General features: G+C 43.8%; 2 protein-coding genes, 1 non-coding gene and 2 pseudogenes across 3 annotated transcripts; all 5 read left to right on the forward strand.

The window, feature by feature from the left end:
* Positions 1-2,627: 2,627 nt before the first annotated feature.
* Positions 2,628-23,476, forward strand: LOC121992892 (annotated as a pseudogene).
* Positions 23,477-24,194: 718 nt separating this feature from the next.
* Positions 24,195-24,810, forward strand: LOC121992900 (annotated as a pseudogene).
* Positions 24,811-33,561: 8,751 nt separating this feature from the next.
* Positions 33,562-34,432, forward strand: LOC121995718 (protein P21-like). Its single transcript, XM_042549819.1, has one exon. It carries the CDS (start codon positions 33,627-33,629, stop codon positions 34,374-34,376), a length of 750 nt encoding a protein of 249 aa, XP_042405753.1. The 5' UTR covers positions 33,562-33,626; the 3' UTR covers positions 34,377-34,432.
* Positions 34,433-55,058: 20,626 nt separating this feature from the next.
* Positions 55,059-55,131, forward strand: TRNAA-AGC. The gene has a single exon. It is a non-coding gene; the product is annotated as a tRNA-Ala (tRNA).
* Positions 55,132-56,182: 1,051 nt separating this feature from the next.
* Positions 56,183-56,806, forward strand: LOC121996543 (auxin-responsive protein SAUR72-like). Its single transcript, XM_042550919.1, has one exon. It carries the CDS (start codon positions 56,269-56,271, stop codon positions 56,599-56,601), a length of 333 nt encoding a protein of 110 aa, XP_042406853.1. The 5' UTR covers positions 56,183-56,268; the 3' UTR covers positions 56,602-56,806.
* Positions 56,807-72,089: the final 15,283 nt, after the last annotated feature.

Consider the following 72,089-nt stretch of genomic DNA (forward strand, 5'->3'; position numbering starts at 1 on the left):
CCTATTGACAATTTATAAAAAGTGAAATTATCACCTCGGTGATCTCTTCAGGATGACTCACCATTATATGAGAAAGATAAATTATGAGGACTTTACCCAACAATATTAATGTATACAAGAAAATTATGTTGTAATAGTTACTGGTTCGTACATGTTATAACAGTATAAGAAAAACTATATTTTAATAGCTACTGGTTAGTAACTCCTGCAACATAGAAAATTATGTCAACCATATAATACACATTGGTCTGTTGACTTGGTTACGGGCCTAGGTCAGGTCAAGGCCAAACCCAACCAGGGGGAAGCCTAGTTCGAACAAATAATTTATAAATACTCAAAATTCAAGATTCATCTCATAACTAACCCTAAATACGTTCTTATTTTTATGAATACTAGCTAGGGTAAAAGTTACAAGTGATTTTGATTCGTGAAAATAATTATTTTATTTCTTTTATGGATTTTGCATGTTGATACAGTGAATAGGGTGGGACCCTCAATAAAATATGATGGTCAAAATCTCGAGGGATGTGACAATGAAAGTCCCAAAGGGATTAACTAATTAAGTGACTTTTCTCCTCTAGTTGGACTGGGCTCTCCCACTGATTGGGTATGCGATTTGACTGGGTTTACTTACCAAGCATATGGTAACCACTAAATGGGTCGAATCGTCGAAAGTCAACTCAACCGCACTAATACTTAGTCCCTCATAGCTGATCAAACCCTTTTGAAGGAAAGTTTCAATAAGATAACTAAAAAAGATAAGGCCACACTGAAACATCATTGGAGCCCATCAGAGCCTTAAAGCCCCCAAACAAGTCCATCATCGTCGGCTTAATAACTCTTATAATGTCATGTGTAACTACTGTCAGGGAATATTCTTTGTGCACCGTGTAAAATGGATGCTTCCATTCCATCATCTACACGCAGAATCAGTTTGTACGATTTAGGAAAGACAGCGGGATGTCATTATGGTTAACATTATTTTAATAACATGCCTCGTTATTCATAATAAGAGAAACAACACTATATATAAGAGTCCAATTCTTCCTAAGTTCTCCCATCGCTCTCCATTACTTTTCATTACTATTCTTGGATCGCCACTACGAAGCCTCCCCATTTGACTTCAGTGTCATTACGTCGGGGACCCCTCCCCAACCCATCTACTGTATTTTCCTCTCCTTTTGCTCTCTTTGACGTTCAAGTTTGCTCGTGAGTCGTGCCATGAAACTCCTTCCAATTGAGATTCTCTCACGGTCAGTAGGTAAGTCACATCATCAACTGTCCATCTTCATCAACGGTAGATAGGAACCCATGCTTTTATTTCACAGTAATAATAACTCTATTTCCTATAAATTTATATTTAACAATTATTCTAGTTACGAAATTAATTATAAAATAACCATTCTAAATTTATGAAAATACAAATCAATCATTTTAAACAGCCCTACACAAGCCGACCAACTGATTGGGTTGTCCTATTTCGTTGACCAAGTATAATTGTTCTACTTGATTAATTTAGACTATTTGGATCATTTAGGTTAAATTAATTAGATAATGATAAATTATTTGTGCAAGATTTTTTTATGTGAAAATTATTCGTTTTGCAGGGAGATTAATTAGGTCCCTACTTCCTTTTACAATTTGTGCTTGACTAAAAAATGTCATCTTTAAAAGAGAGAAGAGAAAGATGAAACCATGTAAAGGAAGGAAGTTTAAGATATATAAACCATAAGGAATACAATAATTGTTTATGTTTATTAACTCTACACAAACTCTCACCTCACATATAGTCGCCAAAGCTTTTTCTCAAGAAAAATCATCTCACTAAATTTTCTATAAATGTCTCGCAGCTCACTGCAAGTTGGTCACCAACCGCACAGGTATTCACTGTTATCACTTATTAAATAAGCCATGTCGTTTTACTTTTAACTTGGGAATTGGGACAAGGTACTTCCGTGTCTTGGTTCACTATTATCAGGGTATGTTTTATTTAAGTTATCATATATAATATTTGTTATGTGATTATCATGTAATCATAGAATCAAAATTATGATAAATAAAATATAATTAAATATTGTTTAGTTTAACTTTAGTAATGTAACAAAAATTTATTTATTTGAAGTTAAAGTTTTAATAAATAACCTAGTTTAATATTTTGCTATATTACCCTTACTTACAAAATCAACCATATATTATTATTATTATTATTTAAACTCTATGTTTTTTTATTTTTTTCATATTTTTCTTTATTTTTATGTGTTTTTTTATTTTTTTTAATTTTTTTTATTTCTTTTCATTTTTTAAAAATTTTTTAAATTTTTTTTTATGTTTTTTTATTTTTCCTATTTTTTATTTTTTATGTTTTTATGCTTTTTATATTTTTTATATATTTTTAAATTTTTTTTGTTTTTTCATTTTTTTCATTTTTTATGGTTTTTATTTATTTTATTTTTTACGGTTTTTTATTTATTTTATTTTTTTTACGTTTTTTGTATTTTTCTATTTTTTTTATGTTTTTTTATTTTTCCCATTTTTTAATTATTTTTAATTATTTTATGTTTTCCCTATTTTTTTTACAATTTTTTAAAGTTTTTTGTTTTGTTTTTTATTTTTTCTTTACATTTTTCTTCCTCTTCTTCCTCTCTCTCTCCATTAACGCCGCCACCTTCCAGATCATCAACAACTGCTCTTTCACCGTTTGGGCCGCATGGGCCACCACCGACCCTTAGGCAGGCGGCGGTAACCAGCTCAACGCGGGTCAGTCCTGGACCATCAACATCAACGCCGACTCCACAGGCGGCCGCATATGGGCACGCATTGGGTGCTCCTCTGACGGAAGAGGCTGCCAGACCGGCGACTGCGGGGTGCTGCAGTGCCAGGGCTACGGCCAAGCGCCCAACACCCTCGCCGAATTCTCCCTCAACCAGTGTGTTTGTGATTTCTTTATTATTTTCGCTGCTAACTCTTGAACGTTTTACGATTCCGAAATGAGTGAAAGCTACGAGCGCTATTCACCCCCCTCTAGCGCTTCTCGATCCAACATCTCTTACTCCCCGAGCAGTCTTCCACTTTAGCTTCTCGTCTCTCGGAACCACCGCACGCTTCCTTCTCGTCCGCCGGTGTACTCTTCTGCAGCGCCTCATCCCTCGGACGCACCGCATACTGTCCTTCACGCTAGCTGCGTCTTCTGCTCGACTCCTTGTGCTCCTAAGCTCCTGCACACTTAGACACAAGGTTAAAAACACACAAGACCTAACTTAACTTGTTGATCACACCAAAACAACCTTGGGGTTCCAACACAAAGGAACCTCTGAAGCAAAGCTCGTGAGACGATCCTGCTCTGGAACTAACTGACCAACCTTCGAATGGAAGAAAGCGAAATAGTCAAACATCAGCAGTCGAGGATCACAGAACTTATCACCAAACTCACGAATCTCAGAGGAAAGATAACAAACTGAAATTCATTAAGGTACGCTTTAAATGCATTTCATAAGACACCCTAGTAGACATTGATAGTCGACTCGTTTTATATATCTAAAGACCTTAAAGTTAGTTCATTAGAAAATCTATTTTCCACTTTTGAACTTCACAAATTAAGATGTGTAGGCTTACGAAATAAAGAAGAAAAGATAACCCACAACATAGTTCTAAAGGCTAACCAGAAAGGCGAACCAAATTCAAACTCCGAAGAATCAATCGACCAAGATGAAGCAGCAGTATTGCTAAGAAAATTTAATAGGTTTATTAAATCTAATAAATTTAATAAGTTGAAGGTGAAAAAGTACTTTCGGAGCAAAAGAAAGGTCTGATGCTACAACTGCCAAGGAGAAGGGCACATCAAAGACGACTATCCCGAACTGAAGAAGAAGGAGATGGACAAGGGCAAAAGATCAACAAGATCGAAGCAAAAGATCTTGAAACCTACATGAGATGAATCTTCGTCCTCCGAGTCCAAAATCGAAGCTTATGCCAGATTAGCTCTAATGGTAGAGCACCAAGGAGAAGATGAAAGTAGCTCAGTGATGAGCATCGATGAAGGGGAGGATTATTAGAGGAAAGCTACGAAGAAGGGGGAGCATCAGAATATGAGGTAAGTGAGGTACATGCGCTATCTCCCAAGCAATTTTTCGAATGTATCAAAATGCTTTTTAAAAATATGTGTAAATTAGAAAAAGAAAATATTGATTTGAAAAGGCAATTAGTCAATCCATGTCCACTAGAATTGTTTGATAATTTAAAATTAGAAAATGAAAAATTGAAAATACAAATAGAGAAATTGAAAGTTTACCATGCATGTTCTAACTATATTCAACTAAAGTTTAGAAATTATGGTGGAATCAACTGATATATTAGAAATCACCAGGGATAAATTAAGAAAGTTCCTGAAAATTATGCACCTCCCAAATTTTTAGTAAATCCAGTAGACAAAAGCCTATATCAGGTTCCAAAATCTTTTTTAGATTAAACTCTAATTTTTTTAATTATTAGGATAGAAATTGTTTCAATTAGAAAAATATTTTTTTTTTCAATTGAGTTATTTTTTATTGACAAAAATCATACTTTAAAATGTAAAATCATTTCAAAGATTTAAATTTTGAAAATTTTATTCTTATGTGATAAAATATTTATTCTGTATCATTACAAATATCTTTTTTGGGAATATATTAGCTTACTGGTCATCGTTGTAATGTACTCCTTGAAAAGATTTTTAAATTGTTCTAACAGTTTACTTTATTTTTCCAAATTATTTTTTGATTTTTCTTGATGTGATCAAAGGGGGATATATAAGTAAAAGTTAAAGGGGATTAACGGGGAGTTAGGATAATTCTGATAATTTTTATCCTTGTATTTATTTTTGTAATTAACTTGTTTAACTCATTGCTTTACTATATTATTTCATTGCATTTTTAATCCTAACTTGAACTTGGGTTGATACACATCAAAAAAGGAGAGATTGTTAGTACCTCGGGGTAGTTTTGATGTGGTCAACTAAGTTCAGTTAGGTCTTATTATGTTTGATCCTTGTGTCTAAGTATGCAAGAGCTTAGGAACACAAGAAGTCAAGTGAAAGACACAGCTAGCAAAAAGGATGACACGAGAAGGGAGTCGACAGGCTCAATACATCTGAAGGACGAGATGCTACGGAAGAGTACACCGGCGGACGAAAAGGACACCTGCGGCGGTCCAAGGGAAGAGAAACTGGGGAGGAAGGCTGCTCAAGGAGAAAGTCGGAGTTGGGTGCCGGTGAGCTCAACTCCAGTTAGCCAAAAAATCACCTACGCGAAGAGATTAGTTTTTCAGCTGAGTTGCCTTGTGGAAGGCGCCTTCTATAGCTGGAAGGCGCCTTCGATGAACATGAGAAGGCGCCTTCCAGTCTATTGAAGGTGTCTTCCCTAGTTGTTAGCCGAAGATAAAATTTTATCTTTAGTGATAAGATTTGCCACACTGGAGGCGCCTTCCACCCTATTGAAGGCGGCTTCCAGTTTCGGATAAAATTTTCCATGGGCTATAAAAAGGCCGCTAGAGTTAGGAATAATTTAACAACTTGAATAACAAGTATTGTACACTTTCCTAGTCTTTATTTTGAGCTAACAACTTCTGGAAGAGGTTTCTCCGCCTGCAACAAAAGAGAATTCTAGTGGAGTTTTCTTCAACGCCTTGGATTAACAACCACCTAGGTTGTAACCAAGTAAATAGAATTATCCTCTTACTTCCTTTATTTAGTTGTTCAATTAATTCATTATTATTATGCTAGTCTAATCTAATAAAGGATCAAGAAAGGGTTTTTTTTTGTAGGCAATTCATCCCCTCTTGCCAGCTCCGCTGCGCTAATAGGTTAAAGGTGCCCTTGAGTGTTTGTCAAAGACCGCTTGCTAAAAGGCACAAAGGTGCCTCCCATGTGGTCAGAGGTGCTTTGGAGCATGACACAGAGGTGACTTGGAGCACCTAGAAGGCGTCCTAGAGAAGATAAAGATCATAATTTGTGGAGCTTATCGATACCAAAGTTTTCAAGATTATTTTTGCTATTGGAAGCGCCCTCATTGAGCTTGGAGGCGCCCTCAATGCTCAATAAAAGGATGGTTTAGCCAAGCATTCAACACAACTTATATACATGATCTTTCGAGTTTCAAGCTACTCCGACTTCACCCTCCCACTGTGTTGCGACGTTGTTACACACTACTACTGCTGAAAAGTCATCCGACACCGAGCTCGATCCGATATTCTTCACGTGTTGGATAATGAAATTTTTAATTAAGTGTTTAATTAATGTATAAAAGAATGTGTAGATTGTTACACTTGTCCTTAGTTTACTATTGTACTCAATTTCCTCTTCCGACGATTTTAGAAGAGGTTTATAATGGATTGCTTATCAATACAGTCTGAAGGATCATGTGTTATGGAGTAGGAGTCGCTGAAAGCTACGAACAAAGTAACTCCCCGTGTTCATCTTATTTGTATTCTTTTTGTTTCTATTTTATTTCGCTGTGCACTTTGATTTTAAAATGGAAAATATAGATTTTTAAAAAGACACGTGATTCACCCTCCCTCTCACGTGTACATCGATCCTACAAGTGGTATTAGAGTCCTATTAGCTCTAAATTCGTGCAACCACCAAGTAAGCAGGGGGTTTGTTTTCTGTTGTTTTCTCTTCTGCTTTACTTTTTCGGTTTTAAGTTTTTTGAATCAATCTGAACTGGTATAGTTACCTCTTTAGATAAGTTTTTCGTTGTGATTTCCTCGAACTGCTCGATATCTCTCGAACTCCTCTCATGTGGTACAACACAACTCGAACTTTTTTCTCTTTCATTATCTCCCATACTACTAATCCAAGATCTAGTCTTCAAATTTCTCGTTGTTCCTTTTTATTCAAGACTTTCCTTCTAAATGGTCCAAACCGAAGGATTCAATGTCGTTCGCCCCCCACTCTTCAACGAGGATGACTTCCCATACTGGAAGAAGTCAATGGAGGTATACCTCAAAATCGACATCGACCAGTTGTTCTCCATCCGACGAGGATACACAGTTCCATTCGACGAAGCAACAAAAATACCGCTTGAGCTAGGAAACTGGAATCCAAACCAAAAGAAAAAAGCTCAAATTGACTCAAAGATGATGAACACAATCCAATGTAGACTCACAAAGGAAGAACTAAACAGCGTCAACCCGTACAGGAATGCAAAAGAGTTGTGGGACAAACTCGTCGAACTACACGAAGGAACTAATGGCTCTAAGGTAACAAAACGTGATCTTCTTTTGAATAATTTATTTAATATTAAGATGTTGGACGGAGAGACGGCCAACCAACTACACACAAGGATTAAGGACATCCTCAACGGACTTCACATGATCAGGCACCAGATGGAGAATCGAGATATTATCAGGTATGCCCTAAACTCATTTTCTCGAAATGCATTATGGGCATCTTTTGCGGAAGCCTATAAAATTTCTAGCAATCTTTTAAAATTAAAGTTAGATGAACTATTTTTCAAATTAAAACTACACGAGCAAACTAATGCCAAACCAACTAAAAAAGGTATTGCTTTTCTTGCAAGTTTGTCCAAAGAAACAAAGTCCAAAACCAAACTTGAACTAAAAGTTGAGTCTGACTCAGACTAAAATGATGAAGAACACCTAATCAACTTGGTAAGAACGATATTCACTAAGAGAAAGAAGGATTTTACTAAGAAGGATCTGCAAAAGATAAAATCTACCTCTAACAAAGCCAACATCACATGCTACAGGTGCAACAGAAAGGGACACGAAAGCACGAGGGCCCAAATCTCAAGAAGGACAAGCCAAAGAAATCCAAGAAGAAGAAAACCCTCAAGGTGACTTGGGACGAGTCATCCTTGAGGGAATCATACAACGATGAACCGAAGCAGAGCAACTACCTTACACCGATGGCAACCAGACAGAAATCAAAATAAGTCTGTACTCATTTCTAAAGGTTCCAACGAGGTACCAACTATCTTAAGCAAAAAGTTCTTTAAAATTATTGCATACTTACATAGAAAATTATCTACTTCTGAAAACCAAATAAATGTACTTAATAAAGAAAATAAAGAACTTAAAAACCAACTTGATCTAAACATTAAAACTAAACATATTGAAAATGTAAACTCAAGTTATAAAACTTAAGGAAGAGAATTCAACACTGAAAGATGAAATTATAAATCTCAAAAGCCTACTAGAAAAATTTACAATGAGATCCAAAAATCCTGATTTAATATTTGAATCTCAAAGAGTTATCTATAACAAATCCGGACTCGGATATAAAACCAACTCAAATAAAATATTTACCTCATTTTTCAGTCAAAACAAAAACCAAATAAAAGCTTAGCTTCCAAAAGCTTGTCTAACCAAGCAAGTAGGACCTAACCAATATTATATATCTAAAAATAAAATTCTCTACCTAAAAATAAAATGAAATAAACCTAACAAATAAAAATCAAAATAAACTATAACAAATCAAATCAAAACTTGAACTACAAATTTAATAAATCAAACTCAAACGTAAACTATAAACTTAATTCTAACAAATCAAATTCAAACTCAAGCTATAATTAAGTTTATTACAAGTACAAAATAAATCAACATAAACCTAAAACTTGAGCCCAAGTTTAATAATTTAGGGAGAGACACCAAACTAGTTAGCACCTCTAAAATAATAGTTTACTTGTCTGAGTAATTAGGACTAGATTAAAAAAATAACTTGACTTTTGTTCAACCTAGTACCAGAGTGGAACAAGATAATAGTATGTTAGGGAAGCTTAGTCTAGGGAGTTAAGTAGGGTAAGGTATACCATTCTTGGTATACTTAGCTAAGTGAAATTAATCGAAACTACCTCACAAAATCCTAGCTTAACTAGACCAAGGTTTATCAATAAGAAATTAAATGTCTAATTTCTTAAAAAGGCTTTATCTAGAAATGGTCATTGCTCTGATACCCAAGAAGGTCTCTGTGCCTCGCCACAGTCTAGAAGCCGATTTTTGAAATGTGCTCAGTAATCAATTGTAGATCTCTAAACATACTTTGATTTAATGTATTATAAATCTCATGGTTTAACCCAAGTCAAAAAATTATGACCTTTCAAAGCTTCTATTGATCCTACTCTGATCCTATTCTGATGTTGCTCCAATCCTACCGATCCTGCTACGATTCTACCGATCCTGCTATAATTCCACTACAGAAATTGATTTTGCATGATCCAGGATTGATTTGGTGTTCTGGTTCATAGGATCCTATGATCCAGGATCGCTGGATCACGATTTTACAAACCATAATTAGGAGTATGCTTCATTTGAATAGTACATGTATAACTTCTACCAAGCATAAGGTAAAACTCCGCTAAGCATGAAATATAGCTTCCACCGAGCATAAAGAATACCTTCTACAAAGCATAAAGCATACCTTCTACCGAGCATAAGGTACAACTCCACTTAACATGAAGCATACCTTCTATCGAGCATAAGGTACGACTCCACCAAACATAAAACATAACTTCTAGGAGACGGACGACGCCTTGAGTATTGTTGGAAGGCGCCTTCGGGAGCTTGTAAGACACCTTCAGTTGAATAAGGCAGAAGGCTTCGTCAATGATAAGGAGCAGATTTGTCGGGAAAAAAGTTTGCCTATGGAAAGGCACCTTCAGTGCTATGGAAGGTGCCTTCCATCCCTTATAAAAGAGCATCTTGACCAAGGCTTCAATATCAACTCTTCTACAAGCTTCTACGCATATGTTTGGTGTTCCAACTGCTTCGGCTTCCTGTTGTTGCTCCTCTACGACATTGCTACATCCGACTACAGCTGAGGAGTCGTCCAATACTAAGCCTAAGCTGATCATCCTTGAAAAGTGTTGGGTATTAAAAATTTAATCTTGTACTTAATTTCTACAGAAAATAAAAGTGTAGCGTGTTATACTTGTCCTGATTTTTCATTATACTCATTTTCCCTCTTCTGGCCATTCCAGAAGAGGATTATAGTAGATTGTCCATCGATACTGATCCTGTCCGAACCAGGAGCCAACGGACACTGGGCACGTGGCACTCCCTGCTGAATCCTCGAGCGCTCCGGCGAACCTGCAGCAAAACCGAGCCGGGAGGGGTGTCCCGGCGACGGCCCTCCAACGCTCAAGTCAGGCGAGGAATAGCAAAAAAGTGGCTTTTAAGTAGGAGACCCTCGTACCTCCGATGAAGAAATGGAGGCCTTATATAGACCTCTCGAAGAAGCCTAGGCGCAACAGTAAAAGCAACCACCTGCCTTCGACCATGCCCAGGTATGGGTCTGTCAGAAGGGCCATGCCCAGATATGGATCTGTCAGGAAGACGTCCATGAGGCCATACTACTACTGTAGCAACCTTCCCCTGATGTGACAGCAAGACCCTCCATCGTGTGATCTTGTGTATGGCCTAATCATCAGACATGCTTCTGCTGACATCCCATAACCCGAGCCGAGCGCATAGGCCGCTCGGCCATCTTTGTACCCTCGCCCCTATCCTGGCCGAACGGACCACCCGATCGGCCCTTCGGTCCCAGCCGAGCGGACTTCCGCTCGGCCCTTCGATCTTCCTGCCTTGGCGTCGGAAACCCAAGCCCATGGATGGGTTATCTATAGCTCCGCTCGGACCATTATTCGCTGGACCAGCCCTCCACCCTTCCTTAGGCTGGGACCCTTCAGAGGGTGGGCCCTCCCTTCTTACCGCCGGATCACTTGCCTTCCCTTCAAGTCTAGTCGAAGGAGGCAGTGAGTCCGACTGACTGGACTATGTGTCTGTCAGAAGGGCCATGCCCAGATATGGATCTGTCAGGAAGACGTCCATGAGGCCATACTACTACTGTAGCAACCTTCCCCTGATGTGACGGCAAGACCCTCCATCGTGTGATCTTATGTATGGCCTAATCATCAGACATGCTTCTGCTGACATCCCATAACCCGAGCCGAGCGCATAGGCCGCTCGGCCATCTTTGTACCCTCACCCCTATCCTGGCCGAACGGACCACCCGATCGGCCCTTCGGTCCCAGCCGAGCGGACTTCCGCTCGGCCCTTCGATCTTCCTGCCTTGGCGTCGGAAACCCAAGCCCATGGATGGGTTATCTATAGCTCCGCTCGGACCATTATTCGCTGGACCAGCCCTCCACCCTTCCTTAGGCTGGGACCCTTCAGAGGGTGGGCCCTCCCTTCTTACCGCCGGATCACTTGCCTTCCCTTCAAGTCTAGTCGAAGGAGGCAGTGAGTCCGACTGACTGGTTGTCAGGAAGCTTGGCCTGTCCGTTATTCTTTAATATTGGTCCTTTTCCTCAAAGTCGCTCGGCTCTTCGTTATGGTGGTCTTGTCGCTCAACAGGAATGTTTGCTTGTCTAAATCTTCTTGAAAATCACACAAATCCTCTCCATTAAGTCGAAGCATGCGCAGTATGGGCGCATTAATTGCGCTTGGTGACAGAGCGCTTGTCGACCATTGTGTGACGGCGGCGTCACTTACGATGGGACGCCTCCGTTTAAAATGGACGACCCGATGGCGTCTTTGTTTCCCGTGACCTGGATCGGACGGTGGAGGCCCATCGACTTCGGCCGTATAAAGCCTTAGCCCTCCTCCGCCTACGCATCTTTGCCCGTGCTTTGCCCCCCTGCCTCTTCTGTTGCTGCGGCCTCCGGCGATCCAGCTCCTGTTCTTCGGCAGCTACCATCTCACCGGCGATCTTCTCCGCCCATCCCCTTCTTAGTGAGCTTTCTTTCCTCGCTTACCAGGTCTTTCCTAACCGTTTTACCTCTCTTTCGTTGCTATCCTTTTGTCTCTTTGAGATGGCGAGCTCTTCTGACCCCTCTACCCATGTTCACGGTCCATGGTATATGAGTATGGAGAGTCGGTTTGACGAAGAGGGCGCTCGTCGTCTGGTTCGGACGTACGGGATCCCAGATGACCATGAAATAATTATAGCCAGCCCAGCCGATCGGCCCCATGACCCGCCGACCGGCACCATTTGTTTCTTTCTAGACCAATTCCAGGGCGGCCTTAGGTTTCCCACCCATCGATTTATTTTGGAAGTTTGTAACTATTTTCGTATCCCGCTCGGCCAACTTGTGCCGAATTCCTTTAGGCTGCTGAGCGGGGTGGTCGTCCTCTTCAAGCTGCATAGTATCCCCCTTGACCCCAAAATATTCCACTTCTTCTTCTACCCCAAACAATCCGAGCCGGGCACTTTTATCTTCCAAAGTAGAATAGGCTTTAGATTTTTGATAATATGCCGACCTCCAACAAACACCGGAAGGAGTTTTTCTTCTATATCCGACTTCCGGCGCCATAGATTCAACCAAATGGCGGACATTGTGCCGCCTCGGAGCTAGGCAAGTTCGAAGCAATCCGACTTATCTCCATGCGCGAACGGTTGTCCGGTCGATACAAGATCGACCGATTCTTTGCTCAAGGGTGTTGTATATTTTCGGATTGTCTCCGTTGGCAAATCTACCCTTCCGCATGAGTAAGGATTCTTTACTTTCTTACTCTTTTTGTCTAACTGATTTTAATTTCTTTTGCTGAAGTCATGTGGCGCTCCAAGGCTACCGCTAATTTGAAATTAAAGTCCGTGGAGATTGAAGCGGCCACCAAGAAAGAGCTGAGCGGGTCTTATCGACCGCCCGAGATGCGAGAGGGGATCGCCACAGGCGGCTGCCCATCCGCACGGAGGTTGAGGCGGATCCTGTTTCCTCGGCCAAATTCGCGTTCCAGTCGGGGATCCCCATTGGATGTTCGCGGAAGCGTCGAAGAGACTCCAGCCGCCGACCCAAGAGGCGGAAACACAAGCGCCAATCGACGTAACTTCGCCGGATCGCACGCCATCACAGATCGGGACCCCTGTGGTTTCGCCCACCGTACAGTCCTCCGGCTCTCCTCCCCGAACTCGCCGCCGCTTACGTCGGTTGGGCGAAACTTCCACCATAGGGGAGTCCTTGCATCAGGCGGCCGCGACTGAAGAAGCGCCGTCCAGCCATCCGACTATCAAGACTACCCTCCGATTCCCATCGGAGGAATATTTACTATCAGCCGATCGGCCATCGAGCCCTGTCCACGAAGTAACCCTGACGGGTCCACTCGCCAAGCTCTTTGAGGACGCTCAGATTCAAGTGGCCCTCATGACGCCCAAGCAGCTCGGCGACAACAATATGCAGCAGGCCACTCAGGTAAATTCATTTTTCTTCCTGTACCATGCCACTGTTTGGTTACTGACTCCATTATTTCCTTTACAGCGCTGGGCTGAGCAAATCGCCACTAGCCATCGGCTAGCCGAGTTGGAGGATCTCCTGGAAAAACTTCAAGTATCGGGAGGTCCCACGGCCGAGCGGGAGAAACAAGCTCTTGAGGCCGAACAGAAGAAGGCTGTCGATCTGGCTGCAGAGGTGGCCCGACTCGAAGACTTGGTGAAGAAGCGGGACGGGGACGTGAAGCGCGCCAATGGTCGGAAGAGGCGAGCAATTGCTGATCTAGATAAAATGAAAGTCGAAGTCCGTGCGCTAGATCAGCGATCCAAGGATCTGGAGGCCCAGCTGAACGCCGAGCGAGAGGACCGTTCGACAGAACGCACAAAGGCTGCGATGGACTTGAAGGCCCTCCAAGATTCCTTAATCGCCTCCCGGGCGGTGCTCAGAAAATATAAAGAGGGAGAGCCGAGTCGCTTAGCAGCAGCGCGCCAGGAATACCTCCATTCGGAGAGGTTCGGCGTAAAATTTGGTGGCAGCGTCTCCTCTACTTTCGCCGAAGCGGTCAAGGTCGCCATGGCGTACTTCAAGAGGGGTGGCCACCTTCCTGAGGGAATGCATATTCCCGCCTCCGACCTGGCGGCCATGATCGATGATATCCCGGACGCCTTTTTTAATTTTGAAGACCCTGAGTGAGGCGAGTTAAGTGCTTTCTGTATTTCATCCGCTCCGCGGATGCAAAATTTTTGTACGTGCCGTTCGGCCTAATTTTTCCTTTAATGCGACGATGTCCATCTGCTTTTGTCTTCTTACTCATTATCCATAATATTCTTTTGTTTGCTTAACGTGTATGCTTAGAGTCAGTCATGCTCTTAAGCGTTCACCGTCACGCGTCCGATCGGCTTGGCCCATTGCATAAAGTCCGAGCGGGGAGGCCTATTCGCTTTGCACGTATTTTGCCTGCGCGAAGTTAACAAACGCCGAGTATCGAAGGACCAACCCCCAATCGAGCCTGAATGTTTTAATATTTGTAGTTTCCGCGGTTTCTTACTCTGATGTTCGTTCGTCTGTTCGGGGTATTTATAGTCGCCGGTCCGACTTGATTTTTAACGACGGTGCTCGTCGGCGCGGATGTTTATAGCCGATCGGCGCGGCTCTCGATCTTTAACGACGGTGCTCGTCGGTTTTCCGCTCGGTTTTTATAGCCGGTCGGCGCGGCTCTCGATCTTTAACGACGGTGCTCGTCGGTTTTCCGCTCGGTTTTTATAGCCGGTCGGCGCGGCTCTCGATCTTTAACGACGGTGCTCGTCGGCGCGGATGTTTATAGCCGATCGGCGCGGCTCTCGATCTTTAACGACGGTGCTCGTCGGTTTTCCGCTCGGTTTTTATAGCCGGTCGGTGCGGCTCTCGATCTTTAACGACGGTGCTCGTCGGTTTTCCTCTCGGTTTTTATAGCCGGTCGGCGCGGCTCTCGATCTTTAACGACGGTGCTCGTCGGTTTTCCGCTCGGTTTTTATAGCCGGTCGGCGCGGCTCTCGATCTTTAACGACGGTGCTCGTCGGCGCGGATGTTTATAGCCGATCGGCGCGGCTCTCGATCTTTAACGACGGTGCTCGTCGGTTTTCCGCTCGGTTTTTATAGCTGGTCGGCGCGGCTCTCGATCTTTAACGACGGTGCTCGTCGGTTTTCCGCTCGGTTTTTATAGCCGGTCGGTGCGGCTCTCGATCTTTAACGACGGTGCTCGTCGGTTTCCGCTCGGTTTTATAGCCGGTCGGGCGGCTCTCGATCTTTAACGACGGTGCTCGTCGGTAGCGGATGTTTATAGCCGATCGGTACGGCTCTCGATCTTTAACGACGGTGCTCGTCGGTTTTCCGCTCGGTTTTTATAGCGGTCGGCGCGACTCTCGATCTTTAACGACGGTGCTCGTCGGTTTCCGCTCGGTTTTTATAGCTGGGTCGCGGCTCTCGATCTTTAACGAAGGTGCTCGTCGGTTTTCCGCTCGGTTTTATAGCGGTCGGCGCGGCTCTCGATCACGGCGGTGCTCGTCGGTTTTCCGCTTGGTTTTTATAGCCGGTCGAGCGGCTCGCGATCTTTAACGACGGTGCTCGTCGGTTTTCCGCTCGGTTTTTATAGTCGGTCGGCGCGGCTCTCGATCTTTAACGACGGTGCTCGTCGGTTTCCGCTCGGTTTTATAGCCGCCGGCTCGGCTCTCTATATTTAACAACGATGCTCGTCGGCGCGGATGTTTATAGCCGATCGGCGCGGCTCTCGATCTTTAACGACGGTGCTCGTCGGTTTTCCGCTCGGTTTTTATAGCCGGTCGGCGCGGCTCTCGATCTTTAACGACGGTGCTCGTCGGCGCGGATGTTTATAGCCGATCGGCGCGGCTCTCGATCTTTAACGACGGTGCTCGTCGGTTTTCCGCTCGGTTTTTATAGCCGGTCGGCGCGGCTCTCGATCTTTAACGACGGTGCTCGTCGGCCTTGAAGGCTAACTCCTTACCAGGTCGAGCGACCTTGACCTTCATATCTTATCTCGCGTTTGGACAGTCTTTGTGCCCGGCCGAACAGCACAGGTCATTTGCTTGCGAATATAATCGGCTGGGGGGCCTTCGCTATTCGGGCGCCCGGCTCGGATAATCCATATGCCCCTTCCACCTAGCTCGGAGAACGTACTCCTGGCCGAACGGCTCAGGGTCTGCTGCGTCGAGCATTTTGGCTCGGATAATTTATCTCCGTCCGAATTGTTCTCTTGATTTTTCGTTTCTGCAATTTAAGTATTCAGTCGAAAAAAGTACACAAGATGGTTTACATAGGCACACCTTTCACCCTGCCCGGTAAGGCTGGAGGTGGTTCGCGCTCCACGGCCTATCTAGCTGGCGACCTTCCTCATCTTCCAAATAATACGCACCCGAGCGGAGCTTCTCGATGATTTTGAAGGGACCTGCCCACGGAGCTTCAAGTTTGCCGACGTCGCCGACCGGCTTGACTTTCTTCCAGACAAGGTCGCCGACCTGGAATGATCGGGGAATGACGCGCCGGTTATAGTTTTGCTTCATTCGTTGACAGTACGCCATCAGCCGAACGGATGCTTTTGCCCTCTCCTCTTCTACCAAATCCAGCTCCATGTTTCTCCTTTCGGCGTTGTCATCATCGTAGCTCTGGATCCGGCTTGACTCAACGCCGACTTCGACCGGAATGACGGCCTCACCGCCATATACCAAATGGAACGGTGTGACTCCTGTCCCTTCTTTTGGCGTCGTTCGGATGACCCACAAGACGCTCGGCACTTCGTCCGGCCAAGTTCCTCCTAAATGATCGAGCCGAGTGCGCAGAATACGGAGAATTTCCCGATTGGCCACTTCAGCTTGACCGTTGCTTTGAGGATAGGCCACGGATGTGAAATGTTGCTCAATGCCGTAGCTCTTGCACCAATCCTCTAACATCTTCCCTGCGCCTGTTGTCGGACACTAGTCGGCGAGGAACGAACCGACAAATGATGTGTTTGCCGGATGAATTTTTAACAATCTTAGTGATCTTTGCTAGCGGCTCGGCCTCCACCCACTTGGAGAAGTAGTCTACCGCCACTAGTAAAAATTTCCTCTGCCCGGCCGCCATTGGAAATGGACCGACAATATCCATTCCCCATTGGTCGAACGGGCATGAAACGCTTGACGCCTTCATTTCTTCAGCCGGTCGGTGGGAGAAGTTGTGATACTTCTGGCATGAAAGGCAGGTAGATACTGTCCGAGCGGCATCTGTTTGTAAAGTTGGCCAAAAGTATCCGGCCAAGATGATCTTCTTGGCCAATGAGCGCCCGCCCGGATGACCCCCGCATGATCCTTGATGTACTTCCTGGAGGATGTAAGCTGAGTCCTCCGAGCTTACACATTTCAGCAACGGGCGCGAGAAAGCTTTCTTGTAAAGCTGATCTCCGATGAGCGTAAACCGACCGGCTCTTCTTCTGAGGAGCCGGGCTGCATATTCATCTGAGGGTGTGGTGCCCGAACGGAGAAATTCTATAATTGGTGTCCTCCAGTCGCTTGGAAACGTGAGGCCTTGCATCCGATCGACATGCGCCACCAGCAGTACTTTTTCAATTGGTTGCTGAATGGCTATTGGTGTTATTCAACTCGCGAGTCTGGCTAGCTCGTCTGCTGCCTGGTTCTCCGTTCGGGGGATCTTCTGTATAAGAACCTCTCGGAAAGTGGCTTTGAGTTTTTCAAAGGCCTCAACGTAGAGTTTAAGCCGAGCACTATTGATTTCAAAGGTGCCAGAAAGTTGTTGAGCGGCCAACCGTGAGAGTCACCCACATGCCGGGCTGCCTGCAATCCGGCTATGAGGGCCTCATACTCTGCTTCGTTGTTGGTAGCTTTGTAATCCAGCCGGACGGATAGGTGCATCTTCTCTTCCTGAGGTGAGAGCAGCAATATTCCAATCCCACTTCCGAGCCGAGTGGAGGACCCATCCACATATATTCTCCACGTAGCTTCCGGCTCTGGCCTTTGCACTTCGGTCACAAAATCAGCCAAGGATTGGGCTTTGATCGCCGAGCGGGGCTGATATTGGATGTCAAATTCACTCAATTCTGTCGTCCACTTGATGAGCCGTCCGGACGATTCTGGATTCAACAGTACTCTTCCGAGTGGACTGTTCGTCCGGACAATGATGGTGTGCGCCAAGAAATACGGTCGAAGGCGCCGAGCGGCTAGAACCAAAGCAAAGGCCAACTTCTCGAGCCCGGTGTAACGAGATTCAGCATCTTTTAAAATGTGGCTTAGAAAATACACCGGCTGCTCTTCACCGCTTGCCCTCACAAGTGCTGAGCATACAGCATGCTCAGTCGATGACAAATAAATATAAAGTGACTCACCCCCGATTGGCTTGGCTAACACTGGCAGAGAATTAAGATGTGTCTTCAATTCTTCGAACGCTTGGTCACATTCTTCATCCCACTGGAACTTAGTAGCCTTGCGCAGGATCTTGAAGAATGGAAGGCTCCGGTCGACGATTTTGGAGATGAATCTGGACAAAGCAGTTATCCGACCGGTTAACCTCTGCACTTCTCTTGTATTTCTTGGGGGTGGCATGTCCTGCAGGGCTTTCACTGTGCTGGGATTTGCTTCGATTCCCCGCTCGGTCACTATGTACCCCAAGAAACACCCTCCTTTTGCTCCGAACAGGCACTTCTGGGGATTTAGCTTGACTCCATATTTGCGCAGCGTTCGGAAGGTTTCTTCCATATCCTTGACAAGATCGGTCGCTCGGACGGATTTGATAAGAATGTTGTCCACATAGACTTCCAGATTACGCCCGATCTGCTCCTTGAACACCTTGTTCATCAAGCGTTGATAGGTGGCCCCGGCATTCTTCAATCCGAACGGCATCACATTATAGCAATATGTGCCGTCGGCCGTTACGAAGCTTACTTTTTCTTGATCTTCCCGGGCGAGCGGCACTTGATGATATCCTTGGTAGGCGTCAAGCATGCAAATTAACTCGCAGCCGGCCGTAGAGTCCACCAGCTGATCTATCCGGGGCAGAGGATAGAAGTCCTTGGGGCATGCTTTGTTCAAGTCCCAAAAGTCGATGCAGACTCTCCACTTGCCGCCCGGCTTGGAGACTAATACCACGTTAGCCAGCCAGCTCGGGAACTGCACTTCTCGTATGTGGCCGGCCTCCAGAAGTTTCTCTACTTCCGCCCGGATGATTGCATTCTGCTCGGCACTGAAATCCCTTTTTCTCTGCTTCACTGGCCGAGCGTCCGGTCGGACGTGCAACTCATGCTGCGCTATGCCCGGCGAAATTCCGGGCAATTCATGTGTCGACCAGACGAACACATCATGATTTAGTTGGAGGCATTGGATCAACTCCTCCTTCTGCTTCTCCTCCAGATCAGAGGCAACAAAAGTCGTGGCCTCCGATCGGATCGAATGAATCTGCACCTCCTCTTTTTCCTCATAAATTAAGGCGGGTGGCTTTTCAGTGATAGCATTTACCTCGATTCGAGGCGCCTTCCTAGTGGAGTTGGATTCCGCTCGGACCATCTCTATGTAACACCGCCGAGCTGGTCTCCCCGTACCTCTCCCACCTTGTCTTCGACGGGGAACTTCATGTTGAGACGACCGCTCGGAATTCCCGAGCGGCGGTCGTCCCAAAATGACGTTGTAGGGCGAGGAGAATCGACCACCACGAAATTTATTGTCCTGGTCAGCGGCTCCTCTCCCAATGAGGTAGCAGTAGGATTTGCCGCCGTTACACTGTGAACCCGTGCGGGCGTTGTCATGGGTAGCTCGGCTCGATCAATTTGCAGGTGATCGAATGCCTTCTTGAATATGATGTTGACCGAGCTCCTGTGTCAACAAATACGGTGAATAGTGTAATTTACTATTACCGCTTTAATGAGCGAGCGTCGTCGTGGAGCACTTCAACTCCTCTAAGTCTCCGGGCCCGAAGTGATTTCCGGTCCGCTCTTGGATACAACCGACTGCGTGGATCTGCTGCCGGACGCCCGCCCTTCTGGCTCGGTTGGAGTCTCCTCGTCGGCCCACCAGCGATGACATTAATCTCGCCTCGGGAAGTGTTGCTTTTATTTTCCTCTTCACGAGCGGATGGTCGGGACCGTTCTCTGGACGCTCGGCGATTCTCTCGCCTGGGTGAGCGGTGCCGATCGGGAGTCTGTTGCCGTGGCCTATCAACTTGCGTCCGATCGGCTTCCTGAGTTCTTTGTCGCCGATCGGCTGAGGTAGATCGCCGTACGGCATTCCGCGGTGGTGAGCCACGAAGCGGACTTGACAATCCACGGTGTTGTGCGTGTCATGCGTGGAAGGAGCGAACATCGGGTCCATCTCCTCTTTGGCTTGCTTCGAGGCAGCTACTTCTTGTACTTGGGACCTTACACGAGGGGATTGGTCCTCTAGGTGGCTGCTGAGCGGCGTTCTGTTTCCGTTCGGCCTGAATAGGTGCCCACTCTGTTGGAGTTTCCTTTTTTCGGGCGGCTTGCGCTTCTTCCACGTTAATGTATTCGTTGGCCCGATGTAGCATATGATCATAATCTCGGGGCGGCTTTCGGATGAGCGACCGGAAGAAGTCCCCATCCACAAGGCCCTGCGTGAAGGCATTCATCATCGTCTCTGATGTGGCCGTTGGGATATCCATCGCCACTTGGTTGAATCGCTGGATGTAAGCTCGCAGCGATTCTCTCGACTCTTGCTTGATGGCAAACAAGCTGACACTTGTCTTCTGATAACGCCGACTGCTAGCGAAGTGGTGGAGGAAGGCCGTTCGGAAGTCCTTGAAGCTAGTGATGGATCCGTCCGGCAACCTCCGAAACCACCGTTGAGCCGATCCCGAGAGAGTTGTAAGGAAGACGCGGCACTTTACTCCATCTGTATATTGATGGAGTGTAGCTGTGTTATCAAACTTACCCAGGTGATCATCCGGGTCCGTTGTTCCGTTGTACTCGCCGATCGTCGGAGGCACGTAGTGCTTGGGTAGAGGGTCTCGTAGAATAGCCTCTGAGAATTGGCGATTGATCCGCTCGGGAGATGAGTCCGCCGGGAGCTTTCCCCTTTCTGTCTCGCCTTGGCATCTCTAAAGATGATCCCCTATCTCTTCGAGCTGGTACGACTTGGGTGCGAAACAAGGCTCGATGGAATGCGACGGTGGTTGGAGGTGCTTCCGCTCGGCCACCAGAAGTTGTTGCCGTTCGGCCGCTGCTTTCTGCTTTTGTTCCACAAGTTTGGCGGCCCTTATCGACCAGAGCTTGAGTTCTTCCGTCGAAAGCGCCACCGTATGTTGTCGTCCAGCCTCCATTGTTTCCAATCGGATGCAGGAGCATTCCCACGACGGCGCCAATTTGATCTGTCCGAACGAGCCAACGACAGGGCACGTGGACCCTCACTGCTGAATCCTCGGCGCTCCGGCGAACCTGCAGCAAACCGAGCCGGGAGGGGTGTCCCGGCGGCCCTCCAACGCTCAAGTCAGGCGAGGAATAGCAAAAAGTGGCTTTTAAGTAGGAGACCCTCGTACCTCCGATGAAGAAATGGAGGCCTTATATAGACCTCTCGAAGAAGCCTAGGCGCACCAGTCAAAGCAACCACCTGCCTTCGACCATGCCCAGGTATGGGTCTGTCGGAAGGGCCATGCCCAGATATGGATCTGTCAGGAATGTAGCAACCTTCCCCTGATGTGACAGCAAGACCCTCCATCGTGTGATCTTGTGTATGGCCTAATCATCAGACATGCTTCTGCTGACATCCCATAACCCGAGCCGAGCGCATAGGCCGCTCGGCCATCTTTGTACCCTCGCCCCTATCCTGGCCGAACGGACCACCCGATCGGCCCTTCGGTCCCAGCCGAGCGGACTTCCGCTCGGCCCTTCGATCTTCCTGCCTTGGCGTCGGAAACCCAAGCCCATGGATGGGTTATCTATAGCTCCGCTCGGACCATTATTCGCTGGACCAGCCCTCCACCCTTCCTTAGGCTGGGACCCTTCAGAGGGTGGGCCCTCCCTTCTTACCGCCGGATCAGATACTATCTGTGGGATCGTAGATCTTGGAGTAGGAGTCGTCGAAGGTTCTAAACCAAGTAACCGCTTCTACCGAGCATAAGGCACAGCTTTCGCCGAGCATGAGATATAGCTTCCTCCGTGCATAAGGCACAACTTCCACCTAGGGTCGTAAATGAACTGGACATTTATGAACAAGCTTGGTCTTGACTTGGTAAGTGCGTTCAATTCATATAAGATCAATTAAATAAATAAGCTTAAGCAATTCGTTAAATAAAACAGGCAAACTTGAACATATATATGTTCAGCTCATTAATGTTCGTGAATAACGTTCATAAACAATGTTCGTGAACTATATTCATTAATAAAAATTTTATCAACATACTAAATAAACAAATAAAATTTTTAAAATAAACAAATAAGTTTGAATTATCAAGCTTAATAACCAATCAAACAAGCAAAAGTTTCAAACAATCAAATAAGTTTGAATTGAGAGCTCGATAACATCTAATTGAACCAAGCTCAAGTCAAGCTTGAATTGAGAGAATGATAACATCTAAACAAACTAAGCTTGAATCAAGCTCAAGCTTATAAAAAAATACACCAAGTCAAGCTTGAACAATCATTTTAAAGGCTTGATTCATTTTAGGCTCGGGCGACTTGACTTGATTACCTTATCAAATAAGTTTGAACACTCCCAAAACAATTAGCTCGGCTTAGTTTGTTTACAGCCCTACTTCCACCGAGCATGAGACATATCTTACACCAAACATGAAAAGTATCTTATGTTCGGTGTAAGATATGTCTCATGCTCGATGGAAGTAGGGTTGTAAACAAGTCAAGCTGAGCTGATCTTCCTCTTCCTCCTCCTCCTCCTCCTCCTCCTCCTCCTCCTTCTTCTTCTTCTTCCTCCTCCTCCTATGATTGATGGCTGACTACATTAGAGGAGTCGTACTAGAGAGCCAGCTCAAGCACTAATCTATGTACTTTTCATGGCATCAGATCTCATGATTTGGAGGCAGATCTAGCTTTCTGTAGAGGAGCCTGAGTTAAAGGAAAAAGGAAACCATCAGTAACTAAGTCAAGCCAAATTGAGTCTAAAATGAATCAAGTCATTGAAATGATTGTTCAAGCTTGACTTGGTTTATTTTTTATGAGCTTAAGCTTGGTTCAAGTTTGACTTGAGTTTGGTTCATTTAGATGTTATCGAGCTCTCAATTCAAACTTGTTTTATAGTTTGAAACTTTTATATTTTAAGCTAGTTTAGTTGATTATTGAATTTGACAATATAAACTTATTTATTCATTTTGAAACTTTCTTTGTTTATTTAGTATATTAATAAAATTTTTATTTATGAACATTTTTCATGAACGTTATTCACATACATATTCACAAATATTAACGAGCTAAATACATGTGCACAGACTTATTTATTTAGTTTAACAAATTATTCAAACTTATTCATTTAATTAATTTTATATATATTGAACGAACATAAATAAATTTTTATTAAATTAAATATTAAATTTATTTTTTAAAAAAATAATTTATTTATAGTCTTGGATAGCCACCTTTCACCGTTTGGGCCGCATGATCACTACCGGGCCCTGCCCAGGCGGTGGCATCCAAACATCGGTGGCTTTATCTGGGCCCCACTTGGAGCCTACTTCTTCGGCACCTCCAACGTGGTCGGCTACAACGTGGGGATAGACTTCGGCCCCGGCCCACCAGTGGTGGGGGCAGAGGGATCCGCTGCTCCGCTAATATATGAGCTTTTGTCCTCTTCCACTAATGAATACTACAATGTCTTCGAATAATTTTGTACTTTGATATCTCATTCTAGAGAAATAATTTTATAATAGTATATATGCAAAATAATCATTTATGTCCCTATACAACGTATAAACTTTGAAAATCAATTTTCAAAGAAGTTAGAAATCCATTCACTTCTATATTGACAGTTAGTTTGGGATTCTATTACTCTCAATCTCAGAAAAAGAAACATCTCGATAATTCAAAAATCAATTTGATTAATTATTAAAGATACACAACATAATCGGCAGAGGGCTTTCAACTAGAAACCAGATATTAATTGCAATCCAAATGGTCAATTAAGTCAAAGTCACGAACGACAATTGCATGAAATTAAGAAGCCTTGTACAGAATTGAAAATCTATCATTTTTGACAACATAAGAGAGTCATCCTTGTAAATATCTAACCAAACGTGTTCATGACGGTTTCTCTTATTTTCCACAAATCTATTATTTCTTCCCAGAAGTCCCCAATCCATACGAAGGTCTTTTCATATTTAATTATTCTGTGATGGTCATTTCATACTTATTTTTGCACACTAATTTCTTTAAATTTGATGCAATATTACTTAATCAATAAATAATTAGATTAATTGATAGTACCATCTCAATAACATCCCCACTTGGCTTCCCCCAAGAATTCCCACAAGCTTGAGCATTAGAAATTGTAGTCCATTATGGTTACATCAACCAGCGCCGTGCTATGTTTCTTCCTCTTCCTCCTCCCTCTCTCCATTAACGCCGCCACCTTCCAGATCATCAACAACTGCTCTTTCACCGTTTGGGCCGCATGGGCCACCACCGGCCCTCAGGCAGGCGGCGGTAGCCAGCTCAACTCGGGTCAGTCCTGGACCATCGACATCAACGCCGGCTCTACTAGCGGCCGCATATGGGCACGCACTGGGTGCTCCTCTGACGGCAGAAACTGCCAGACCGGCCACTGCGGGGTGCTGCAGTGCCAGGGCTACGACCGAGCGCCCAACACCCTCGCCGAGTTCTCCCTCAACCAGAACAACAACCTCGACTTCTTCGACATCTCCAACGTGGCCGGGTACAACGTGGGTACAGACTTCAGCTCCACCAGTGGCGGGTGCCGCGGGATCCGGTGTGCCGCTGAGGGTGCCACAGTACTGCTGCACCAATGGTCCGGGTGGGCCCACGAATTGGTCAAGGTTCTTTAAGACGCGATGCCCAGGCGCCTATAGCGACCTGCAGGACGACGCGACCAGCACGCTCACCCGCCCCAGCGGCACCAACTACAGAGTCATCTTCTGCCCCGGACACGTTCTATAATCATGCAAGGCAACGATAGCAATATTGGTAATGGCAATTGATCCGATAGTGAGACGAGGTCCGGTCAGCAGAAGGTCAATGACATGTGGACGGCCAAGATCAAGACGGTCAATACCTTTGTATCGACACAACGAGTACCCGAGCCGGCACTACGACAGCTCAACTAGATACTGAGCTTCCGACGCTCAAAGGGCTCAAGCGTGGCATAGATAAGGGCTGAGCGGCCGTCTCGCTCGGTCGAACGGTGGACATCGCCCCAGCCGGCCTGCATGGTTCCCTGGCACGGGTGGGCGGAACCGAGATGAAGAGCTATGAGCCGAGCGGACCTCCTGCTCGGCACGGTCATTGCATCATCCGAGCGGCTCTTCCGCCCAGCTCAGTAGCCGACAAGGGGAGTAGCTAGAAATATCTTCCTAGGGACTAGTGTTGCCGACAGGCGGCATGACTGGTGGCATGGTCAGACAGAAAATCGTACGGTGGAAGCTTCCACTGTCACGTCAGGATATGCTCGGACTATTGAGGTATGACGTCAGGTGTGCTTTTCTGACACACCCTTTATAGGTATGTTTTGAGGAGTGTGCATGCCTCGAGAAACGTGCGCGTACCTTCAGTAAGCCCTATATAAAGACCCTCAGACTTCGACGGGGGTATATTTATTCATCTACTATAGCTACAGTTTTCACTTCCTCTTTGCTCCACTTCTTTTCGCCGGAGATTTGATTTGAGCGTCGGAGGACCGTCACCGGGAACCCCTTCCCGACTCAATTTTGTCTTACAGGTTCTCATCAATGGGAGGTCCACGTCAACGAGAGATCCACGCCTTTAGAGTCTTCGCCCAGTCAACGAGAACACCACTTCTTCATCATCCACCATCTAACTCGGACAGGATCAGCAATATTGCCCATATTGGCAATATTAAGCTCGTCGTTACTATAAGATTAAGCCAATAAGTTTTACAAGGATCTACGGGACACGTTTCTACAATCATGATGAATACAAAATAGTATGCTGAATTCAAAGCCGTACCGGTATTTGACGGGGCCCGAAGCGAAAATAAAAAGTGGCCATTTTATCGATAAATAATTGTAATGTTCAGTTTGCAAATAATAAATACATAAAATACACAAATAACCCAAAAATAATATATTACATCAATAAAAAGTTAATAAATATTTGAAATAATTACATAAACAGTACTCGTTTAGCTGTTTTAGAGGCAAAAATATTTATCAAATCTACATAATCTAATTGCCGGACAATTTCTTTCTCAATCGATAATATTGTTAACCCATTCAGTCTATCTTGTGACATTGTTGATCGAAGATAATTCTTGATTAACTTCAACTTCGAGAAACTTCTTTCTGCCGATGCAACTGTTACTAGTATGGTTAACAAAATCTTATAAGCAATGCAAGTATTTGGGAATAAACTATTAGTCTATGCAACTTCTATGCATATTACGCCAGTCTTTGTATCCATCATTACCCAAATTCCCCATTCTACTCATCATTTGTTCAGTCTTGAACAACTTGCAACAGAAGCAAAATATTTTATCCAATGAAATAGATTATACAAATCATCTTCTATCTATTGTTTGTCTATTTGTCATTACACGTGTATAATGCGATGAATCAAAATTGCTATTGTTACTATCCTTAGGAAACAAAAAATCATTCACTCTTTTTGGACCCATTTATATTAAGTAATCTTTCAATTTTTGACTGATGTTATTCCAATTTTCAAGATCCTGCAAATTCAGAGTTGAATCTAATTTTTCATGTTGAGAGTCTTCTTCTAAGTTTCATTCGACTCGATCAAATTGGCATCCTCAGCTAATTCCTCATTTTCATTGTGACTTTGTTCTTCAATCACCAAATTATCTCCTAATTCCTCTCTTTCTATTCTACTACTTCTAATAAAATATTTGTTAATATCACCGGCTTGACTTTGAATTAATGCCTCCTCCCTTTGTTTCATTTTTCTCTTTTGAGCTCCAGACATATATTTAGGAGGCATTTTCAATATTCTTTTATTATACTTGCAAGGTATTAAAATTGAATATTAACTCAATAATTCGTGTCTACATTCAAGAGTAACAATATGTTATGTTAGATTTTTTTGGATAGTTTTTTGATAAAAAATTGATTAATCTAAACAACATTTAATATAAGAGGCAGCTACAATTAACTGACAATGTATATAAGAATACTATTAGACTAATTTCAAATTTTCAATCAATAAGAAAATACATTATCTTACAATTTACATAATATATTTATATAAGCTAATTGCAAGTTCAAAAGATTTGATGACCTAATTGATTTTCTAATAGGTGATAGATACAAACTACAAAGTAAAAGACATAGCATGGAAAATCATCAAAAATGAAAAAGGAGTTTAACCTTTTCTAGAAAATCATCAAAGTAAGCTAATTGCAGGTTAAATTATGAATTAATAAGCCTGAAACTAGAATTGATAAAAGAAAAAAAAATTATGTGAAAATGATAATACAAAAAGTAAAGCAGAGATCAAGAACTGATAAAAGAACATTGGAGAAAAGAAATATCATCCAATGACCTAACTAACCTTTTTCTATGAACTAATAAGAGAAATATCATCCAATTATCCAATACAAAAGTAAAGCAGAGAAAGTCTAAAGAAAGATTAAAATTTAAACATTTAAACTTAATATTCAGAAAATGATGCAAAAAATAAAATCTAACCAAATTGTCCAATGTTCAAATCCCACTGCTGATGGATCAAGATTCAAGAATGTCGGAAAATTGGAGAAGAAATTGGAAAGAACACTGAACGCTGGGGAAAAATCGTGTAATGTTAGCAGCGTTGGTGCGATGCAACGCTATGCCTATGTGCATAGGCTTAAAATGTCTTCTCGCCTCTCTAGGGATGCCTTGCAGAAGGGATTAGCAAATGCATTAGAGAGATCTAAAAACCAAGTTTTTACCTTAACTTTTTAGAAGATCATTAGAAAAGTAAGAGAGGAGAGGGAAATTATAGGTTTTTTTTTCTAAAAAAAAACTTGGGTAAAAAGAATCTTTATAAGACACGATTGTATTTGAGAAATTGGGGCAAAACTCTGATTTTCTTTATGAAATTTAGTCAGCTACAGTTAGGTTAAAAAAAATCAAAAGCTTGAGAAATCTTGAGTTCTTGACCAAACAAATCAATGAATCATGAAAAGTTGATCTCGGCAGTCGGCAAAATACTGATCTCAAATAAAAAAAAAACAAAGATGCGAGAGGAAGAGGAACTTGCTCGATTAGGATGGAAGTTTGAATGATACTAACTTAGAATTTCAAAATTTGCTTGACGAAGATCCTTCTAGAGATATCCTTATAAAGCATCCGACGGATAAGATCTTTGGCCGCCCGCCGCCGGAGACGCCGAGCGGAATATCCTCGGTGGGAACCTTAGATGGCGCCTCGAAGGTTTCTGTCGCACAGTTGCAGTCGGTGCGTGCGACATGCCTCGGAGCCAGGAGAAAAAAGAAAAGGATTTAGGGAATTCTTTTACCATTCGTATTTTTTGTACAATAATAAAAAATTTGGGTCCCTTCCTGGGCCGGGCCCGAGGCGGTCGCCTCTCTCGCCTCGTGAAAGGTCCGACCCTGGCTGAATTCAACATAAGGTCTTCTCACAACATGTGTGGATCCGCTCCGCAATATTAGCAGCTCCCTAGCTAGGCGAATCCAAATGGCAAATGCATAGACAGGTCTATAAAGGCGATGCAACCCTATGTGGGCAACGCAAAATCCTCTGATGCTTGTACTTAACCAAGGGAGGTCCTATAAGTTCATTAGTAGATCCTACAGTAGTTAGTGTATGAAGTGTTACTATTATAAGGTTTGAGGTTCGAATCTTAATAAAGTCGAGGTAAATATCTCTTTTATATGATAATTACTATTTCAAAGATTAGTAGTCGTCCGTGATTTACCTCATCCGTATTGGTTCTGGGATAAATTGACGGAGACGCTGAGACGGATGTATTCATCTTTTGCCACTATTGGTAGAATTGACTGTGTTGAAGACCCCTTCCTGATCCATCTACAAGCGTTTTCCTCTCCCTTTGCTCTCTTTAACGTGCAGGTTTGCTTGTGGCATGGAACTCCTCCCAATTGAGGTTCTTTCACACTCAGTAGACAAGTCACATCATCAACTATCATCAAATGTCCATCTTCACCGACGGCAGATAGGAACCATGTTTTTATTTCACAGTAATAATAACTCTATTTCCTATAAATTTATATTTAACAATTATTCTAGTTACGAAATCAATTATAAAATAACCATTCTAAATTTATGAAAACATAAATCAAGCATTTTAAACAGCCCTACACAGGGCCGACCAACTGATTGGGTTGTCCTATTTCGTTGATCAAGTATAATTGTTCTACTTGATTAATTTAGACTATTTGGATTAAATTAATTAGATAATGATAAATTATTTGTGCAAGTTTTTTTAATGTGAAAATTATTCCTTTTGCAGGGAGATTGATTAGGTCCCTACTTCCTTTTACAATTTATGCTTGACTAAAAAACTGGCATCTTTAAAACCATGTAAAGGAAGGAAGTTTAAGATATATAAACCATAAGGAATACAATAATTGTTTATGTCACCACCAAAACACAATCAATGAGGATGACTCGAGTTTCTTCTGATTGAAAATCCACAGAGAGAATCTATATAAGCTTAATATATGTTTATAAGTCTCCGGGGCTATAGTGTCGTGGTAGGATATCCAGATTTTCATCCAGGTATCTGTGGTTCGAACCTCAGTTACGGTGTATTCGTAGGAATTTTTCCTCCAAATGGAGAACGTAATCAAAAGATGTTGGATTTCTAGGTTGATCGTCGCGTGCGCTTTTCAATTTATCTTGATGACTTACGGAAAACTTCCGCGAAGTCAAACCAGTCACCTAAAAATAACCAATGAGATTAATTGATATTATCTTTTTAATATATGTTTATTAACTCTACATAAACTCTCACCTCACATGTGACTGTCGCCAAAGCTTTTTCTCAAGAAAAATCTTCTCACTAAATTTTCTATAAATGTCTCGGAGCTCATTGCAAACTGATCACCAAATCAATTCGATGTTTGTGTTCTACACACGTATTAACTTTAATCACTCATTAAATAGGCCATATTGTTTTTCTTTTAACTTGCGAATTCGAACAAGATACTTGCACATGTTTCTTGTTTGAGGATTGGCTCAACCCATGATATAGCCGAGTTGATTACCAAATGATAGATTTATAGAATTGAGCGAGAGTTGAATCCTTCAATTAACCATCACATATGAAGAAAATAGGAAAATTCTTATCAGTGGAAGACCAGAGCTCAGTGTCACTCGGGCTTAATCTAAAGCGAAAGAGAAGATCCTCCTCGAGCAAGTATTTGATAGACCAAACAGAATGTTTGCTACTGTGAGATAGGTGGGCTCCGACTTGAATTGATAATTCCATTTATCAACATGTCAGCCATGTGAATGGAGTGAGCCATGTGAATGGAGTGGAGGTTGGATAAATACATAATGGAAATTTCAGCCCTTATGCGTAATCGACATCTTGCCTAGGAAGCTACAAGGTCTCGCTGAGAAGTAGAAGACTCTGATATCCATCTTCTTCGGATATAAGAAATGATATAAAACTCATGGTGTGAGGTGTTGGGGTTGTAAGGTTACAAACAAAATTTCACATTGAAAACATATGAGAAAGATCATGAGCTTATAAGAGAAAAATATTTTCATTGGTATGAAACTTTTTGGATATAGCTCAAAAATAAAATCATGGGGGTTTATGCTCAAAGTGAATAATATCATACTATTATAGAGCTATATGAATTCTTTTAACAAAATAATTAGTATCAGAGTTTAGACTGCGAGAAGATTTAATCAGCAACTATGCATAAGAGCTATGGTTTAATCGAATCATCTGAGTAGAATATTGACTTCGAACAAAGGAAGTGGGTGCTCCCGTGTCTGAATCAAGAGGACCACATATCAGACAAGAAGTCCTGGTAGACAGTCAGGCAGAAAAGTCCTAGTATGTCCGATAGACTTAGGGGTAGAAAGACCTAGTAGGTCGGTTCAACCGAGGGGTAGGAAGACTAAGTGGGTCAAGGATTGAACATCCAATAGATAGGCTTTTCGCTTGAGGGGGCCCTATGGTTCTTTGTTTAAGGGGAGATTGTTTTGGTTATAAGATTGCAAACAAAGTCTCACATTGAAAACATATGAGAAAGATTCATAAGCTTATAAGGGAAAGATATTTATATTGGTATGCGACCTTTTGGATAAAATTCAAAAACAAAACTATGAGAACTTAAGTTCAAAGTGAACAATATCATATCATTATAGAGATATTTAAATTCCTTCGGTCCTAACATGAGAGATATTTGGTACAGACGAAAAATGATGACTACCCTGATAAAATAGTCAAAAAGAATTGGGTACCAGTCCTTGAAAAGAATATGGAAGTATTGAGAGACCTCGGTAAAAAAACTCAGAATGGTAAATCGAAGGTTGCCTAACAGTTGACCCCTAAAAATGGTGACTAAACCAGCAAGTGGGAGAGAAGGTCAACCAAATTAAAGCATTCAGGATTACTAATCGGTAATCAGTAGGAATTTCAAACTGCAATTGTAGTTAGTCCAAGTCCCCTAGCTCTATTAAAATCTTACCAAAGGGTGGAAATGCTTTCAGTCGCCATAGATAGACTGGAAGACTAGGGATAATGGAGAAGAAAGAAACAACGAGGGTTGGAGCATAGGGACAGTGAAGAAACTTACAGCAAAAAGTAGGTTCACGATGCCGCAGAAGATCGTTGTTGCTAGAGCTCGAAGAAGATAATGAAGAAGGCGACGACATTCTGCCCTCGCTAAACCTAATAAAGCCCGAGTGTGCAAATCTTGACTGCCAAATCTAGGAAACCAAAAGGCGGGCTACTACGTTGCACCATTAGATCACACACCTGAATATGCAGGATCTCAGCAGTCACCCTAAATTGATCTCTTGGCATGGTGTCGCTACGTGTGAGCCTCGGACTAGTTCACATTAATAGCCGATGGGACTCATCAATCATGATTCTGATACATGATCTCACGTATTGCCCGCATTAATGGCGCTTGACTTGTGGATTCACGAGACAATCAATAGTGTGGCAATAAGTATTGACAATAGAATTCACACATATTATTAATGATAGCATATGGTATATATAAATATCATTACAAGTGAAAATAGGAAAATAAATAAATTAAAAAAATAATAAATATTTCCTAATAATAATTATTCTCTAATAACTAAGAAACAAATAACTATTTTCTAATAATAATTATTCCCTAATAACTAGGAAACAAATAAATATTTACTTATAATAATTATTTCCTAATAGTAAGGTCCTTTGGTTATGTCAGTCATAAAGTTTAGGTCGGTAGTCGGGGTAGAACACACTTTAGTCCAGCTAGTCGAACTCAGACTTTCTTTGACTAGACTCGACGAGGATGCTTATGATGTGGTGGATAGTGGAGGTCTCCACATAGCAGGGTTAAGGGAGAAGTCAAGCCCTTAGTTAAAAGTCAAGCAAAACTATAAGTTAAGGAGAGTAGAAAGTCAACCATGGTCAAGGCGACACACCCGACTCCCTCATCTCAACCACCCGATTCCCTCATCTCGGTCACTCAACTCCCTCAACTTGGTCATTCGTCTCCCTCAGTCTGATAACCCTACCCTCAACCTAGTCGCTCAACTCAGTCACTCGTCTCCCTCAACCGATCATCCGACTCCCGCCCTCAACCCGATCGCCTGACTCTGTTAGCTCTACCACCAGATTCCCTCAGCCTAATCACACGATTCTCTCAGTTGATCGACCATCCGACTCCCTTAGCCCGGTTGCATGCCTCCCTCATCCTGATCACCCGATTAGCTACCTCAGGCTAGACTTGCACCCAACTTGGCTCGTCGAACTGTTTCTTCCTAGAAGATGTGGACAACATAGTTGTTCTCTCTCGAAAGACATGGGTAATGCAAACGTTTATCCTGGAAAATATGGGTAACGTAGTTGTTTCTCCCGGAGGACGTGGACAACGTAAGTGTTTGTCTTAAAACATGTAAGGAACGTAAGAACACACCTACATCTCTATAAAAGATGGTCTTTACCGGTGAGCACAGATATATATAGAGATTGTCTTTACAGGCGAGCACAGATATATATGGACACACAACCATCTAAGTTTTACTACACAACTTTCACTTTTGACACTTAGCCCCTATGCTAAGTCCAACCTGAACTCCCTCCTAACCTCTTGCTGAGTTATGATTATAGAATCTCTGAGACTTTTTTACCATCGTTTCATCTACCATTCTCCATGATAATTATTCTTCGTTGACTACTAGATCGTGAACACTTCAGTGTAAAATAAGAGGACGAGTGTCACCGTCATCCCTTGTAAAATATCTGACCAAGCGTGGTCATCACGGAGTCTCTTATGGTCCATACATCTATTCCTTTCCACAAGTCTCCAACCCATGCGCGTTTGAAATTTCTATTTACACATTTAATTAACCATTTTAGCGTGCAAATTAATCTTGCTCGTCCGAAGCTCTTTTCATACCATTTTTTTCTTTGCGTGTGAATGTTATTGGATACTTATTTTTGCACACTAATTTCTTTAAATTTGATCCATTACTTAATTAAAAAAATAATTAGATTAATTTACCTGTAAAATCCCAATAAAATCGCCTCTTCCCCCGTGATTTCCCACCAGCTTGAGCATTAGAAAATATAATCCCATCATGGCTACATCAACCACGGCGGTGCTCTGTTTCTTCCTCTTCCTCCTCCCTCTCTCCAATAACGCCGCCATCTTCCAGATCGTCAACAATTGTGTCTTCACCGTCTGGCCCGCGTGGGCTTCCACCGGCCCTCGGGCAGGCGGCGGTAACCAGCTCAACCCGGGCCAGTCCTGGACCATCAACGTCAACGCCAGCACCACCGGCGGCCGCATCTGGGCCCGCACCGGCTGCTCCTTCGACGGCAGCGGCCGCGGCAACTGCCAGACCGGCGACTGCGGCGGGGTGCTGCAGTGCCAGGGCTACGGCCGGGCGCCCAACACCCTCGCCGAGTTCTCCATCAACCAGTTAGGCAACCTCGACATCTTCGACATCTCCAACGTGGAAGGCCACAACGTGGGGATAGACTTCAGCCCCACCAACGGCGGGTGCCGAGGGGTCCGGTGCTCCGCCAACATCGTGGGGGAGTGCCCGGCGGAGCTGACTGCGCCGGGGGGCTGCAACAACCCCTGCACCGTGTTCGGGACGCCGGAGTACTGCTGCACCAATGGAACGTGTGGGCCCACGGATTATTCCAGGTTCTTTAAGACGCGGTGCCCGGACGCCTACAGCTACCCTCAGGACATCGCAGCCACGTTCGTCTGCCCCGGTCACACCAACTTCACAGTAGTCACCTTCTACCCCACTGGACTTGTTCCTATAATCACGCATGGCAATATTATGCTCACAGTTAGTATAAGATTGAGACAATAAGTTTTACAAGGATCTACTGGACTCGTTGAAGTTTTAAAGATAGTTCATGGGTATTACTGTCTGAGATCGATTTTCAACGGATGTGAAATTCTCAACTCCTCTTTCACATAATGGTGGGACACCAAATTCTCAACTCCTCTTTCCGGTCGAGGCCAGGTTTGGCCGGCCTTTTTTATTTTATAGTAAAAAGGGTTTACCTTTTAATTTGAAATAATAATAATAATAAAGCTTAAATAAATAAATATTAAGATTCTTTTAAAAAATAGGAAAAATTGGAAAAATAAGAAATTTAAGGGTGAGCAGACGCCACCAAAAATAAGGTGAAGTTATACAGGCAAATAAGACCAAGTAGTTCAATATTTCAAAATTTTTAATTTTTTACTTAGTGATGGCATGTAATATAATATATAAATTAATAGTCCAATCATATAAATTGGACTTAGTAATTATATGTAATGAACTCTCCTTTATAAAAAATTTATTTATTTTTTATATCAAATATTAAATTAATAAAAATAAATACTACACTTGATCTTAGCTACAAGACAGAGAAAATATATTTATAGAAGTTTTTCTACCCATGATGTTGTCAATCATAAAATTTGGCACTAAAGAGAATCATAGAAGTACATATTTTTTTATATAAAAATAATTAAAAAATTACTAATAAATCTTAAAATTTTATTTTTAATGTGAAAAGAAAAAAAATAATATCGATATAATTTTATTTTGAGCTTCATCAAAATTAATTATTAAAAGTTTAGATTCTTAATTACATAGTAATTTAGTAAAATAATTTTACATAGCAAATTTTAAAATATGATTGTTCATTGATCCGGCAGTAAAGTCGGGGGACCCCCTCTGGAGGGGAGTCAACGCCACGTGGAAGTCAAAAGTCAAAGGGGTCGGTATGAGTTCCGGCCGATCGGGACCGAGCGGAATCAAAGACAGCCCGACGGGAAGTCGGGTTTCCGACGCTCATGGTGAGCAGGGTCGCCGGGCCAAGCGGGTAGTCCGCTCGGCTGAGGCGTAAAACGGTAATACTGTGAAGGAACTGTTTCAGCCGAGCACGCGACCGGGAATCTTCCGGTCGGACCGATACCCACGCCCGATCGGAAGTAATGTGTCTGCCGAGCGGATGGACGCTCGGCTCGGGGAAAAAGGAGACAAGGACAAGGGGACATTGGGGAACATCTTCTGACAACAGGCATATGCGACGACCAAGCCATACGCAGAATCTTACGGCAGAAGGTTCTGCTGTCCCATCAGAGAGGTGCTCGGACTGTAGCAATATGGTGTCAGGCATGTTTCTCTGGTAAGCCCATACTAAGGTATGGTAAAGGACACGTGTACGCCTCGATAGGTGTGCACAAGCCTCCTTAGAGCCCTATATAAGAGCCCACAGACTTCACCGGAGGTACGCAATCACACAATCTCTCATATTCGGAGTCACTTCATCGTTTTCCTCTTGCCTGACTTGAGCGTCGAAGGGTCGTCACCGGGAACCTCTTCCTGGGCCGACTTCTTTGCAGGTTCGCCGGAGATTGGTGTAGCTAGTTGAAGGTAGAGGAGAGCGTCACATCCCCAGCGTCCGTCAACTCAGCGTTCGGACAGGATCAAATTGGCGCCGTCTGTGGGAACGCACCTGCATCCGAGCGGAAGAGATGGGCGAAGTTGGACGATCGCACACTGTGATGCTCTCCCAGGAGGAGCTCGACGCTCTAATCGAGGCAAGAGCAGCTAAGCTCGTGGAGCAACAGAAACAGAAGGCGCAAGCCGAGCGGCTGGAGCAACAAGCGACGTCAGCGTCAGGAGGCCGAGCGGAAGCACCGCATGCCACGGTTTCATTTCATCGGATCCCTTCAAATTCATCGAAAAGCTCCGCTCGGGTGCCTATTATTTGGAGGATGAAGACGGACGACAGCTGGAGCGACCATGGAGCGCAAATCATCTCCAGCCATACAAGGCAGGCTGAAAGGTGCGCCAATGTAATCTATGTTGTATAATTTCCGTTCGACTGTATACTTGAAATGCAGGAGTAAAAAATCGGAAAATTAGCGCAAGTATAGGGCATCGTCAGCCGAACCGGAAGACCGTCGAGCTCCGACGTTAAAAATCGAGAGTCGGACCGGCGACTATAAACCCTCCGGACGGAAGACCGTCGAGCTACGACGTTAAAAATCGAGAGTCGAACCGGCGACTATAAACCCTCCGGCCGGAAGACCGTCGAGCTCCGACGTTAAAAATCGAGAGTCGAATCGGCGACTATAAACCCGACTATAAACCCTCCAGCGGGAAGACCGTCGAGCTCCGACGTTAAATATCGAGAGTCGTACCAGCGACTATAAACCCTCCGGCCGGAACGAAAGACGCTTGAAGATAAGCGGCAAGGGAAAATAGTGACAAGTCGTATGCTACCTACGCCCGCTCGGGAGGCCTAGTTGGCCAAGTTGTGTGTCATAGGCCCGGACCAATCACCCACAAACATGCAAAGTAAAAACGAGGTTGCACAAAGATAAGTTTTTCATTGAAATTAGGGAAATTAAGGCCGAGCGGCCTAATTACAAAAAAGGGGAGTTTCTGGCCGAACGACCGAATTACATAGAGACTTCTATTCCAAAAAATCATAGAGGTCTTTCGGGATGGTGCTGAGGAGCGTCGCGTAGTCTTGGGCCGGGATAGTTGTGGAGTCGGGGAGCTGAGCCTTGGACTTCAGGTAGTCCGTTGTGGCAGTGATGGCAAGCTCAAAGGCATTATACATCCGCTCGCACACTTTTTGAGAAAATTCGGTCGAGCGGATGTGATTCAGCCTCAGGGTTGCGACTCGGCCAGGTTCCGCCTCTTGATATTCCTTGAAGGCGACTTGGGAAGCTTCGAGAGACTCCTGCAACGTCTTCAGTTCATCTTTATGTTTAGTTGCCTCGGCCGAGCGGCTCGCCTTCTCACCGTCCAGCTGCTCCATCAGCTCCTTAGCCCGCTACTCCAGGCCCCGCGCCTCAACATTCTTCTTCTCCAAGTCGGCGATGGCCGTCTTCTTCCTGTCGATGGCAAGACTTATCTTCCGATCGAGCGTCTTCACTTGTCTCTCAAGTTCTCCCACAGTATAGGCCTGATCGACCGTCTTTTTTTTGCTCAGCCGCCAACAGATCTTGGGTCTTTTTGAGCTTTTTCTGCAGCTCGGCGTATGAGGGGCCTTGGGAGCCGAGCGGGTCGCCCGAAGCCTTCAACCTCTTTAGCACCTCGTCCACCATAGCCAGACGATTGGAGACTGTGATCTCCTCCACCCATCTCTGACATGAGCAAGATTGTTAGTAGCTGATCGGAAAGAATGCGTAAAGGACTTGAGAAAATACGCTTACCCCAGTAGCCTGCTACATGTGGCTGTTGGCCAGATTGCTGAGTGGAATCATAGCGACGCGTGCCCGAGCGTCGGCCCACATTTCGGCTAGAGGCCCCTTCATTGTGATCATGTGCTCGGGCGCGGTTGGCCGATCGGACTCGGGCATCAATTCTTCGGTGGGGAGGTGTAGTGAGACCCTGATGGTACGGTGCCGACCGGGAGTCGTCTGAGCGGAGGCTGGGGAAGGATCGGAGGCCGGTGCAGAAAACTGGGACAAAATGGTCGAACGTTCGACTCGGCGGGGAGCGGGTGGAAGGGCGTTGATCGGAATGGCCTCGAGTGGGTCCGCGGACGCATCCAGCTGGGATGGGGTCCGATCGGACGAGATCGCCTCCACCGCTGGGACTTTGCCGCGAGAATCGGCGGTGGTCCGCTCGGACGGCTGGACCGCGGAAGTCGCCGATCGAAGTGATGTCTCCGCTCGGCGCCTCTTTTGTCGAAGAGGGAGCTCTTCCTCCTGAGCGGAGCCTTCCTCCCGGACGGAAGGCCCTCGGCTAGAAGTTATGCCAACCGCTGGCTCCGGGAGAGAAGCCTGAGCGGCCGACTCCCCCGCATTTGTCCCGCTCTCCCCTTCGTGTGAGCCGACCGGCTCAATGCCAAGCGCCTCCATCTCCTTGGCAGCTGCGACCTCGAGCGCTGCCGCTTTTCTCTTCAAAATTCCGGTCATCACGGACTCCATGACAATGTCCGCTGCAAAGGAAAAAGGAGAAAATCAGTTAGCAATCAAGGCAAATGTACAAGTAAAATTCTTACCGAAGCCGCTCGGGAGGGGAGTCCAGATCGGACTCAAGCCAAATATGTACATCACCCCTTCTGGTAAGAATTTGTTGACGTCGAACTTCAGACCGGCTAGCATGTTGGCAGCATGAAGATAGTCTGGTCGGGTTTTGAACCTCTTTAGCTCAGGGGAGATTGGCGGTCCGACCTGCCACTGGGTTCGGAAAGAAGCCCGCTCGGGGAGACGAAGATAGAAGTAGTACTCTTTCCAATGTTTATTGGAAGAGGGCAGTTTATTAAAGAAAATTAAACCGGGTCGAGCCTGGAACATGTAAGTACCCAGCTCGGACTGTTTAGGATAATAAAAATAATAGAAGACCTCCGGTCGGAGGGGAATGTTGTGGATTTTGAACAAGACGACGACGCCGCATAGAAGGCGGAAAGTGTTAGGAACTAAGCTTCCGAGCGGAATGCCAAAAAAATTACAAACTTCTACGATGAAGGGATGGATTGGAAAGCGCAGACCGGCTATGAACTGGTCGCGGAAAACACAGAAAGCTCCGCGCGGCGGTTTGTGTGGCCGAGCGAAGGGGGAGGGTAGGATAATTTCAAAATCAGAGGGGATGTCAAAATTGTCCATCAGAATATCGGCGTCGCGCCGATCGAAGTGCGACTCCATGGTGGTATACCATGGGTCGAGGGCTTGGTCTTGACGCTGGGAGGAACTGGACATTGTCCGAACGGATGAAACCACAAAAGGCGAAAAAAGGCAAACGATAGAAGGAAGAAGATGACAAACAGTGCAGTGACCAGAGAGCGAGAACTCGACAAAAAACACGAGAGTAACAGAGAAAGGGTGAGGACCTTTCAAAGAAGCAGACGAAAATCGAAGGAAGAGTGTGAGAGGTCGTCGGAAGAAGTAGCGACGAGATCACCGGAGCAGGAACGGCAAGGAAAGCTTCTGGGCACACGAAAGCGCAAATGCGGCGAGGAGGGGGAGAAGGCGAAGGCTTTATAGGGGTGAGCCCGAGCGGCCTACACCGTCGGATGCAGGTCACGGGAATCAGAGCATGCATCGGGCCGTCCATTTTAAACCGCCTCGGTCCCGTCACCCGCGGCGCCGCCGCCATACGATGACGGCAGCAGCGCCACGTGGCATTCGGTCACTGGAGTACATTTAATGAGTGCATGCCCGGCCTTAATGTCGAAGATTGGCGCAAATCTCGAAGAGATTCGAGGAATGTTGGTGTTGACTGACGTTATAGCTACCCCCGTGGGGGCCGAGCGGAGGATAGTTGCACAGAGACGCCGCTCCGCGTGACTGGCAGTCCAGTCAGTCGGACTAATCGCCTCCTTCGACTAGACTTGAAGGGAAGGCAAGTGATCCGGCAGTAAGGTCGGGGGACCCCCTCTGGAGGGGAGTCAACGCCACGTGGAGGTCAAAAGTCAAAGGGGTCAGCATAAGTTCCTGCCGATCGGGACCGAGCGGAATCAAAGACAGCCCGACGGGAAGTCGGGTTTCCGACGCTCATGGTGAGCAGGGTCGCCGGGCCGAGCGGTTAGTCCGCTCGGCTGAGGCGTAAAACGGTAATACTGTGAAGTAACTTTTTCAGCCGAGCACGCGACCGGGAATCTTCCGGTCGAACCGATACCTACGCCCGGTCAGAAGTAATGTGCCTGCCGAGCGGATGGACGCTCGGCTTGGGGAAAAAGGAGACAAGGACAAGGGGACATTGGGGAACATCTTCTGACAACAGGCATGTGCGACGACCAAGCCATACGCAGAATCTTACGGCAGAAGGTTCTGCTGTCCCATCAGAGAGGTGCTCGGACTGTAGCAGTATGATGTCAGGCATGTTTCTCTGGTAAGCTCATACTAAAGTATGGTAAAGGACACGTGTACGCCTCGATAGGTGTGCACAAGCCTCCTTAGAGCCCTATATAAGAGCCCACAGACTTCACCGGAGGTACGCAATCACACAATCTCTCATATTCGGAGCCACTTCATCGTTTTCCTCTTGCCTGACTTGAGCGTCGGAGGGTCATCGCCGGAAACCCCCTCCCGGCCCGACTTCTTTACAGGTTCGTCGGAGATCCATACGGCCGGTCAGAGCTCCACGTCACTAATTTGGAGAGCGTCATGTGCTCAACATCCATCGACTCAGCGTTCGGACAGGATGATCAATTAGTTAAATCAAGGTATTAATATTGTATACTCATTATGATCACCGTGATTAGTTCTATTTGTATTTATTTTCAACTATACTAAATTTACTTAATTAAAAATTGTTTCCATTTAATATATATAAAATTATGCATTGAAAATATAAATTATATAACATATATGCGAATTCTATATTTGCATACAATAATATATAATATAATAATATCTGCTTAAACTGATGCAACAACAATTTAATTAATTTAATAACATCTGCTTAAGTAAACTCTTGTTTTTTTTCCTTACCATCCAGGTCTCCGAATTTCAGCCTCTGATTTATCTACCCATACTAATCCTCCCCAATCATAAAGATGACTAATTGGGAATGTGACTTCTATATAGATTAGATGTAAATCTCACTTTACTTTATAATATAAGAAATGTCAATGTCGAGTTAGGGAAAGGGTCCTCGTCCTGACCCTCCGATACTCAAATCAATCATCGAAAAGATAAAAGAAAAAAGAGCAACAATAAACATAGACGTGAATAGTAAATAACGCATACCTCCGTCGATGCATGAACCTCTTTTATATAACATCCTGGTGGGCAATGCGCACGCTCTCCAAGGCATGAGTACGCTTTCCCAACCATCTCATGAAATGACATGTCAGAAAAGTATCTCTGACACCATACTTTAACAAGACATGTAAATCCCTGATGAGACTGTAGAAGGTTTTATCGTATGATTCGCCTGTTGAACATGTCTTGTGTTGGCAGCACTATCTCCCAGAAAGATACTAAGAGATAATTCTTACATTAATAGTGCCGACTAAGTCAAAATGTGAGGTTCTTGGGTACCAAATTCCTACATTAATAGTGCCTTTTAAATATTTGATAATTCTTTTAACCAGTGAAAGATGGGTTTCTTTTGCACAAGTTTGATATCGGGCACACATACTAACTGCAAATAAAATGTCAGGTCGGCTTGCAGTTAGATAAAGTAAACTCCCTATCATGCTTCTGTAATACTTTAAGTCAACAGGTATACCATTTTCATCGTTATCAAGGGTTAGGTTACTTGCCATTGGTGTTTTAAGCCCTTTACAGTTTTCCATACCAAATTTTTTAAGAAGTTCTTTTGTATAATTAGTTTGATGTACATAATTACCATCTTTAGTTTGTTTAATTTGGAAACCTAAAAAATAATTTAATTCACCAACTAAACTCATTTCAAATTCATTTTCCATTAAGGTTACAAATTCTTTTAAAAATTTTAAATTGGTTGAACCAAATACAATATCGTCTATATAAACCTGGGCTATAAAAATGTCTGAGTTAAAGGTTTTAATAAAAAGTGTAGGATCAATTTGGCCTTCTTTAAAACCCTTGGATTTTAGAAAACTAGATAGACGTTCATACCAAGCCCTAGGTGCTTGTTTTAATCCATATAAAGCTTTTTTAAGTTTAAAGACATAGGTTGGATTTTCTAGATCTTCAAAACCGGGCGGTTGACTAACGTAGACTTCCTCCTTAATAACGCCATTTAGAAAAGCGGATTTAACATCCATTTGGTACAACTTGAACCCTTTAAATACAGCATAGGCTAGCAACATTCTAATTGATTCAAGTCTAGCTACCGGGGCATAAGTCTCGTCGTAATCTAGTCCTTCGACTTGCCTAAACCCTTTCGCTACTAAACGAGCTTTATTTCTTAAAATATTACATTGATCATCTAATTTGTTTCTAAACACCCATTTAGTATCAATGATCGTTTTATTTATTGGTGGAGGTACTAAGTCCCAAACCTGATTTTGTTCAAATTGGTTTAACTCTTCTTGCATTGCAATTACCCAGTCAGGTTCTATTAATGCATCATTTATATTTTTAGGTTCAATTTTAGATATTAATGCTATTTGACTTAGATTTCTAAAAGCAGATCTTGTTTGAACCCTTAATTCAGGATTTCCTATGATTTGATTGACTGGATGGTGAGGGTTAGATTTTAATAATTTTGAATTTTCAGATTCTTTAAGGTTGGGTAATTCTTCATCGTCTTCTTGATTACCATTTGAATGAGGTTGAGTAGTAGAAACGTTATCAATTTCATTAAATGTTACATTTGTGGTTTCCTCAATTTTCAAAGTAGATTTATTATAAACTCTATAGGCCCTACTTGTAGATGAATACCCTAGAAAAATTCCTAGGTTAGTTTTTGAAGTGAATTTGCCTAAGTGATCTTTAAGATTTAAAATATGTACATTACAACCAAAAACTTTAAAATATTTTATATTAGGAATTTTGTTGAAATAAATTTCATAGGATGTTTTATTTTGATCTTTATTAATTATGATTCGATTTTGAACATAACAAACTGTGTTAACAGCTTCAGCCCAAAAGTATTTTGGTGTATTGTATTCATTTAACATGGTTCGGGCAGCTTCTTGTAAGGTTCTATTCTTACGTTCTACTAAGCCATTTTGTTGTGGTGTTTTAGGGCATGAAAACTCATGGTGATAACCATTTTCTAAACAAAAATTATTAAAATTATGATTTCTAAATTCTCCTCCATTATCACTTCTTATCTTTTTTATTTTAATATCTCTATCATTTTCTACTTGTTTAGAAAAATGCTTGAATATTTCAAAGGTTTCATTTTTATTAGATAAAAATTTTACCCAAGTATATCTAGAGTAGTCATCAATGATTACTAAACAATATAGATTTCAATTAAAAGATTTTATTCCATGAGAATCAAATAAATCCAAATGTATTAGTTCGAGTATTTTATTCATTCTATTTTGATTTGTAAGTTTATGAGTTGATTTAATTTGTTTACCTTGTTGACAGGAATTACAAAATTTATTTAAAGGATTTCCTAATTTTGGCAAACCTTTAACTAAACCATTTTTTCTTAATTTTAAAAAATTTCTAAGGTGAGTATGAGCTAATCTCCTATGCCATAACCAAGTTTCATCATTATTTGCTAGAAGACATTTAGATATTGTTTTAGGTAGATGAATGGAGTATATATTTTTGTCTCTAAAACCTTTCAATAATATATTTGTTGAGTCATTGTAACGTATTAAGCATTCGGAAGCTAAAAATTTAACTATAAATCCTGAATCACAAAGTTGACTTATACTAAGCAAATTATAATTAAAATGTTCAACAAGTAAAACCTTTTTAATTGAAATATTGGGATGTAATTGAATTTCACCTGTACCAATTACCTTTAGCTTGCCATTGTTACCAAAGGCAACTGACCCTAAGTTTTTGAATTCAATGTTGGTAAATTTGCGCTGATCCCCAGTCATATGTCTGGAGCACCCGCTATCCAAGATCCATTTATCCAGAGCTTTGGAATCCTACAAAAAGTAGGATGAGACCAAAGTGTGGTTAAAGGATTAAGTAAATAAGTAGTTTTGAACTTTAGTTGATTTACATGAATTTAATATGTATTATTTGTTGTTCGAATCAAGTAAAGTGATTATGTTTTAAATATGTTTTTAATTAATAATTTAATAAGTTTTAAAGTAATTTTAAAAGTTTAAATTTTAATTAAGTTTTTTCATTAATTTTTAATAAAGTTTCAAAATAAGTTTAATTAAGTTTTAAAATAATTTTTAAAAGTTTAAAATAATTTTTAATAGGTTTAAAATAATTTATAATAAGTTTAAAATAATTTTTAATAAGTTAAAAATAATTTTTAATAAGTTTAAAATAATTTTTAATAAGTTTAAAAATAATTTTAAATAAGTTTAAAATAATTTTTAATAAGTTTTTAATAAGTTAAAATAATTTTTAATAAGTTTAAAATAATTTTTAATAAGTTAAAATAATTTTTAATAAATTTAAAATAATTTTTAATAAGTTAAAATAATTTTTAATAATTTTAAAATAATTTAATAAGTTTAAAATAATTTTTAATAAGTTAAAATAATTTTTAATAAGTTTAAAATAATTTTTAATAAGTTAAAATAATTTTAAATAAGTTTAAAATATTTTTAATAAGTTTAAAATAATTTTATAATAGGTTTAAAATAATTTTTAATAAGTTTAAAATAATTTTTAATAAGTTAAAATAATTTTTAATAAGTTTAAAATAATTTTTAATCATTTTTAATAAGTTTAAAATAATTTTTAATCATTTTTAATAAGTTTAAAATAATTTTTAATAAGTTTAAAATAATTTTTAATAAGTTTAAAATAATTTTTAATAAGTTTAAAATAATTTTTAATAATTTTTAATAAGTTTAAAATAATTTTTAATAAGTTTAAAATAATTTTTAATAATTTTTAAAATAATTTTTAATAAGTTTAAAATAATTTTTAATAAGTTTAAAATAATTTTTAATAAGTTTAAAATAAGTTTTAAATAAGTTTAAAATAATTTTTAATAAGTTTAAAATAATTTTTAATAAGTTTAAAATAAGTTTTAATAAGTTTAAAATAATTTTTAATAAGTTTAAAATAATTTTTAATAAGTTTTAAAATAATTTTTAATAAGTTTAAAATAATTTTTTAATAAGTTTAAAATAATTTTTAATAAGTTTAAAATAATTTTTAATAAGTTTAAAATAATTTTTAATAATTTTTAATAATTTCAAAATAATTTTTAATAATTTTTAATAAGTTTTAATAAGTTTTAAAATAATTTTTAATAAGTTTAAAATAATTTTTAATAATTTTTAATAAGTTTAAAATAATTTTTAATAAGTTTAAAATAATTTTTTAATAAGTTTAAAATAATTTTTAATAAGTTTAAAATAAGTTTTAATAAGTTTAAAATAATTTTTAATAAGTTTAAAATAATTTTTAATAAGTTTTAAAATAATTTTTAATAAGTTTAAAATAATTTTTAAAAAGTTTTAATAAGTTTTGAAATAATTTTTAATAAGTTTAAAATAATTTTTAATAAGTTTAAAATAATTTTTAATAAAATAATTTTTAATAAATTCTAAAGTAATTTAAAATAATTTGGTTTGAATTAGTTTTGAATTAGATTTGAATTAGGTTTGAATTAAGTTAGAATAGAGTTAGGTTTGAATTGAGTTAGGTTTGAATTAAGTTTTAACTTGAATTAGTTTTGAATTAATTTAGTTTGAATTAGAATTAATTTTATTGAAAGAGGTTATTGAACTCATGTTAGATTCAAACTTAGCTTTGGGTTAATCAAGCAGATGTCCTAAGGATAAGTTTCAATTCAGTGGCGAGGCATATGGCCTACTTGAATATCATTAGACCACTTGCTGAAGACTTTCCAAATTGTTCCTGCCCGAAAAACTTAATACTAAATTTTGGTCTAATTAGCCCATGTTTGACTGGGGTAACTTCGGTCAGATCCACTAAGTCTAGTGCACCAGGTAGAATTCCATATTCAACCTAGACATGCCTTTGACAGAGTTTCCTTGACGTACTATCATCCCAATCTATTCCGGTGCTATGTTATAGGGTTTGGTAAACCTTTTTCATCTAACAGTTCTAATAATCCTAATCCTAAGTATTGAGTTTGTTTTAATTAAGTTGGTTGGATTGTTTTTCTAGTTGCTCCCCCTGAGTTATAGCTTAGATAAGGTCGATCTAAGTAATGGACTTGACTCTTGGGAACCAAGTAGAAATTTGGTTTAATTGGTTTGATTAACTGTTTTGTTTGAACCCATGCTTGGACTTGCCTTCTAGTATTTTGACTGATTAAGGATAAGTATGATTTGTTTGTTTGTTTGGGTTTGTAACCGAGTCCCGATTTGTTGTACACGGCTCGTTGTGATCCAAGTACCATATTTAGACACTTGGATCCCATTTCGAACCTTTCCAACGTCTTCTTGAGTCGCTCGACTTGACCTTTCAAATCAGAATTTTCTTCCTCAAGTTTTTCAACTTGAGTTGAAGTTCCGACTTGAACTCGGTTAGTCGAGTCACTCAAGTTAACTTGTTGCTTAAGGTGGTCTATTTCCTTAAGTAACAAGTTATTTTGTTTTTCCGATTTTGCTAATTTTTTAAACAAACATTTAACTACTTTAAGTAAATTTGACTTTGAATAAATCGTTACCATATTCGGGTCTTCTGATCCGGGGCTTCTCTCGGAATCGAGGTCGATCTCAGACTCGTATTCTTCGTCGGACTTGGACTCGGAATCTTCGTTTCTTGCCATAAATGCAAGGTGACTCGAGTGCTTCGTTTGCTCCGCGTCGGATTCGTCGAAAGAAGTTTCGTCCCATGTCGCTTGAAGAGCCTTCTTCCGTCTTGTCGATTTGGGTCTTTCTTCTTTCCGATTTGGGCATTCATTTTTGAAATGCCCCTTCTTGTTGCATCCATAACAAATCATTTCTGATTTGTTTTAGATCTGGTTTGGTGGAGTCTTTTTGGAGCTTCTTCTAAACTTCTTCTTAGTCAACAGTCTTCGGACCATGTTGACTAATTCTTCTTCATTAGTTGAGTCAGGGTCTGATTCGCTTTCTAACTCGATCTTTGTTTTTGATTTTGTCTCCTTGCTCGGCCCTGCATACAAGACAACACCTTTCTCGCCATGGCTCATGTTAGATTGCTCGTGTAGTTCTAATTCACAGAATAACTCATCTAACTTATGAATTGAAAGATCCTTAGAAACTTTGTAAGCATCTACAATTGATGCCCACAAAGTATTCCTTGGAAAGGCATTCAGAGCATACCTTATTGTGTCACGATTTTCGAGATTGTGTCCGATCAGGTAAAGACCGTTGAGGATGTCCTTCAGTCGAGCGTGTAGTTACGAGGCGGTCTCTCCAGGAAATATTTTTATATTTAACAAATTATTTAAAAGTAGATCTCGTTTGTTTACCTCCGTGTAGTTTGACTATCAAGTCCCATAATTCTTTGGTGTTGTCGTAGGGACCAACTCTATTCAACTCCTCCATCGTGAGCCCGCACTGAATGGTATTGATTGCTTTGTAGTTCAATTGTGCCTTCTTGATCATCTGAGGTGTCCATTCTTCTGGTTCTAGGATTGTTCCGTCCTTCATTGGAGGAGTATAGCCTTTCAAGACCGTGAACCAGAGCTCAATGTCGGACTTTAAGTAGCACTCCATCCCATTCTTCCAGTAACTGAAATTCTCTCCTTTGAATAGTGGAGGTCGAACCGTACTATAGCCTTCTTGATATGAGTTCGACATCCTTGCAAAAAAAAGTTAAAGAACAAAAATATTTCCAAGACTTTCGTCTTGGGATTAGTAGTGTTTGAAGAAAAGAATATTCTAAAAATAAATTGAAGAAAAGAGAAAAAGTTTTTAAAAATGCTTTGAAAAACGGTTAAGAAATTTCAGAGCTAACCGGCTCTGATACCAATTGATAGATCGTTTGAAGCGATAGAAAGGGGGGTGAATATCGCTCCTTTTAAAAACTATTTCTTTTCTTTTATATCAAAGTCGTGCAGCGGAAATAATAAATGAGACAAGGTTATTTACTTCGTTCGGAGTCTAGCTCGACTCCTACTCGAAGGCTCGTGGTCCTTGACCGCACCGGTGAGCAAGGCACTATAATCCTTCTTTCCTAAATTTCCGGAAAGAAGTGAATCGTACAATGGAGCAAGATAGTAACACACTACTATCTTGCTTTAAAAGAAATTGCAATGCAAGCTTTAATTAAAATATACCGACAACGAAATTGTAGATGGAGCTTAGGTCGGTGCTTTAGGATGCAGTAGCTTGCTGAGCTGATGAAGATGAGTTGTTCACAGAGCAGGAATTTTTTATCAGAAAGTTGTATCAACGCTTCTGGCTTCGAGCATGTTTTATAAGAATTTTGGACGTTCGGTCGACCGATCCCTCTGTTCGGTCGACCGAACCTGCTCCCTTCCATTCTGGCTGAAGTCCGAAGCTGGCTCGATCTTTTGCATTTACTGATCTTTAATGGTTCAGTCGACCGAACCCCTTTTTCGGTCGACCGAACAGTCAATTTCCCTGTTCGTCGAAATCTGCAGAAATCTTCATTAATGGTGCAATTAATATTGATTGGATCGGTCGACCGATCCCTGAGTTCGGTCGACCGATCAGCTCTTCTTTCCTTTGCTGCTGATCGGTGCTGATGAACTAGCTAGGCTGAGTCATCATGGTTCGATCGACCGATCTTACGGTTCGGTCGACCGATCAAGCTTTGATCTGACTTGGACTCAGTTTGATTTGATCTGATCTCTGGTCTGAGTTAAGCTAGTTCGGTCGACCAATCCTCCTGTTCGGTCGACTGATCAGGCCGAATCTGCAAAACAAAGTTTAAACAATATTCCTGTAAAACAAGTGTTAACACAGTAATATAATGCATGAGTAATATAGACAGTAGAACTGTCTTGATCTCAACTTGGAAACCTTCCCGGTTTCTTCAGTTGGATCAGCGACCTAAGGTTGTTCCCTTCGGGAACCCGACCTCACTGTCGCTCCTCCAGTTTGTTTACCTCAACCCACCTGCCAAACTCTGATCCTCCAGATCTAGTCTGGACTTTTCACTTAGCCTTGATTGGCTCCCCAAGACTTTCCTTCGATCTTCGGCCCTCCAGACCTCTCGATCATATCACCAAGCATTGAGTCCCCTTGACCTGCTTGGATTTGCACCTGGGTTCCACAATCTGCTAAGACTTTTCTGCCTAGCCTCCATCTAGGGCTTTCCCGGTTGAGTAAACATCCTGCACACTCAGTCAACTTGTTAGATCATAACAAGACTTAACTTGAACCTTTGACAACATCAAAACTCAGGTTTGATTCTGGTGCAGCTTGCACCAACACTAAGTTCCTCCATTAACTCGTTTTACTTCTATTCTTTAGTTGTTTCTTAGATCATATAATCTTTTGTTTGATTGGTTAGCTAATTCATTTTGAGATATCTTTAGTGGTTATAACCAGTCCCTGTGGATTCGATATCTTTTCATTACTGACAACGTAACCGTACATTTACGGTTCGTAACAAGCAAGGGCCTAGAGAATGCTCTTTTGTACAGCTGATCTCCGACCAAGGTGAACCATCCGACTCTCTTCTTTAATAGATGCGTCGCTTCCTGGTCGGCCGATGTACTACCTGATCAGAGAAATTCAATTAATGGTGTTCTCCAGTCGCTCGGAAAGACAACTCCCTCCATCCGGTCAATATGCACCATAAAAGAAACCTGTTTGATCGGTTGGTTGATCACGACTGGTGATAATAAACTGGCTAACTTAGCTAGTTCATCTACTGCCTGATTGTCCAATCGAGGGATCTTCTATACAGTGAATTCTTGAAAATTCGTCTTTAGCTTCTCAAAGTCTTCTGCATATAACTTGAGTCGGGGACTGCTAATCTCGAACGTCCCCGCCAGCTGTTGGGCGGCCAACTCGGAGTCCAAGTGAAGGAGGACCTTTGCGGCTCCGACATGTTATGCTGCTTGCAAGCCGGCTATCATGGCTTCATATCCAGCCTCATTGTTGGTGGTGCGATAATCCGGCCGAACAGAAAGTTGCATTCTCTCTTCCCTCGGGGAAATGAGCAGGATGCCAATCCCGCTGCCCTGTCGGGTGGAAGAGCGATCAACATATATTCTCCAAGTTGCTTCTAGCTTGTCATTCTATATTTCTGTGATGAAATCAGCCAAGGCCTGAGCTTTTATTATCGTTCGGGGCTGATATTGGATATCGAATTCACTTAGTTCAGTTGTCCACTTGATCAGTCGGTCGGATGCTTCTGGGTTGAGGAAGACTCTTCCCAAGGTATTGTTGGCCATCACATTGATTGGATGGGCAAGGAAGTACGGGCAGAGTCTCCGAGCGGCTAGTTCTAAAAAGTAAGCTAACTTTTCCAGACCAGTGTAGCGAGATTCAACGTCTTTCAATATATGACTTAAAAAATACACGGGATGTTGTTCTTACCCATTTTTCTTAACTAATGTTGAGCTGCCTGCATTCTCAGTTGACGAAAGATAGATCCAAAGCGGCTCTCCTACGCTCGACTTAGCTAATATAGGAAAAGAGTTAAGATAATCTTTGAGCAATTCAAACGCCCGGTCGCACTCCGCATCTCACTAAAATTTTGTCGTCTGACGTAGCACCTTGAAGAATGGTAAGCGCTGGTCAAATGATTTGGGTATGAATCTAGACAGAGCGATAATATGCCCGGTTAGCCATTGGGCTTCCTTCAAGTTATGTGATGGTGGCATATCTTGTAGAGCCTTGACCTTGCTTAGATTTGCCTCGATCCTCCTCTCGCTCACGATGTATCCTAGGAATCGGCCGCTCTTGTCACCAAACAGGCACTTGTTCGGGTTCAGATTTATTCCATAAGCCCTTAGAGTTTGGCAGGTCTCCTTGATGTCTGTGCAATGATCAATAACTCTTGGAGATTTTATTAATATATCGTCGACATATACCTTTATGTTGCGGCCGATCTGCCACCGGAACACCATGTTCATGAGCCTCTGGTAGGTGGCGCCGACATTCTTTAGTTCGAACGGCATGACGTTGTAGCAGAATGTTACGTCGACCATGATAAAACAGAACTTTTCTTGATCTTCTCGGGCAAGCGACACTTGGTGATAACCTTGATACGCGTCGAGCATGCAGATCAGCTCGCAGCTTGTCGTAGAGTCTACCATCTAGTCTATCCAGGACAGCGGATAGAAATCCTTCGGGCACGCTTTATTCAAGTCACGAAAGTCTATGCAGACCCTCCATTTGTTGCCCGGCTTGGGGACCAGTACGATGTTAGCAAGCCAGCTTGGAAATTGTACCTCCCGTATGTGGTCGGCCTCCAGCAATTTCTCTATCTCCGCTCAGATTTTGTTCCTTGCTGAAGTCCCTTTTCTTTTATTTTACTAGTCGAGCATTCAATCGAACGTGTAGCTCGTGCTGAGCCACACTTAGCAAAATGCAAGAAAGCTCATGTATTGCCCAAGCGAACACATCATGATTTTGTCTGAGGCAGGCCACCAGCTTCGCCTTTTTCTCACCCTCTAAATTAACAGCGATGAAGGTAGTTGCTTCCGGCCGGTTAGGGTGGATCTAAACTTCTTCTTTTTCTTCATAAACCAGCGTGGGGGTTTCTCAATGATGGTGTTACCTCCAAACGCGGGTTCTTCCGAGTAGCTCTTGCATCAGACTTGACCATCTCGACGTAGCATCGTCGAGAGACTAACTGGTCGCCTTTGACTTCTCCTACCTTACCGTCCACTGGAAATTTTATCTTCTAGCAGTAGGTGGACACCACTGCTCGAAACTCATTGAGTGTCGGTCTGCCCATAATCATGTTGTAGGCTGAGGGCGTCTACTATGAAATTTATGGTCCTTGTTCGCTTCAGGGGTTCTTCTCCGAGTGAGATGGCCAACTTGATCTGGCCGATCGACAACACTTCATTGCCCATGAAGCCGTAAAGCAGAGTCGTCATTGGTAGCAGTTCACTCCGATCAATTTTCAATTGATCGAATGTCTTCCTGTATATGATATTTATTGAGTTCCCTGTATCAATAAAAGTTTGATGAACTGCATAATTGGCAATTACTGCTCGGATGATTAATGCATCCTCGTGGGGAACCTCCACTCCCTCCAAATCTTTAGAACCGAAGCTAATCTTGGGTCCCTCAGCTTTCTCTTTGCTGCAACCAACAGTGTGGATCTCGAGCCGCCACGCATGCAACTTCCTTGCTCCGTTAGAATCTCCGACGGTCGGTCCACCGGTGATCATTCCTATCTCCCCCCGAGCGGCGTTACTCTGATTCTCTTCTTCCCTTGCGGATGGTCTGGTCCATTCAGAAGAGGCTCCGTTAGGGATTCGATCCCTTTGTAGTTGGTGGTGGTGGGACTCGGTCGTCCTTTCCTCCTTCCTTCGTTCTGCAGATCGGCTTCGGTGCCGCCGGTCTGGAAGTGGCGATCGACGGCAGTATTCGCGCGGAACCGACCTACTAGCTGTCAGGTCGTAGCAGTCTCTGGTGTTGTGCGTCGTCGACTGGTGGAAGGTGCAAAACATCAGTGCCCACCTCTTGCCTCTTGGACGAGCGACCGCCACCTGTTGTACGGCATGTGGCCTAGTCTCCTGGTGTGGAGGGGCTCTCGACCGAGGTCCTTTAAGTGGTTGATGACTGCTCAGTTGACGCCGCTCGGATGCTCCTGTAGGCTCAGCGGTCGTCTCCTTCTTCCTTGCCTCCTGAGCTTCTTCTATATTAATATATTCATTGGCTTTCTTTCGAAGCTGACAAAGTCCTTTGGCGGCCGTCGAATGAGCGATCGGAAGAACTCTCCCTCGGTGAGCCCTTAAGTGAAGGCGTTCACCAACACATCTGAGGAAACTGCTGAAATGTCCATCGCCACCTGATTGAAGCGCTGGATATAGGCCCTCAGGGCCTCTCAGGGCCCTTACTTCAGCGAGAATAGATTCACGCTCGTCTTCTGGTGGCGGTGACTACTATCAAAGTGATGTAGGAATGCCACTCGGAAGTCCTTGAAGCTGTGGATCGAGCTGTTCGGCAATCGTCTGAACTATCGTTGCGTCAATTCAGATAGAGTCGTAAGGAAGACTCGATATTTCACCCCGTCCGTGTACTAGTGAAGGGTGGTTGCAGTGTCAAACTTGGCTAGATGGTCATCGGGATCGGTTGTTCCATTATATTCCCCGATCTTTAGCGTGGTGTAATACTTTGACAGAGGGCCATTTAGGATTCCCTCCGAAAATTGTTGATTAACCCGCTCGAGTGAGTTGTCTTCCCTCGTCGCTTTTTTCTTTCATGCGTCTCGTACGGGTGCCTCATCCGAGGAAGACCCCCGGTCTCTATCCACTCGGCCCCTTTCTTCTGGAGGAGCCCACGATAGCACTCAGTTAAAGGGGACTGGCATATTACAATCGCCCCCATAGGAGCCGATCGGTCTCCTATTTGTCTCCCGAGTGGAAAGTTGATCCGCTCGATCTCCTCTTTCAGCCTGTCGACCTGCTGCAGAGGCAGCAGGCTCATGTGTTGGCCGATCGGCCAACGCCTATTGTTGTTGCTCCAATATCTTCATCACTCGAGCTTCTATTAGCGCATCGAGATCCTCTTGCGACAACGTCACTGTTGTGAGTTGTTCGACGTCTTCCATCTTCTTATTCGGATACAGGTTACGTTCGCACAGACGGTGCCAAAATGATCCTGTCCGAATAAGGAAAACTGGAAAGTCGGGGATGGGGCGACTACTGACGGGATAAAGACCTCAATCCTGCAAAATAAAATCAAACTAGGGAAGGAGTCTCTGGCGTTGGCCCTCTGATGCTCCAGTTAGAATCGAGAAGAAAGAATGAGTAATCAAGAAATAGATAAATCTTGTTTTTCCTCATACCTGGCGTATCCTTTTATACCTTTCTTTGTGATCATTCATCTGTCCTTATTTAATGATATTAATTGTCAGATGAAGGTTTCTTTGTCTTCACTTCCGTGCATTAATGATAGATAGAGTGTTCTTCTTTGTCTTGACTTCTTCATATGTAATGATAGACAGAGTATTCTCTTTTGTTTTCTCATCCCCTCCTGTGTAATGTCATTCCTTGCGCCGGACGGGTAGTCCAAGCGGCTCGCTTTCCTGCCGACCGAAACAACTAGCTATTGGTTTGTCCTTTCGTCCGACCGGCCCATGAGGTACATTCGTCTGACCAACCCATGAGGTCCATTAGTCTGACCGACCGGGTGATCCACTCGTCCACTCCTTTTCTGACCAGGATAATCAGACAACCATCTTTGGCCGAGGCTCTTTCCATAAGCTCCGATATTGATCGCCTTGACTTTGACTAACACCGTGTCCACTGACCCGTGACAGGTGGGCTCTTCCTTCTCGCCGCATCAATATATATTTAGAATTTAGGATTTTAGAATTTAGAGGTTATATTATAATGAATTTAAGGTAATAAAAAAAAAAAATTCTCTAGCGTTTAGGCTCCCCTCCTGAAACTGAAGAAAAAGAGGGAAAAAAAATCTTTGCTTGCTGGAGAAACTGAAGAAAATTCGCGAGAAGTTAAGATAATACCTCGATCAGTCTCTTTGAAGACAGTAATTATCTGTTGGATGCAGATGACAGAGGGGGATAAAACGATATGATGATACCTTGATCAGCGAGTCGAAGCACAAGCTCATTCCCAATTAAAACCAAACTATTTAGACGAGTCCATCAGCTGAACCAACTCGTAGAATTATTGGAACTTAATTATCAAAGAGATAAAACAAAAATGCAAACATGGGAAGCTTCAATTTCATAACGTCCTTTGATAATCCTTCCAAGGGCTGTTAAGGAGAAGAAAGCATCAAAAAATTTCTTCCAAGATATTGGGAGCTAGGGTTGTTGAAGGAGAACCAGCTGGGTGATCAGAAGCTAGAACTAGAGAAGTATCACGGAGAACAAAATTTGGCAACTACCACAAACTTTGTTTATTTAATATAAAAATTATCAATTCACCAAAGGGGATGTAGCTCAGATGGTAGAGCGCTCGCTTAGCATGCGAGAGGTACCGGGATCGATACCCCGCATCTCCAATTTTTTATTTTTTATTTTACCTAGAACATTAAAAAAAAATGAATCTTACGCATTTCTCATTAAAAAATAGATCTTGAAATAAATGTGGCCGTTCCATAAAACTGGGAAAGCAATCAAAACTACTACACTGGATTTCCTGCATCATAAAAGAATTCCTTTGCTTATAATTGATTTATTAATTTTGTATAAATATTTTTTTAAATCATCTTCTAACTTAATTAAATGCATGTGCGATAAAGCAGTCTCAGTGCAAAATCGAGGATTAATATTAATTTTGATTCTAATTAAAACTCAATCAATTATTAAAAAAGATCATTTATATTAATGATCTCTTGTAAATTGTCTGGCTGCTTGAAGGAGACGATGGAAGACACGCGTGCACGTTCACGTGCATGTCCCATGCAGGCGACAAACTAAATGGCGGAGGCAGGCGATCCAGACGACCGTTAAAAAATCGAAGCACTCAGCGACGCCTCGTCACGTCGCACCGGATTTACTGGAATCCGACACACAAAAAGTAGATTTCATGTGCAGTACACGCAAGCCAAGGTTAAGTTACTCCCGTGATCCACAATAATTTTAATTATATTTATTTAATTATATATAAGATTAGTTCTTCATTTTCAACCAGATAAAACAAATATTTTAAAATTTTACTATGTGGACCGTCGACCGGATCGTTGTGATGATTTCAGGTGATAAACACATCTATTTCAATGATTAGGTGTAATTAAAAATTACTAAGTCCCAATTATCGCTCGCCACGTGGACCGCGCTTTCCACGTTTTTTTATAATCGAATTACGCTCATGTTGTGCTAATTTTCCGTACCGAGATGCTCACCCGTTCGGTGGTTAGCGAGACATTGGGCCCACCACGGACTGAGAAAGCCTAACAAGTGCAGAAAAGTACCGTTCGGCTAATTGCGTGCCGGCCACTTGTTTTTTTCTCTTTATTTTATTTTATTTTATATTTATTTTATGTTGCAAAATAGGATTTTATATATATATTTGAAATATTCGATTAATTTGGCTATAAATAAATGTAGGACGCAGGCGGAGTCGACGGGGCACAGTGAGCGGTGGCCGATTCGTGCCGCGCGAGCCGCTGAGCGATCTGAACCGTCGAAGCGATACGATGAGGCCGTCGCTGTGGCGGCCGGCGCGGGTGGCCGACTTCTCCTCATCCTCGAAGCAGTGCGAGGGGTCGGCGGGGATGGAGGCGGCGGCGACGGAGGGGCACGTCCCGGTGTGCGTGGGGGAGGAGATGGAGCGGTTCGAGGTGCCGGCGGAGCTGCTGAGCCGCCCGGCCTTCGCGGCGCTGCTCAGCCGGTCGGCCCGAGAGTACGGCTACCAGCAGCGTGGCGTGCTCCGCATCCCTTGTCCCGTCCCGCTCTTCCGCCGCCTCCTCCTCGCCGGAGGTGAGGCCGAGGCGGAGCTCCTCCGGGCCCTCCGCCACGAAGAGGAGTAAGCCGTGAACGAATCGAATGGTCGAACAGTGCACAGTGAGGGACAGTGATCCAATTTTTTTTTTTCGTTTTCTTTTAGACGATTTAAAACTTTTTTTTTTTAATCTTCTTCCCTCGTTGTGAGCTTCTAATTATTAAGAGTGCGAGCAATAATGAAAATATCTAAATAAAAGTCATGTCATGTTCTTTAATGGAACCGCTGCAAAATAATTTTCAGAAGATGGCATTTTAAGTGGGTAGAGGAAAAGGAAATTCCACTGATAAATGTATTCGATAATGATTTTTTTGTTTCTCTCTTTGGTTCTGAGTCATATTCTAATGCCCTGGCCATTTTTTGTTTGTCATTTTCTTCGTCCATCATTTGTGCATCCTAACTCCTAAGAAGCTCTTGTTGGCTTTACCCCAAGGATATAAAAAGGATATAGTAACGTGTTGGTGTGGAAAGTATCCGACGATCGAACTCAAGTTTTGATAATGGCAAAGGGATTCAAAGTTAAGTTTAATTGTTATTTAATGTGTATGATTAAGTGTTTCAGGAAAGTCCTAGCTGCGGTTAGGTAAGTAAAAAATCCTAGGGGGTCGTAACCCTAGGTCATAAGGGGTGGTAACCCTATGAGGAAAGTCTTGGCGGGTCGGAGCTTCGGGCAAAAATCCTAGAGGGTGACAACCCTAGGTTGAAATCCTGGTGTCGCGAACCGGGTAGAAGTCTGGACGGGTCGTGGACCAGACGTCCAGCATGAAGACCGGACGCTGAGCAAAGGTAAACTCTCCTGAGTGGAGTAGGTGAGGACGCGTTCCCCAAAAGAGGGAACAGTAGGTGTCGGTTCGACCTAGAATTTCCGGATGGAAATCCAAAGTCAGAATCGGACAACCCAAAGGCCATCAAACATTTCATTTATTATTTTTATCCGTACTAACTGTGTTTTGCAGGATATGTTTGTGTTTTGGGTCTAACATGTCTTACAGGTACAAAAGAACAAAGTTTTCTCTCGGATGAACAGTGTCCGAGGCGCCTCCATGGAGCTCGGAGGCGCCTCGGGTGCAAAGAGATCAGCTGGCTGTGAAGTGGGGCTGAAGGCGCCTCAGACACTGGCTTGAAGGCGCCTCAAAGGAGTCTGAGGCGCCTCATACACTGGCTTAGAGGCGCCTCAGAGGTTTGTTGGAGGCACCTCCAGGCAGGGATAAGCAGCAATCAGCGGAGCTTATCGCAACGCAGAAAGAGGGATAAGTGTTGGGGTTTAAGGCGCCTTGACTGGAATTAGAGGCACCTAGTTTGAAACCCTAGGTTGAAATCCTAGTGTCGCGAACCGGGTAGAAGTCTGGACGGGTCGTGGACCGGACGTCCAGCATGAAGACCGGAAGCACCGGACCGGACGTTGAGCAAAGGTAAACTCTCCTGAGTGGAGTAGGTGAGGACGCGTTCTCCGGAAGAGGGAACAGTAGGCGTCGGTTCGACCTAGGGTTTCCGGGTGGAAATCCGAAGTCAGAATCGGACAGCCCAAAGGCCATCAAACATTTCATTTATTATTTTTATCTGTACTAACTGTATTTTGCAGGATATGTTTGTGTTTTGGGTCTAACATGCTTGCAGGTACAAAAGAACAAAATTTTCCCTCGGATGAACAGTGTCCGAGGCGCCTCGGGTGCAAAAAGATCAGCAGGCTGTGAAGTGGGGTTGAATGCGCCTCAAAGGAGTCTAAGGCGCCTCAGACATTGGCTTGAAGGCCCCTCAAAGGAGTCTGAGGCGCCTCAGACACTAGCTTGGAGGCGCCTCAGACACTAGCTTGGAGGCACCTCAGAGGTTTGTTGGAGGCGCCTCCAGGCAGGGATAAGCAGCAATCAGCGGAGCTTATCGCAACGCAGAAAGAGGGATAAGTGTTGGGGTTTAAGGCGCCTTGACTGGAATTAGAGGCGCCTAGGTTGAAACCCTAGGTTGAAATTCTGGTGTCGCAAACCGGGTAGAAGTTATGACGGGTCGTGGACCAGACGTCCAGCATGAAGACCGGAAGCACCGGACCAGACGCTGAGCAAAGGTAAACTCTCCTGAGTGGAGTAGGTGAGGACGCGTTCCCCGGAAGAGGGAACAGTAAGCGTCAGTTCGACCTAGGGTTTCCGGGTGGAAATCCGAAGTCAGAATCGGACAGCCCAAAGGCCGTCAAACATTTCATTTATTATTTTTATCTGTACTAACTGTGTTTGGAGGATATGTTTGTGTTTTGGGTCTAACATGTCTTGCAGGTACAAAAGAACAAAGTTTTCCCTCGGATGAACAGTGTCCGAGGCACCTCCATGGAGCTTGGAGGCGCCTCGGGTGCAAAGAGATCAGCTGGCTGTGAAGTGGGGCTGAAGGCGCCTCAAAGGAGTCTGAGACGCCTCAGACACTGGCTTGAAGGTGTCTCAAAGGAGTCTGAGGCGCCTCAGACACTGGCTTGGAGGCGCCTCAGAGGTTTGTTGGAGGCGCCTCCAGGCAGGGATAAGCAGTAATTAGCGGATCTTATCGCAACGCAGAAAGAGGGATAAGTGTTGGGGTTTAAGGCGCCTTGACTCAAATTAGAGGCGCCTAGGTTGAAACCCTAGGTTGAAATCCTGGTGTCACGGACCGGATAGAAGTCTGGACGGGTCGTGGACCGGACGTCCAGCATGAAGACCGGAAGCACCGGACCGGACGCTGAGCAAAGGTAAACTCTCTTGAGTGGAGTAGGTGAGAACGTATTTCCAGAAATAGAGAACAGTAGGCGTCGGTTCGACCTAGGGTTTCCGGGTGGAAATCCGAAGTCAGAATCGGACAGCACAAAGGCTGTCAAACATTTCATTTATTATTGATCGGGCGGTAAGAATGGGGGACCCACTTCCTGAAGGGTCCCAACCTGAGGACAGATGGAGGGCTGACTAAGCGGGTAATGGCCGCGTCGAGCAGTGGAGCAGGTCCGAGCGGAGCCAGAGATAACCCAGCCATGGGCTTGGGTTTCCGACGCCAAGGCGGGAAGACTGAATGGCCGAGCGGGTGTCTGCCCGGCTGGGACCGAAGGGCCGAGCGGGTGGTCCGCTCGGCCAGGATAAGGGCGAGGATACAAAGATTAGCCGAGCGGCCTATTCGTTCGGCTCGGGATATGGGATGTCAGCAAAGGCATGTCTGATGATTATGCCGTACACAAGATTGCACGATGGAGGATCTCGCCGTCACATCATGGAGAGGTTGATACAGTAGCGGTATGGCCTTATGGATGCCCTTCTGACAAACCCATACCTGGGCATGGTCAAAAGCAGGTGATTGCTTTGATTGGCGCGCCCAGGCTCCTTCGAGAGGTCTATATAAGGCCTCCATTTCTTCACCGGAGGTACGCTGGTTTTGAATCTCTGGAGCCACCTCCTTGTTATTCCTCGCCTGACTTGAGCGTCGGAGGGCCGTCACCGGGACACCCCTCCCGGCTCGGTTTTGTTGCAGGTTCGCCGGAGCACTCGAGGATCCAGCAGGGAGCGCCACGTCCCCAGCGTCCTTTGACTTCTGATTCGGACAGGATCAATTTGGCGCCGTCTGTGGGAACGCACCTGCATCCGAGCAGAGGCAATGGACGAAGCTGGAAGACTACACACCGTGATGCTCTCCCAGGAGAGGCCCGACGCTCTAATTGAGGCAAGAGCAGCTAAGCTCGTGAAGCAACAGAAACAGAAGGCTCAAGCTGAGCGGATAGCACAGCTGAGCGGACCGACCGGAGCAACAGGCAAAATGGGGGCAACATGGGGGCCCGACCGGAATTCAAGTGGGAGCAACGCCTGCCCCGATATCGGTCCGACGAGGAAGCCTTGATGAGTTTCGACAAGTATATATATTCTTCTCACTCCACGGGTATTCGGGAGTCAAGAAATTGGGTCAGATCCCCTGCTGGTCGGCAGGTCAGTTCTTCAATTATTTCTGTTGCTCATAAATTTGCAGTTTCTTGAGTAAAAACTCCCGTGCTGCTCGGCCGGGAGTGTATTAGCCGAGCCCCGAGCTCGATGGGAAGCCCGTGCCGCTAGGCCGGGAGTAAATAAACCGAGCCCCGAGCTCGATAGGAAGACCCCGTGCCGCTCGGCCGGGAGCGTATTAGCCGAGCCAAAGGCTCGATGGTAAGCCCGTGCCGCTCGGCCGGGAGTATGTTTGCCGAGCCCCGAGCTCGATGGGAAGCCCGTGCCGCTCGGCCGAGAGTAAATAAAACGAAGGCCCCGAGCTGCTCAGCCGGAGGTATAGTATCTGAAGGCCCCGTGCCGCTCGGCCGGAGGTAAATTATCTGAGCCAAAACGAAGGCCCCGAGCTGCTCAGCCGGAGGTATAGTATCTGAAGGCCCCGTGCCGCTCGGCCGGAGGTAAATTATCTGAGCCAAGCGCTCGGCCGGAGGTAAATTATCCGAGCCAAGCGCCCGACGACGAAGGCCCCGAGCTGCTCAGCCGGAGGTATAGTATCTGAAGGCCCCGTGCCGCTCGGCCGGAGGTAAATTATCTGAGCCAAAACGAAGGCCCCGAGCTGCTCAGCCGGAGGTATAGTATCTGAAGGCCCCGTGCCGCTCGGCCGGAGGTAAATTATCTGAGCCAAGCGCTCGACAACGAAGGCCCCGAGCTGCTCAGCCGGAGGTATAGTATCTGAAGGCCCCGTGCCGCTCGGCCGGAGGTAAATTATCTGAGCCAAGCGCTCGACGACGAAGGCCCCGAGCTGCTCAGCTGGAAGGCCTCGTGCCGGCCGAGGTAAATTATCCGAGCCAAGCGACGAAGGCCCCGAGCCGCCATCGGAGGTATAGTATTCAAGGCCCCGCCGCCGGAGGTAAATTATCTCGAGCCAAACGCCGACAACGGGCCCCGAGCCGCCACCGAGGTATAGTATCTCAAGGCCCCGCCGCTTGGCCGGAGGTAATTATCCGAGCCAAGCTCGACCCGAGCCATTCGGCCGAAGGTATAGTATCTGAAGGCCCCGCTCGGCCGGAGGTAAATTATCTGAGCCAAGCGCTCGACGACGAAGGCCCCGAGCTGCTCAGCCGGAGGTATATTGTAATAGCCAAAGGCTCAATTCCGAAGACCCTGTGCCGTTCGGCCAGGTAAGCGTTGTCCAAATTAGGCTTAAAAGCCCGACGAGCTCCGTCGTTAAAGATCGAGAGCCGCGCCGACCGGCTATAAATATCCGCGCCGACGAGCTCCGTCGTTAAAGATCGAGAGCCGCGCCGACCGGTTATAAATATCCGCGCCGACGAGCTCCGTCGTTAAAGATCGAGAGCCGCGCCGACCGGCTATAAATATCCGCGCCGACGAGCTCCGTCGTTAAAAATCGAGAGACGAGCCGGCGTCTATAAACATCCGAGCGGAAGACCGACGAGCTCCGTCGTTAAAGATCGAGAGCTGCGCCGACCGGCTATAAATATCCGCGCCGACCGGCTATAAATATCCGCGCCGACGCGCCGACGAGCTCCGTCGTTAAAGATCGAGAGCCGCGCCGACCGGCTATAAATATCCGTGTGGAAGACCGTCTAGCCCAGGTGTTAAACCGTAGAGACGAGCCGGCGTCTATAAATCCCCGCATAGAAGACCGACGAGCTCCGTCGTTAAAAATTGAGAGTCGGTCCGGCGACTATAAATACCCCGGTCGGACGAACGAATATCAGAGAATAAGAAACCGTGGAACCCACAAGCATTAAAACATTTAGGCCCGCTCGGGCGTTGGTCCTTCGATACTTGGCGTTTGTTGAGTTCACACTGGCTAGATACGTGTAAAGCGAGTAGGCCCTCCTGCTCGGATTTTGTTTAATGGGTTAAGCTGACCGGCCGCGTGACGGAGAACGCTTAAGAGCATGACTAACTCTAAGCATAAACGTTAAGCAAACAGAAGAATATTATGGATAGGAAGACACAAGCAAAGACATAATTACATTAAAAGGGAAGCATGCCAAACGGCAAGTACAAAAAGTTGCGCTGGGCTTAGGAAACGTAAAAACAAGGTACAGACAAGGAACACTCCTCACTCAAGGTCTTCGAAGTTGAAGAAGCCGTCCGGAATGTCGTCTATCATGGCCGCCAGATCGGAGGCGGGAATGTGCATTCCAGCAGGAAGGTGGCCACCCTTCTTCAAGTAGGCCACAGTGACCTTAACGGCCTCGGCAAAGGTCGCAGAGACGCTGCCGCCAAATTTCGTGCCAAACCTCTCCGAGCGGAGGTAATCTTGACGTGCAGCAGCCAGACGACTCGGCTCCCCTTCCTTGTAGTTTCTGAACGCCGCCCGGGAGGCAATCAGTGAATCGTGGAGGACTTTCTGATCCACCTCTGCTTTCGTGCATTCAGCTGAGCGCCCATCCCGTTCGGCAGTTAGTTGGGCTTCCAGCTCTTTAGATCGCTGATCTAGGGCTCGGACTTCAACTTTCATTTTGTCCATATCAGCGATCGCCCGCTTCTTCCGGCTGCTGGCGCGCTTCATGTCTTCGTCGCGCTTCTTCACCAGGCCTTCAAGTCGAGCCACCTCCGTAGCCAGGTCAGCGGCCTTCTTCTGTTCGGCCTCACGGGCTTGTTTCTCCCGCTCGGCCGATGGACCCCCCGAGACTTGGAGTTTTTCCATGAGCTCCTCCAGCTCGGCCAGCCGATGGCTAGTGGCGATTTGCTCTGCCCAATGCTGTAAGAGAAATAACAAAATCAGGAACTGAACAGTAGCATGGCACAGGAAGAAAAACGAACCTACCTGAGTGGCTTGCTGCATATGATTATCGCCGAGCTGCTTGGGCGTCATGAGGGCTACCCGAATTTGGGCGTCCTCGAAAAGTTTGGCGAGCGGACCCGTCAAGGTTATTTCGTGAACGGGGATCGATGGCCGATCGGCAGACAATAAATATTCCTCCGATGGGAATCGAAGGGTAGTCTTGATGGTCGGGTGGCCGGCCGGCACTTCTTCAGCCGCAGTCGCCTGGCCCGAGGACTCCCCTATGGTTGAAGTTTCGCCCAACCGTCGTAAGCGACGACGAGTCCGTGGAGGAGAGCCAGAGGGCTGTGCAGTGGGCGAGGCCACGGGGGTCCTGATCTGCGACGGCGTGTGATCTGGAGAAGCGATCTCGATCGACGCCTGTGGATCGCCCTCTTGGGTCGGCGGAAGGCTGGAGCCTCTTCGACGTTTCCGCCGAACTTCCAGTGGTGAATCCCCGGCCTGGGGGACTCCCAGCTCGGCTGGAGCAGAGGAAACAGGATCCGCCTCAACCTCCGTTGAAGCGGACGGGGCAACCTCTGTTTCAGGGGCGGACTGCGCCCCCCCCCTCTCCTGCATCTGCCGGGCGGCTGGGGATGAGACCCCGCTCGGCGAGTTCTTTTTTGGTAGCCGCCTCAATTTCCACGGCCTTCAATTTCAGATGATCGGTAGCCTTGGAGCGCCACATGACTTCAGCTGCAGTGGAAAAAATTAAAATCAGTTAGATAAAAAAGGCGAAGGGAGTAAAGAGTCCTTACTCATGCGGTAGGGGAGATTGGCCCGAACGGGAGATAGTCCAAAAATGTACAACACCCCCTTGAGAAGCAACTGGTCGATTTTGTACCGCTGACCGGACAACCAGTTTGCCGCATGAAGGTAGGCTGGATTGCTTCTGAATTTGCCGAGCTCCGGCTGGGTCGGCACAGCGGTCTGCCATTTGGTTCTGAATGCTGGCCGCTCGGGAAGTCGTATATAGAAGAAGAACTCCTTCCAGTGCTTGTTGGAGGTCGGCATATTCTCAAAAAATTTGAAGCCTATTCTACTTTGGAAAATAAAAGTACCCAACTCGGATTGTTTGGGGTAGAAGAAGTAGTGGAATATTTGGGGGTCGAGTGGGATACTGTGCAGCCTAAAGAGGACGACCACCCCGCTCAGCAGCCTGAAGGAATTCGGCACAAGTTGGCCGAGCGGGATGCGAAAATAATTACAAACTTCCAAAACAAAAGGATGGGTGGGAAATCTAAGGCCGCCCTGGAATTAGTCCAGAAAAAAACAAATGGTACCGATCGGCGAGTTATGGGGCCGGTCAGTCGGGTCGGCTACAACTATTTCATGGTCGTCCGGGATCCCGTACGTCCGGACAAGACGCCGAGCGCCCTCTTCATCAAACCGACTCTCCATGGTCATATACCAGGGACCATGAACGTCAACAGCGGGTACGGAAGTGCTCGCCATGACTAAAGTACCAAGAAAAAGAAAGAAGGAAGCCGAAAGAAACTCGGAAACGGAGGACAGATAAGAGTTCGCAAGCAAGGGAACGAAAGGAGTTCCACGCGAAAGGGAAAGGCCGAACAAAAGGAAGGGAGAAGCTTACGGAGGGAAGATGAACGGAGAGGATCACCGGAAAGCCGAAAACCACCAAGAGGCAAGAACTAGGACAGCCGGAATGATGCAACCGTGGGCACCTTCGACGGAGGACGCGCAATGAAACAGAGAATGCAGTGTAAAGGCGAAGACGAAGGCTTTATGCGAACGAGGCTGGTCGGCCTCGTCCGTCGGATGCAGGTCACAAGAGACGAGGTCATCATCTAACCGTCCATTTCAAAGTAATCGGCGTCCCATCGTACGGATCATCACCGCCACGCAAGAAGAGCCACGTGGCGCTCTGTCACCAGGCGCAATTAATGCGCCCATACCGCGCATGCTTCGACTTAATGAAAAGGATTTGCGTGATTTTCGAGAAGATTTAGACAAGCAAACATCCACGTTGAGCGACAAGACATCCAAAACGAAGAGCCGAGCGGCTGAATTTGGCATAAGGGCCGAACGGCTCAAGGGATATTATAAGCGACGGCAAGGCGACGACAGCCCGCTCGGACACATAGTCCAGTCAGTCGGACTCACTGCCTCCTTCGACTAGACTTGAAGGGAAGGCAAGTGATCCGGCGGTAAGAATGGGGGACCCACTTCCTGAAGGGTCCCAGCCTGAGGACAGATGGAGGGCTGACTAAGCGGGTAATGGCCGTGCCGAGCAGTGGAGCAGGTCCGAGCGGAGCCAGAGATAACCCAGCCATGGGCTTGGGTTTCCGACGCCAAGGCGGGAAGACTGAATGGCCGAGCGGGTGTCTGCCCGGCTGGGACCGAAGGGCCGAGCGGGTGGTCCGCTCGGCCAGGATAAGGGCGAGGATACAAAGATTAGCCGAGCGGCCTATTCGTTCGGCTCGGGATATGGGATGTCAGCAAAGGCATGTCTGATGATTATGCCGTACACAAGATTGCACGATAGAGGATCTCGCCGTCACATCATGGAGAGGTTGATACAGTAGCGGTATGGCCTTATGGATGCCCTTCTGACAAACTCATACCTGGACATGGTCGAAAGCAGGTGATTGCTTTGATTGGCGCGCCCAGGCTCTTTCGAGAGGTCTATATAAGGCCTCCATTTCTTCACCGGAGGTACGCTGGTTTTGAATCTCTGGAGCCACCTCCTTGTTATTCCTCGCCTGACTTGAGCGTCGGAGGGCCGTCGCCGGGACACCCCTCCCGGCTCGGTTTTGTTGCAGGTTCGCCGGAGCGCTCGAGGATCCAGCAGGGAGCGCCACGTCCCCAGCGTCCTTTGACTTCTGATTCGGACAGGATCAATTATTTTTATCTGTACTAACTGTGTTTTGCAGAATATGTTTGTGTTTTGGGTCTAACACATCTTGCAGGTACAAAAGAACAAAGTTTTCCCTCTGATGAATAGTGTCCGAGGCGTCTCCATGGAGCTTGGAGGCGCCTCGGGTGCAAAGAGATCAGCTGGTTGTGAAGTGGGGCTAAAGGCGCCTCAAAGGAGTCTAAGGCGCCTCAGACACTGGCTTGAAGGCTCCTCAAAGGAGTCTGAGGAGCCTCAGACACTGGCTTGGAGGCGCCTCAGAGGTTTGTCGGAGGCGCCTCCAGGCAGGGATAAGCAGCAATCAGCGGAGCTTATCGCAACACAGAAAGAGGGATAAGTGTTGGGGTTTAAGGTGCCTTGACTGGAATTAGAGGCGCCTAGGTTGAAATCCTGGTGTCGCGAACCGGGAAGAAGTCTAGACGGGTCGTGGACCGGACGTCCAGCATGAAGACCGGAAGCACCGGACCGGACGCTGAGCAAAGGTAAACTCTCCTGAGTGGAGTAGGTGAGGACGCGTTCCCCGGAAGAGGGAATAGTAGGCGTCGGTTCGATCTAGGGTTTCCGGGTGAAAATCCGAAGTTAGAATCGGACAGCCCAAAGGCTGTCAAACATTTCATTTATTATTTTTATTTGTACTAACTGTGTTTTGCAGGATATGTTTGTGTTTTGGGTCTAACATGTCTTACAGGTACAAAAGAACAAAATTTTCCCTCGGATGAACAGTGTCCGAGGGGCCTCCATGGAGCTTGGAGGCGTCTCGGGTGCAAAGAGATCAGCTGGCTGTGAATTGGGGCTGAAGGTGCCTCAAAGGAGTCTGAGGCACCTCAGACACTGGCTTGGAGGCGCCTCAGAGGTTTGTTGGAGGCACCTCCAGGCAGGGATAAGCAACGATCAGCGGAGCTTATCGCAGCGCAGAAAGAGGGATAAGTGTTGGGGTTTAAGGTGCCTTCAACGTCTAATAAAAGGACATCTTGACCAGCAGTACAAAAAATCAACGAACAAGCAACCCTTCTCCGATAAGCTGCTAACAAGACAGTCCGACGAAGCTATAACTCAACGTCGACGACCCGAAGCTTCCAAATTTCTTTTTCCCATTGTCGTTGGTATAATTCTTATTCTGTTTGTATTTAACTTGTAATAATTTTACGATATTATAGTTGTTGCCCGCAGTAAAAGTTCAACGAACTTGGGCTTTGGAGTAGGAGTCGCCACAGGCTCGGAACTAAGTAAACAACCTGTGTTAGCATGTGTTTCTCTTATTAATTTCCGTTGCGTTTATTACTTGAGTTTTACGAATCCGAAACGAGTGAAAGTCATGAGCGCTATTCACCCCCCCCTCTAGCGCTTTCGATCCAACAATTGGTATCAGAGCGGGGTCGCTTCGATTTGGTGCAACTACCAGTCAAGCAAATTTTTTCGTGGTATTTTTTTAGATTTTTGGAGTCGATCGGAATCGGTATTCTTGCCGTCTTCCGATCAAGTTTTTCGTAATCGAATTCTTTGCTCGAAGTTGGTGCAACACCACTCAAGTTCGTTTTTTTATTTTTAAAACCACACTACTAATCAAGGATCAAGTCCTGGGACATTCTTTTTTTGCCTTTTTGTGCAAGTTTTAAATGGCCCTTCAAGAAGGCTTTAGCACAGTTTGACCCCCACTTTTCACCGGAGACGATTTTGGCTATTGGAAGAACCGGATGGAATACCACCTTAAGACGCAAGTCGAGATGTGGATCATTATCCAGACTGGTCTCGAGCTTCCACGTGACGACACCGGAGAATTAGTTTCATGCACCAATTGAGACGCCAGCATAAAAAAGAAGATTGAAGCTGATGCCAAAGCAACCTGCATGCTACAATGTGGGTTGACAAAAGAAGAACTGAACAGAGTCGTACCATTCTCAAGTGCAAAAGAGCTGTGGAACAAACTAATCGTGTTGCACGAGGGCACCTCCGATGCTAAAGTAAGTAAGCGCGACTTAATTTTCAATAAATTATACAATATTAAAATACAGGAAGGTGAGATGGTCAGCCAACTCCATGCACGCATCCAGGACCTACTCAACGGGCTTCATGCGATCGGCCAAAGGGTGGAGAACAGGGACATCATAAGGTATGCCTTAAACGTCTTTCCAAGGAATACCTTGTGGGCATCCATGGTAGATGCTTACAAGGTTTCCAAGGATCTTTCCTCTATTAAATTAGACAAAATGTTTTCTGAATTCGAGTTGCATGAGCAGATTAATGCACACCCGGTCGAAAAGGGTATAGCTTTTGTTGCAGGTACTAGCAGAACGCGCGAACCGACATCAAGGCGCAAAACCAAACCCGAGTCCAAAGACGAATCAGACACAGTGGACGAAGACGAAGTTACTTCCGAACTGATAAAGCTCGTACGGAAGATATGCAAGTCGAAAAGGCAACTCAAACAAACACAAAGGACAAGACTAGAGTCACTTGCTACGACTGTAACCAGAAGGGGCACTACAAGCAGGACTGTCCAAATCGAAAGCAACGAAGGAAGAAGGCGTTGCAGGGAATTTGGTCCGACTCATCAGATGAATCCGGGTGCGACGAAGAAGAACCGACAAGCTTCCTCGCGTTGCCAGTACAAGTAAATCTTGACGAAACCGAGAGTGAGTCAGACACCGAGTCCGAGCGAAGCCACGGATCCGTATCCCTTTCCGAATGACCGAACCTCACTGTAAGTGCCCTACTCACCGAAACTCATTTAGATGAATTGCAAGAATTAGTATCTTACTTGTTAAAAAAAAATTGGCAAAATCCAACATCCGGGTCAAGTCGCTCTAAAAGGAGGTAACAGCCCTTAAGGAAGCGACTGACTCGAGTTCTTTAACTAAGCAAGTTCAAATTGGAAGTTCAACTCAAGTCCAACAACTTAAGGAAGAAAATTCCAATTTGAAAACTCAAATTAAAGAACTCAAGGACACGTTGGAACGGTTCACCATGGGTTCCAAGAATCTGGATTTGATTCATGGAAAACAGCGAGCCGTTTACAACAAGTCCGGAATTGGATTCAAAACCAAAAGTAAGTATAAATTATATCTATCTCTAGTAAATAGAAATAATAGAAACATAATTCAAGCATGGGTCCTCAAGTCAAACTTGGTTAATCAAGTTAGACCTGGTCACTATTGGGTCCCCAAGGATCAGATCCATTTCCTTGATAGACCATATCGAGGCTATGATCCAGGGGGAGCTAATAGAAAAACTATCTCAACAAATAGATAAAATTGAGTGATGTTTGTTTATTTATTTTCCCTGCAATATACATGCTTAGACTAGAATAGCTTAAGGATTTAGGCGTAATTTACACTTGCTAGTTAAATCTAGGAGTTTCAAAAAGAAAATTAAATATATATTTTTTTGAGCGGTTCTGTCTAGGAAGGAGTGGCTGATCCCATACTCAAGAAATCCTAAAGCCTCGCCCTGACCTGAGAATCAATCATGTAAAGACATATTTAATTGACTAATTAGAAAACCTAATTCTAACTCAAATGTAAATTAATTCTTAGAAATAACCTAAATTAAGATAACCATCTCACAAAATTACTTAACATTACCTGATTGATAACTTAGAATCGGGTCAGATGGATCTAGGTTGAACTTACTCAAAATCAACTAAACCTAATTAATTTAATTAATTCCAATAAGTCAAAAAATGTAAAATCTTTAAAACTTAATTTCAAAATTATTTGAAAACTCTTTTAAAAATATTTTTAAAATATTTTAAAAATCATTTTAAAAATCTTTAAAACTTAATTTCAAAATTATTTGAAAACTCTTTTAAAAAATTTTTAAAATATTTTAAAAATCTTTAAAACTTAATTTCAAAATTCTTCGAAAACTCTTTTAAAAAAACTCATTTTTAAAAAAAAAAACCTTTGAAAACTCTTTTAAAAAACTCATATTAAAAATTCTTTGAAAACACTTTTAAAAACTCCTTTTAAAAATCTTTTAAACTTAATTTCAAAATTATTTGAAAAATCTTTAAAACTTAATTTCAAAATTCTTTGAAAACTCTATTAAAAAAACTCATTTTAAAAAAAAAACCTTTGAAAACTCTTTTAAAAAACTCATTTTAAAATTTCTTTGAAAACTCTTTTAAAAATCATTTAAAACTTAATTTCAAAATTATTTGAAAGTTTTAGTTAAAAATCCTTTGAAAAATTATTTGAAATCCTTTGAAAAACTTTTTGAAAAACTTATTTGAAAATTTTAGTTAAAAATCCTTTGAAAAATTATTTTAAAAATTTAGTTAAAAATCCTTTGAAAAGCTATTTGAAAAAATTATTTGAAAATTTTAGTTAAAAAATCCTTTGAATAACTATTTGAAAATTTTAGTTAAAAATCCTTTGAAAAATTATTTGAAATCCTTTGAAAAACTATTTGAAAAACTTATTTGAAAATTTTATTTAAAAATCCTTTGAAAAATATCTTAAAAACACTTGGAAAATATTTGAAAACTCTCTTTCAAAGATTTGAAAGAATATTAACTTAAACAGCTAAGGGTTTACTTCTACACTCATTTTTCTTCTTAATTATTTTGATATATGGCAAAGAGAGAGAGTATGAGGAAATTCAAAGGAAATTAAAGAAAAGTCAAAATAAAAAGGAATTTTCTTTAAGGGGAAGCTTCTATTAAGGGGGGGCTTTAATGTGCTAATGTTTCAGTTATGCTCATGCTCATTTATACTTATCCTTATTGTATTTTTTTACTTAACTTTGAATTTCGGTTGCCATAATCAAAAAGGGGGAGATTGTTGGTGCGGGAAGCATCCGACGATCGAACTCAAGTTTTGATAATGGCAAAGGGATTCGAAGTTAAGTTTAATTGTTATCTAATGTGTATGATTAAGTGTTTTAGGAAAGTCCTAGATGCGGTAGGCAAGTAAAAAATCCTAGGGGATGGTAACCCTAGGTCATAGGGGTGGTAACCCTATGCGGAAAGTCTTTGCGGGTCGGAACTTCGGACAAAAATCCTAGGGGGCGGCAACCCTAGGTTGAAATCCTAATGTCGCGAACCGGGTAAAAGTTTGGACGGGTCGTGGACCGGACGTCCAGCATGAAGACCGGAAGCACCGGATCGGACGCTGAGCAAAGGTAAACTCTCCTGAGTGGAGTAGGTGAGGACGCGTTCCCCGGAAGAGGGAACAGTAGGCGTCGGTTCGACCTAGAGTTTCCGGGTGGAAATCCGAAGTCAGGATCGGACAGACCAAAGGCTGTCTAACATTTCATTTATTATTTTTATCTGTACTAACTGTGTTTTGCAGGATATGTTTATGTTTTGGGTCTAATATGTCTTGCAGGTACAAAAGAGCAAAGTTTTTCCTCGGATGAACAGTGTCCCAGGCGCCTCCATGGAGCTTGGAGGCGCCTCGAGTGCAAAGAGATCAGCTGGCTGTGAAGTGGGGTTGAACGCACCTCAAAGGAGTCTGAGGCGCCTCAGACACTGGCTTGGAGGCACCTCAGAGGTTTGTTGGAGGCACCTCCAGGCAGGGATAAGCAGCAGTCAGTGGAGCTTATCGCAATGCAGAAAGAGGGATAAGTGTTGGGGTTTAAGGCGCCTTGACTGGAATTAGAGGCGCCTTCAACGTCCAATAAAAGGACATCCAGACCAACAGTACAAAAAATCAACGAACAAGCAACCCTCTCCGATAAGCTGCTAACGAGGCAGTCCGACGAAGTTATAACTCGACGTCGACGACCCGGAGCTTCCAAATTTCTTTTTCCCATTGTCGTTGGTATAATTCTTATTCTGTTTGTATTTAACTTGTAATAATTTTACGATATTATAGTTATTGCCCGTAGTAAAAGTTCAACGAACTTGGGCCTTAGAGTAGGAGTCGCCACATGCTCCGAACCAAGTAAACAACCTGTGTTAGCGTGTGTTTCTCTTATTAATTTCC

The sequence above is a fragment of the Zingiber officinale genome, chromosome 1B (assembly GCF_018446385.1).
Source record: "Zingiber officinale cultivar Zhangliang chromosome 1B, Zo_v1.1, whole genome shotgun sequence".
Lineage (NCBI taxonomy): Eukaryota > Viridiplantae > Streptophyta > Magnoliopsida > Zingiberales > Zingiberaceae > Zingiber > Zingiber officinale.

What these genes read in the sequence shown, in the direction of transcription:
- LOC121995718 (XM_042549819.1), top strand. Translation starts at nt 33,627, where the DNA reads ATGGCTACATCAACCACGGCGGTGCTCTGTTTCTTCCTCTTCCTCCTC.
- LOC121996543 (XM_042550919.1), top strand. Translation starts at nt 56,269, where the DNA reads ATGAGGCCGTCGCTGTGGCGGCCGGCGCGGGTGGCCGACTTCTCCTCA.